Genomic DNA, 72089 nt, shown 5'->3' with positions numbered 1-72089 from the left:
GCTTCTCCTTTGGCATGTGTGCATGTGTCTTGAAGCCAAAAAATATAAGATGTCTCAATGAAAGCTTGTGACCCGACCATGCTTCCATAGGCATTTTATCCACAAGGGTTGATGTAGGAGACCTGTTAATCAGGTAGCAAGCAGTGGCAACAGCTTCAACCCAAAACTTTTGTTTTAGACCAGCACCACTCAATATACTCCTAGCCTTCTCCATTAGTGTCCTATTAATTCTTTCTGCAACTCCATTCTACTGTGGAGAATACAAAGTTGTCTTTTGTCTGTTAATTCCATAGTCTTTACAAAATCTATCAAAATCATTAGAGAAAAATTCACTGCCATTATCAGTCCTCAAACATTTAATTTTCTTTCTAGTCTGCAACTCAACCATTTATTTAAATTCTTTAAATCAACCAAAAACTTTAGATTTACTCTTTAGAATATATACCCATGTCCTTCTACTAAAATCATCAATAAATGAAACATAATATGTGGATTTTCCAATTGAAGGAACATCTATAGGACCAAACACATCAAAATGAATAAGATCTAAAACACCACAAGTTTTATGAGAACTTGATTCAAACTAAACATGATTTTATTTTCCATAAATGCAATGCTCACAGAAATCAAAGTCAAGATTACAATAATTCAAACTTTCAACAAGGTTTTTATTTTTCAAGGTCCGTAGACCCTTTTCTCCAATGTGGCCAAGCCTTTGGTTCCATAACATAGTGTCTTCTATAGGTAACTTTGCTTCAGAAGAAAGAGAACCCTTAAGTACCCAAAAGCCATTTCCATTTGCTGAAGGTGAAACCCTCAAATCTTTTGATGAAGTATCCACATATTTACTTTTTACAGAAGTGTTATTACACTCAATAGTGTACATGTCTAGCTTATACAAAGTGTCGAACCTAACACCTCTAGAAATTACCATAGCACCCTTAATCATCTTACATCCTTCTTTAGAAAATATTACTCACACACCTACATCTATCAGTTTGCTCACAGATAATAGTTTTCATTTTAATCTAGGGATATGCAACACAACATTAATCCTTTTTATTCTACCATCAGAAAACCCGATCCTAACTTTACCTCGACCAACAATGTCTAAATGTGAATCATCACCCAAGTACACCTTACCTCCATTAAATTCTTCATATTTAGAAAATCAATCTCTATTGGAAGTCATATGAAAATATGCACCTGAGTCAATTAACCAGGCATCATTACTTGCATGAGTCACCAAAGATGTAATAAATGCATCACCATCTTCCTTCTTAGATTCAGAATCATAATAAAACTTCTTCTTTTTCTTCTTATTTTCTTCTTTGCAGTCCTTACGGATGTGACTTGGTTTACCACAATTCTACAAAATGACTTTGGACTTTCTAGGAGATTTTGATCTCCCTCTTGATTTGGACTTATCGTGCTTCTCATTCTTCTTGCCTTTATCCTTAGGTCTTCCATGAAAAGTTAGGGCTTCTTTTGAACTGAGGGATACCTTCCTCTTCATCTCTTCACCAAGTAAGGCACCCACCACATATTCAGACTTCAAAATAATAGAAGTACTATCGATAGCCATAACAAGAGAATCCCACAAACCAAGCAAAGAACAAAGCAAGATCTGGCATTTCTCCTCTTCATTCATCTTAACACTGACAAATACTAATCGAGCCACCAAATTATTGAATGCTTCCAAGTGGTCTATAATTCGTCCACCCTCTTCCATCTTCAAGGAATACAATTTCTTCCACAATAAAATCTGACTTAATAAATATTTCACTTGATACATTTCACTAAGCTTAGTCCATAGCATCTTTGCAGATTTTTCTTCGTGGACATTGATCAAAATAGAGTCTTCCAGACACAGTCTGATTAGACCCTTGGATTTTCGGTTCATAACATCATATTGAGTTGCCACAATAGGATCTAAGGGTCTTTGGACATTCACATCAATAGTATCCCACAAATCTCAATCTATTAGAAGATCTTCCATCTTCAAATTCCACATCTCAAAATTCATTTCATTAAATTTCTCCACCTCTATTTTCCCTGATGAACTTGCCATCTAAAAATTCCTACAACAAGATCAAAAAGTGTCTTCTGCACAAGCTCCCACTCAAATTTGGATTAGTTCAAAAAACCCAACAACCCACAATTGAAATCAAAGGTGATCAAGCTCTGATACCACTTGTAAGAAAGTTAAGTAGTGAAAGAAATTCCTACACTAACCTTAAGAGGAGGGTAATGCAATTTTTTTTATAGATCATCACAATAGTTACAGAAACTTAACAGAAATACTCATAAATAACATTCATACCACAACATAGTGATTTATGTGGGGAAAACCCTTTTAGGAGAAAACCCCACACTCCAAAAGTCGTCCAATATATTATTTAGCAATCAAAATTAGATTATAATATAGTTACAAAGAAATCTATTCACAGGAGTACTACTAATCAGAGATTCAAAGGTAACCCAATAGCCATAAGACTCTTACACACAACCTCTATCTCATGCACCTCATAAATAGGAGATACAATACAAGAAACTGTCAAATGATATTACAAAACCATGGGCTGAAACCACCTAATAAAGTATAGCTGACCTTATCTCCAATCTAGATGTCCTATGATGTATTAAAACACACATTAACGTGTGCCCCTCCTTTTATAGCTCCTTTATGTTTCTGATACAAATTATATTTCTTATTTCAGGAGTACAAACTTTCAAATGTCATAACTTGTGAACTGTGTGTCCGATTGATGAACCATTTGAAGCGCTGAAAAGCTTGCAAAGTTCTTTATTACCTCGTAAACTGCTAAGCCATTTATGACCACTTTTTAGGTCATTTTAGGGCCTCTAAATTCCTCAAAATTAAGTTAAAACCTTTCATTGGACCCCTCAAAAATGGAAACTTTCATATATTCAAAACTAGTCGTGATCTTGTGACAAAAATTTATTTGAATGCTTATCTAGCCAACCAAAATCTTTGGGGAGAATTTCACACCATTTTGTGCTGAAATGAAAAATTTCTACAAATAGTAACCTCATGTAAATTCAAGGTTGAGGCACCATTTTTCCAACACGTTAGTGCAAGGTTATAAAGAGGCAAAAGCCATTGTTACATTCTTCTATTTATATCTCAATTATTCTATATTGTAAATGTGCTATTATGTTGTCTACTTGGGGATGATGCAACGCATTGAGATCTCTTTTTTGGTCTCTTCCATGTTGATAAAAAAACATTTGTTTTTTTATCTCTTGTACTCTTCTTCCATTATGTTCATAGTTCCACTACCTTTTGGGGATGGGGTCTATTCAATACAATTATTCTTGATATACAATATTTATCGCAAGTGCATTACTAACCCCATAGTTAGTGGATCCCTTATATGCTTTTTCCTATATGTTTTGTGACCATTATCCTTTAATTTGTCCTTTTTGGGGGTATTTCATTTTGGTAATGTTCTCATATCTAATAACTTTAACAATGGGGGAATACACTCTTCTAAATGTTACACTTTGTAAAGTGGAAAATTCGGTCTTATCAAATTCACCACATGGAAGGGGGAAATCACTAATCTGATTTTCACTTGGAGGAATTTACATTTAAAAGAGGGGATGAATCTACTAGATCCAATCCTAAATGATACAAGGAATGAATACTAAGTAGATTGATTGTGTTTGGAATGTGTTTGACCCTCTTTTGTAAGTTGAATAAGTAAAGTGTTGATATTGAAGACAAAATCAGTGGAAACAATGAGCTACAGATTCAAGATTTCGTCATGCACCTAGATCTGACAAGTATAAAATGATTTGGAGCTGCTCTATGAAATCTTCCAAAAGTAGCCAGGAATGTGTGTTTGGACCAGGGTGCCCACCCTCTGGGTCCTTTTAACTTTCTGCACATTGAAAAGGGTTTTTTGTCTCTATAAATAAAGCTTAACTCCAGAGGTACAACTGTGCACCTATTTCCTACACACAGAAAGAAGGAGAAAGGGGTTGGGAATAGGGGTTTGCCTAAGTCAAACCCCGATTTGGAATCAACCTTGAATGGAATACTATAAATGCTTGAAATAAATGATGGAAAGGTATACCTTCATATCTGCAATAGATGATGATGATGTTTTGCTTCTTAGATGTAATCACACATGTTGTATGAAATGACATGAACATGACAAAAACCCTAACACACACATTATTGCAAATGAATGATGTAATAATGCTTCATAATTGATGAATGAATAATATGCAACCTTGAGGAATGCTTGAATTTAGTCTCCTTGCCTTCTCCTATTTTTGCCTTATGATTGTATGTAAATGTCTTATTATGCCTGTATATCAAATTAGAGGGGAAGAACTCCTTATAAACTTACCTATTGTCAAACTTATCAAATTTTTGACATAGGCGACATGAGGAATTAACTTCCCACTCACATTTGGGATAGGGCCTAAGAGCCAAAATGGGTCCCAATTAGGGAGGACCACGACATGGCACGTTGTTCCTGATGAGGACTAGGGTGAGGTTTCCTAGTCCTACCCCAATTTGGGCCAAGAACAAGGGGATATGTAGGATGCAAAGTGAAAATATGAAGCTTGGTTGCATGGGGGAGGTATAAAGAGGTCCTGATAAAGCATGGAAAGGAGGTCACTATGGTAAGGGCCCCAAATATGGTCAAAATTGTAGGGGGTACAATTTGAGGATGCTACATTTAGCCCCCACTTTAGAAAGAGTATGAGCTTACACAAATATTCATAGTAAAGTAGAAGAAAGAGAGATGAAGAAGATGAGGAATGCAAAGAAAAATCATGAGGAGCTAATCCCCCATTCTTAGGATCTCAACTCACTTAAACACATGCAAGGACACACATGACAAGATAAAAAAAAAGGCAAGCGAAGGCAAAAGACTCAAAAAGACACACAACAAAAGCTAAGAAACAAAAACAAACAAGACCTCAAGTCAACTAGCCAAAGAGACCTCGATATCAAAATGCCAACAACTAATATTATTCTTGGAAAAAAATGCCATCTCATGAACATAGATGATCACATTAAAGAGAAAAGAAAGAATCATCCATGAACTATCAATAGAAAAACTATGAGTCCATGAGAGGAAGAAGAGAGAACATGAATACACTCTAGAGGTGTTTATCCAGGTGATCCATGAGAAGAATGATGAGAGAGGGCATTGACTACTTGCCCCTAGATGTTTTTATCTAGGTGATCCATGGTGGGAAAGGACATGGAAAACTCGCCCCTAGATGTTTTTATCTAGGTGATCCATGTGAGGAGGAGAGTAAGAATAGTCTAGCTATTTTTAGCTAGTTCCACCCATCCTTGTGCGTCTATGCAAGTGATGTCCAGTTTCAAGTGTATATCACCCCATGAAATAGTCTTTGCTCTATTTTGTTTTAGTGTTCTTCAATGTGTTTAAGACATGTAATGTAAATGCAAGTTCTAAGTGGCAAATGATAGATACATGCCTAGTTTCGAGTCCATCTTGTTTAAGAGTCTTTGTTCTAGTTTCGGTGATGTGTAACCCTATCTAAAACATATATCAAATATTGTGTTTGGTTTTGAGTGTGAAGCATCTCTCTCTAAGATTTTTTACTCTAGTTACAAGAATGAACACCCTATTTAAGACATGCAAGAATGATATGCAAGAGCCATAGTACAATATGGTACAAGGGAGCGGTATGAGTGCCCCCCTAAGATGTCAACATAACCCTATGTTGATGTCTTAAGGAAGCAAGAGACAAGGATACATTACCTTCAACACCAAGGAGATATCCTTTAAGCAACAATTTTGTAAATCCTTAGCTAGAGAGGGAATTCTCTTCAAGAAAGGATAAGATAGTTGAAAAAGAGATATCTTGCAACAAGTGTAAAGGGGATCCTTGGAGGATAAATGATATTTTCTCGAAAGACATCTACCTCCAAGAGGAGCTATCTATTTGTATTTTGGTATGGTTTTGTCATTGATGTCAACACCTATCAACACTTATCAACTCTAGTACTTTGGAGAAATGGTTATGTTCACCGGCAAGCAAGTGACTTTATGCACAGTCATCAGTATCTGGTACACCGACATGATATATTGTTCACCAGAACTTGGAATGGCATGGAAAACATCTGGTTATGTTGAAGACATTTTTTGGACACTTTGTCTTAGAGAATTGTTGATTGGTATATTCGTATTTGCATATTTGTTGTTATTGGCAAATAGGTCCAGGTTATGCACCGACAGGCTTATCTATTCCAGATCAGCACAACACGCTTTGGAGATGATTTTGTTGTTATTGTAAATTCATTAAGATGACATGTTGAATCAAATATTGCATCGGTTATTGATTTACTTGTAAATTGATTTTATTGTAAAATCTTTTAGAGTTGACCTACTAAAATTGGTCTTAGGTTATGGTATATATGTAAGATCGATAGGTGATTGGGAAAAAGAATTATAAGAAGGTATATGCGAGAATAAGTAGAGCTATACACATAGACATCATTTAAGGTGAAGCAAGGTTTTTGTGAAGGCATATCTAAACTGAACCAGTACTGAATCTAGCATAGGAAAAATGTTATTTTGAGCAGTAAATTATTATTGGATTTAACCATCCAATTGTAGTCAGTGTGACTCCTATTTTTGTTTGAGCACTGAGCTCTAGGCACTTGGCCTTTCTGCATGTGCAGACCCCATTTGTATACACATACTCTCTGTAGTAGTATCATCTGATTATGGGTAAGGTTTCGCACTATGGTTTTTCCCCTTACAAGGTTTCCAAGTACAAATATTGGTGTTATGTGTTGTGGATGTTATTGTCTTTCTATTTCATGCATTAATCTTTACTGGTACTGTAATTAACTAATAAAATGTCTACCGACATAAAGTTTGATTTACCGGTATTAAGTATTAAGGTTGGTTAAGTTGTTTTTGGTTTGAATTTATTTAACAATGATTCACCCCCCTCCTCTCAGTTATCTTCGGGACCTAACAATTGGTATTAGAGCCGAGTCCTCTTTTTGTAGAAGTTTAATAGCTTGAGGAGATCCAATGTCTACTAATTATTTCAGGAAGGATAATCCTAAACTTGATGGAACCAACTATGGAATATGGAAGATCAGAATGGAGACACATCTAAATTTTATTGGAAAGGACATCTGGAATGTTACAAAGAATGGCTACATTGCTCCTACTCAAAGTCAGCCTAATCCACCTACCTTAGGAAAAGATGAAGAAAATGATTGCAAAGCAAGAGAAGCACTTTTGAGCGCATTATCAGATTAGCAAATCATGGGATTATCAGATAGATCAACTGCTAAAGCTATTTGGGATCATTTGGAAAGATTGAATGAAGGAGATTCCACAGTCAAAATTGTAAAACTTGAAAGCTTTTGGGTCAAGTATGAAAATTTGAAAATGGAAGAAGATGAAAGGATTTTTGCTTTTATGGAAAGAGTAAATGAAATTGTTTTGGGTATTAAATGTTGTGGAGGAACCTTAAGTGAAGATGAAATTGTTTCAAAAGTTTTAAGAGGATTGCCACTGGCATATAAAATGAAAGTTATTGCTATAAATGAGTTGAGAACAATGCCTAATACATCACTAACTAGGGATACATTGATTGGAAAACTTTCAGCTTTTGAAATTGAGGAATTTGGTCTTGTTGCTACTATAAAGATAGATTTAGCTTTTAAGGCATCAACATCATCTGCACCATCATTTGACAAATCTGATTGGAAATCCTTTTATGCAAGAGAACTTGAGGAAAGCAGGAGAGAAAATGAAGAACTTGAAGCACTATTTACAAGGAAAATGCCCAAAGGTCTAGTTGGAAGTAAGTACGAAGGTAAAGCACCCTTTAAATTCTTTAACTAGAATAAGATTGGTCATATGGCTTCAAGATTCCCTAATAGAAATGATAGACTAAGAGAAGAAGCTAGAAGAACATAAAAGCCTAACCCTAAATATCAGAGATACATATTTAAGAAGAATAAAGATAAATCTTGATATCTTGCTGATGAAGGAGTCACTGATGATTTTGATGAAGATCCAATAGACAATGGATGGGTTTTTGTTGCTATAACAAAAGATCAACCAATACCTACTGTTCAACTGGTAGAGCAGGCCCTGACAGCTAAAGTTGAAGTTAAGGATGAATGGATCATTGATTCAAGATGTTCACATCATATGACTGGTGATAAAGGTAAATTATTGAACTTTCAAGAATAAAATGGAGGTCTGGTGAGATTTGGAGATGATAAAGCTTGTTTGATCAAAGGAAAAGGTACTATATCTCTTGATGGCAAGCATAATACTGACAATGTTTACTATGTAGAAGGTTTAAAGCATAATCTTTTGAGTGTTGGTCAATTAGTTGAGAAAGGATTTTAGTTACAATTCAAGAATGAAAAATGTTAAATTATGAACATAACTGGTTTGGAAATTGTAACTGGTAATTAAACTAGAGGAAACATCTTTCATTTAAATAACAGTGAAAAGACATGCTTGATTGCACACATTGATGAAAGTTGGCTATGGCATAAGAGACTCTGTCATGTAAATTTTGATTGCATGGTAAAAATAAGTACTACTAAGGCAGTTAGATATTTACCTAAGATTGTTAAACCTCACAATCCGGTATGTAAGGAATATCAATTTGGAAAACAAGTTAGAGCATATTTTAAAAGTATTCCAAAAAAATCCAATAATGCTCGACTTAATTCACACTGATTTATGTGGTCCAACTAGAACTAAAAGCTTACAAGGTGATAGATATTTCATGCTAATCATTGATGACTATTCTAGAATGTGTTGGGTCACTTTTCTCAGAGAAAAATCAGAAGCGCTTGGGAGGTTCAAACTAATCAAAGCAATGGTAGAAAATGAAACCGGTAAGAAAATCAAATGTATGAGATCAGATCAAGGAGGTGAATTCACATATAAGGAATTTAATACAGTGAAGTGAATGGAATTAGAAGACAGTTATCAGCACCCCAGACACCACAACAGAATGAAGTTGTAGAAAGGAAAAACAAAACTATCTTGGACACAGCTAGAAGTATGTTATCTGAAGCAGATCTACCACATGTATATTGGAGAGAGGTAGTAAGTACAACAGTCTATACATTCAACAAAGTTCACATCAAAGGTGAAACCGATAAGACCCCTCATGAACTATGGTTTGGTATTACTTCTACTCTTAAATATTTTAGAATATTTGGAAGTAAATGCTATATTAGAAGAGATGAGTATATTGGCAAATTTGATCCTAGAAGTGATGAAGGAATATTTCTTGGTTATTAATCTAACAGAAAAGCATATAGATGTTTTAACAAGAGATTGCAAAAAATTGTTGAGAGTACAAATGTGAAGATTGATGAACAGTTTAGAGGAACTTCAAGGTATATAGACTTTGAATTGACAACAGAGATATTGAAAAATGAACCTACATTGAATCCACTGGTACAAAATTAAGATCCAGTTACATCGATATCATCTAAAAAATCCACTGTAACTAAGGAACAACAACAAACGAAGACACCCCAGTATGTAAGATTGAACCACTCTGAAAATTAGATAATTGGGAACAAGCATCAAGGAGTTATGACAAGAGGAAGATTGACAAATGAAGAGGTATGTCTTATTTCTCAAATTGAACCATCATCAATTAATGAGGTATGTGAAGATAAACACTGGATTAAAGTTATGGAAGAGGAACTAGAACAAATTGAAAAGAATAACACATGGACATTAGTTCCCCGGCCTAAAGACAAAAATGTGATTGGAACAAAATGGGTATTCAGAAACAAACTTAATGAAGATGGGAAGGTAATCAGAAATAAAGCAAGACTAGTGTGTAAGGGATATTCTCAGAAAGAAGGAATTGATTATAATGAAACCTTTGCATCGGTAGCTATAATTGAGGCAGTCAGATTATTCTTGGCTTTTGCAATACACAAGAACTACAAAGTATATCAAATGGATAGTAAATGTGCATTTTTGAATGGAGATCTTAAAGAAGAAGTTTACATTGAGCAACTTGATAGATTTTCTTTAACAGATAACAATGATATGGTTTGCAGGTTAAGGAAAGCTTTGTATGGGTTGAAGCAAGCTCCAAGAGCTTGGTATGCTAGATTGGATAAATACCTTTTGAAGATTGTTTTTTCTAAAGGTAATGTTGACAACAACTTATATTATAAAGTGACTAATGATGACATCTTGGTTATAGAAGTTTTTGTTGATGATATAATCTTTGGAGGAGAAGATGGATTATGTAAAGACTTTTCTATTGAAATGCAGCATGAATTTGAAATGTCTATGATTGGAGAGATAAAATTCTTTTTAGGATTACAGATTTCACAGACTAATAAAGGTATATTCTTGAGTCAATCCAAGTACTTGAAGGAGTTACTAAAGAAATTTGCGATGGATAACTCTAAACCGGTAGGCACACCTATGACTACAAATGACAAATTATCACTAAGGGATGAATCTACACCTGTTAATCCGACTAGGTACAATTCTATGATAGGAGGCCTATTGTATTTGACACAAACAAGACCTAATATTATGAATGCAATGTGTATTGTTTCAAGATTTCAAAGTAATCCTATAGAAAATCATGAATCAGCAGTAAAAAGGATTTTTCAATACTTACAAGGCACTACAAATCTTGGTTTATGGTATCCTAGAGATGAAAACTTTAAATTATGTGCATACATAGATGCAAATTGGGCAGGAGATGTGGATGACAGAAAAAGCACCACCGGTGGAGCATTTTTTCTTGGAAATAGATTAATTTCTTGGTTGAGTAAGAAACAAAGTTGCACATCTTTATCAACAACATAATAAAAATATGTTGCAGCAACAACTAACTATACACTGGTATTATGGCTTAAGAAAATGTTGAAGGACATAAAGGTAAAATGCAAGGAACCTATAACTATCTATTATGATAACACTGCAGCAATTGATATATCTAAGAATCTGGTAGTACATTCTAAAACTAAACATGTTTCTATCAGATTGAACTTTCTAAAAGAGAATGTTGAAGCAAAAGAAGTAAAACTGGTTTATGTGAATACTAAAGAGCAGATTGCAGATATTTTCACTAAGCCTTTGCCTAAGGAGACTTTTGAATAGCTCAGAGACCAGCTTTGGGTCATACCCCCATCGGTAGAGACTTAGACAGTTAATGTTTTTCATCAACCAACAGAACTAACAATGAAATCTTTTATTCCAACTTTGATGAGGAGAGCTACTTCTCAGGGGGAGTAGTTGGCATACTAAATTGGTTGGTATTTTGTATTTGAACCTAACTTTTGTATTGGCTTTGGCATTTGATGTCAAATGGGGAGAGATTGATATGGAAAAACACAAGGAGAACACATGTTACTCTCAGGGGGAAAGACTATTACTTTGGGAGAGATTGATTTCTCTCTGTATCTGAATTTTGATTTCTGGTTATGATCTCTTTTGAGAGATTGTTGGTTTTGGTAATTGGCATTTCTATTTTGGCACTTTGATGGTTTTTCCATCTTGTGTTGCCATCAATGCCAAAGGGGGAGATTCTTGGTATTTTAGTATGGTTTTGTCATTGATGTCAACACCTATCAACACTTATCAACTCTGGTGCTTTGAAGAAATGGTTATGCTCACCGACAAGCAAGTGATTGTATGCACAGTCACCGGTATCTTGTACACTGGCAAGATATATTGTTCACCGGTACATGGAATGACATGGAAAACATCTAGTTATGTCGAAGACCTTGTTTGGACACTTTGTCTTGGAGAATTTTTCATTGGTATATTCGTATTTGCATATTTGTTGTTACCGGCAAATAGGTCCAGGTTATGCACCGATAGGCTTATCTATTCCAAATAAGCACGACATTCTTTGGAGATGATTTTGTTGTTATTGTAAATGCATTAAGATGACATGTTGAATCAGATATTGCATCGATTTTATGAAGGCATATCTGAACTGAACCGGTACTGAATCCAGCATATGAAGATGCTATTTTGAGCAGTACATTATTATTGGATTTAACCATCCAATTGTAGTCAGTGTGACTCCTATTTTTGTTTGAGAGGTGAGCTCTAGGTGCTTGGCCTTTCTGCATGTGCAAACCCCATTTGTATACACATACTATCTACAGTAGTATCATCTAATTGTGGGTAAGGTTTCCCACCGTGGTTTTTCTCCTTACAAGGTTTCCACGTACAAATATTGGTTTTATATGTTGTGGATGTTATTGTCTTTCTGTTTCATGTGTTAATCTTTACTAGTACTATAATTAACTGATAAACTATCTATCAGCATAAAGTCTAATTTACCAGTATTAAGCATTAAGGTTGGTTAAGTTATTTTTTATTTGAATTTATTCGACAATTGATTCACCCCCCCTCTCAGTTGTCTCCAGGACCTAACACTATCTTGAAAAAAAATAACATCTTCTACCAAAAGAAGGAAAGGAGAACAAGAATTAATACCTTCCTCCTATTGCTAGGTGAATGAGATTCTTGATGAAGGATGATGCACTTTTGACCCAATGTGGGAGTGGTAAGTTTATAATAAATGTACATTGATGAGTGAAGAAGAGGTCATAGCCAAGGACTTACACCTCTTGTATAAAGGATATTCCTTGAGAAAACAATAAATTCACACAATGAATGACATCAAGTCATGAACAAACACCACTCAACAAAGGTAAAGTAGATCCTTAGGGAGAGAGAGAGAGAGAGGAGGAGAAATAAATCATTTCCCCCCAAGTGTAAGGACAATGAGAAGAATTACACAAACTTATAAGGAGAGATTAGGCATAAGAAAATGCACAATAAACTCACATGAATAAATATTCAATGCAATAAAAGACATTATTATATGTAAAATGCATCTCAGAAGAAGTGGTAATCTTTAGAGAGAGAGAGAGAGAGAGAGAGAGAGAGATCACATTCCCCTAAGGAGGGATTAATCATAAGAGACATACCATTGCAAGAAAGGATATCAGCACATGAAAAATGCAGCCCCTAAAGGGAGTAGTGATAGGCTAGAGAGAGAGGGAAAAGAGCCATCCTTTCCCCCTAAGAAATAGGACAAGAAGGAGAATTAAATATCATCTAAAGAGAGGTTATTCAGAAGATACGTGTCATTTAAAAGAAGGAATAGATTCTAACTAAGGAAAAAATATGTTCTCAAATGAAGGATAACTCTATGCAAGGAAGAACATCACTTTATGAATAACACAACGCAAAAGAAGGGGTAATTTTCAAAGAGAAAGAGACAGGAAGAAGAAGGTTCACTAAATTTATATAAGGAGAGATTATTCATAATAGATGCACCATTTCAAATGAGAAATAGGTCCCTAATGCAAGGTGTGTGCCCTTGGTCTCCTTGTGTTGTGCAGTGCAACACTCAAGTTTGTGACATGGCTTAATGGTGTAGGAGCACCTATTTTTTAGTGTATTTTCTAGTTTTTGGTGTTTTATTCTTTAGTTTGGTTTATTTTTGTGAATAATCACCTACTCTTAGGTCCACTTGTGTGTTTAATATGCATTTGGAGGATGAATGTCTATTAGCTCATGCATTTACTCAATTTTGGCTTATGCGCCCTTATAAGCCTAAAATGGCATAAACTTGCATTTTGGTGTAAAAAATATCGAAAAGATTCATTTGGAATTGAGATATGTCATGTTAGTGGTTGTAAGTCATCCTAGGTGGTTTAGGATGAGTGACAAGGCTTAAAATGCAAAAATGCACTTTTTGGCAAAAGTTGTCAATGTTGCTCGACAACATTTTACAACTTTTTAAAAGTTTGAGAATATTGATGGCTAGGCAACCGATGGAGAGTTGGTTATAATTTAGATGGCATATAAATTCTCTAAGAATGAATGTAAATAGGTTGGTGAACTCCTTGAGAAAAATTGGAATACATTGTGAAGACCTTTTTCCAGATTTACCTTGTATTTTCTCAAATTTTGAGCAGCAGTCTGTACCTCATGGATTGATTTCATTGTTGTTCTTTGATAATTATTTTGTACATGTTCTTGTAGTTCTCAGGAGGCATTTGAGATAGTATTTATTGTAGGTTTGAATTGAGTTTTTGATTTTATATTGCTCTCGGCCTGAGCAAGGGTTTTAGAGCCCAAACATGGTTCTAGCTTGAAGTCCTTTGAGTTTGTTAAATAACCCTTGAGACTCGATCATGGAACCTTTGTATAGTGTATATAAATTTTTTTTTAGTTTGGAAGGCATTAAAAGGCCATCGGACAATATTTTCTAGGCGAGCTCAGTCATAGCCCGATTAGGAAATGATTGAAAATTTGCAAGTGCTTGCAGGGTTGATCAGGTTTGAATATGCCAAGTGTTTGGCATGAGTAAGTGGGGTGTTGTAGAGCCTATGTGGAATTTTGGAGGTGTAGCAGACTAGGGAAGACATTAAATCCTTGGAAGAAGACCCAAAAACCCTTCAAAAATACCATTTTAGGGATCTGTACTTGTATAGATAGACCTGGTTTCCTCACTTCATGAATCTAAAAGTTCATCCAAAAGAATACTTAGATCATAAATGAGTTTTATAGGTTCTTTGAGACAATTTTGATTAATTCCACAAAAACCGGTTAAGTAGGGCTAATTGGGGTTCTAGGGCTACTAGGCCTAGAAAATAGGAGAAAGAGGGAGCGATGGAGAAATGAATGAAACCCAATCAAAAAACCAGTTGATAATCTTGGAAAAACCTTAAGGACACCTGCTACAACCTCTACAAGCATATGTTAGAAGTTTGATAGATTGAGGTTGGATTTACCCTTGTGAAGCTCAACCATGCCTGAGCAATCAGTGAGCACATTTTGATTGGGAGCACTCCTACAGAGTTTGAATGTTTTGATTGGTTGAAATAACACTATAGAGTGAAGGGAGCCCACTAATACATCACTCAACTTCCTATTGGAAAAGGATTGACTCTCTTTGAGAACCCCTCCCCATCATAGTCGTATCAGAGCAACCAAGATTTGGGAAGAAGCTAGTACATGACAGAGACTAATTCAGTAGGAGAAAATAGTCTAAGGATGGTGACCAATGTAGAGTTAGCCAAGAAGGTAGAAGATCAAGAGGAAGAGAATGGATTACTCAGGGAAAGATTACAACAATTGGAGAGAAAACTAGATGTAATTGAAGACAAGATAGAGAAAGTGACAATCAAGGTCAATGAAGGGAAGGGTAAAGAAGTTGTAGAAGAGGATAGAACACCTTAACCGGATCCTATTCTACCTAAAGAACCTTTCCTTAGAGAAATCAAAGCCTTAGGAGGAAAATATTTGGAGGGAGTGCCACATTTTTGTGGAAAAATGGATCCAGAAGTAGTCATGGAATGGATTGAAGGATTGGAGAATCACTTTGAATGTGATGGGATCAGTGAGGCACAAAAGGTGAAGGTAGACAAATATATATTGAGAGGAGAAGCCTTGACTTGGTGGAAATTCATCCAAGAAGAGAGTCAAAAGGAGGGTAAGAACCCAATAGCCACTTGGAAAGGAATGTTAGCCAAGGTAAAAGAAGCATATATCCCTGAAGATTATGATATCCAACTACACAAAAGGAGACAAAACTTGAGACAAAGAGACTTTGATGTGAGTAGCTACACTAAGGAATTTTAGAAGTTGTGTCTGAGATCCAAGGTGGTGGAAGATGAAAGAATCAAGGTAGCTAGATACTTTAATGGCTTGAGATGGAATATTCAAGAAGAATTGAGTTTGTTATGTCCTAGTACCATTCATAAGTGCTATCAATTGGTACTCAAGGTGGAAGAAAAGAGAAAAAAGAAACAAGAGTAAAGCAATAGAGGCCAAGGTAGGGGAAGAGATGGCAGAGGTTAGAGAGATAGCTTTGGTGGAAGAAGTGTATGTTAGGATTCCCAAAGATACTGAGAGGGGAGGGTGAATCACTATCTTGCTGGTTAATGGATTTTCTTTACTTATTAAATGAATTGCATCTCAAAATAGTATACCGGTAAATAAGAATTAATGTAGTAAATAAGAACAAAAACCACAACATAGAAATCACACCATAACACAATATTTTTAACGAGGAAACCCGATATGGGAAAAACCTCGGTGGGATTTGTGACCCACAATATTCGCTTACTGGTCAATAAGTGAATATTACTGATACAATAGGGGCCTGCACATACAGGAAGGCCAACTGCCTAAAGCTCACTGCTTAAATACAAAAGATAAGTCCCACTGACTTCCAAAAATAGATTAAGTAAATCTAATATCATGTACTACTTCGGATCAACATCTGCTATGCCAGGTTCAGTACCAGTTTAAGCTCATGCAACAATCATAAACCATATTCCACAATCTGCCTTAATATTCGCACATATCACCCATCTCTCATATTCCTCATTACAAATATTCTCTAAGATATTAGAATTTGTAGCGTCCTAAAATTGTGACACTTGCAATTTCGACTGCATTTCGGTCTTCACGATGGCAACGCAACACGGAACCTGAATGGAGACCCCGAAACTTGTCCACGACACCAAAAACTACATTTTCAAGCACCCTGGCCTGAACCTCCTTTGCACCCTGCTATCCCGGGAGGTGGGACCAGAGCACCCAGCGCCCTGGTCCCTAGCCCTATTTTGGGCCCGGTCTCCTATGGGACTTTGGGTCTTTTTAGTTTGCAAATTGGAAATTATCTTTCCTGGTCGGCCTAAGGTCAGAAAAATCAGTTTATTAACCCTAATTGACAAGTATATAAACTACATTTTCCTCTCCCATTTGGGTAAGAAGGTCATATGTGTACAAGCATGGAAACTATACTCAAGCATTCAAGCATTCAAGCATTCCTTCAAGCAATTGATCATTTCAAGTCTCCATTCAAGGCTAAGTGTTGCATTCAAGACCAGGATTCAACCATTGAAGAGATCACTTACAACATACTACTACAACATACAACATACAACATCTATACCTTCGCACATAAGGATACAAACATCCTTACAACAAGGTATTAGTACTTGTTTTACATTACAGACATTTACATTTACAGCATTGCTCATTTCTTGGTTAATTCCAAAACCGGGGTTTGACCTAAAGGCAAACCCCTAATCCCTAACCCCCAATCGTCTTCGCTTTTATGTGTGTAGGTTGCAGGTACACGGCTGAAATTGAAGATCTGGAATCCTTGTGCAGAGACGAACAGATCCCCCTTCGTTTCGCGGATTTTTCAGAGGACCGTGGCGTTCGGGCGCTATCGTCCTGGCAACTTTCGCTCAAATTTGCAGGACAGCGCCGTATCGACATTTTACTGCTAATTCCAGGTCCGCAGCTTCATCCTATATCCCTAACTCAGTTTATAAGCGAATCTTTCTCACTTTCTATGCATTCCTAGCTTAATTCTTCTATGCACATTCTTTACAAAAGAGGGTAGCCTTGCTGTCATAACCCTTGAAACTCATTTAGCATCCAATCTTGCATTGCGTGGGATTGGATCTTGTGGGTTTCAACCCCTCTTTTGAATGTAAAGTCTCCCAAGTGAAAACCATCAACCCTAGTGACCTCCCTTCTCTCTCCTTGGAGTTGGAAGAGGGGAGAGCAACTAGGGTTCGACCGATTTTCCGCTTTACATTTTGGTGAACCCGACGTGAACATCCTTTCTAATTATTCATGGTTAGATCTGAAAATTGGATTCCTTGATTACATTTCCATGTTTGATCTTTTGCAAATTTTAGAGGTTGATTGCATGAAAACCCTAAATTTTCTTTTTAGTAATTGAACTTGCGAAATGTCTAAATGTTAATGCTTGTTTCAGATCTACCCTTCTATTACAAATTATCAATTCATATTTGTGCTTTAATTTTGAAAATTAAGTGGTTAAGTGTCAAAACCCTAATTTTTGAAACCCTCTTGATTCAACCTTTGTCTGACAATTTCACTGATCAAAACATCTCCAAATCAGTTGTAACTTTGGATTCCGCAATAAAATCACAATATCTTTCATCCCTGAAAATTTGGAAAAAAGTTGCGAGGACCGTGTGCACTCCGAGCGCAATCGTCCTCGACATTTTTTTTGAAATTTCGGGAGCTAGATCTTACTGTATTTTCCTGCTAAAATCCAGAATTTTGGCTGATTTTATCAATTATAACACTTTCAAAATTAAAGTCAAAGTTGGTCTAGGGATTGCTTGGATTAACGCTTCTAATCATTCAAAAATCATTGAAATTGAAATTTTGTGTCAAAATTGTGTTCTTACTGTCCTAAATCTGAAAAGTGTGTTTGCATTCATTCGAAATTTCAGTGCTTTATTCAAGTTCTTACAATTTGTGACTTTTGAAATTAAGTGCTTAATTACAACAACTTTAATTTCCGCTTTCAAAATTGAATTTTGCGTGAAATTGAGTCAACTTTTGAATTTCAAAACTTGCATTGCTTTTGGTATTCCCTCTAAAATCATAAAATTCAAAATTTCAGTTTCCCTCTCTTTTTGAAAATTCAAATTTTGCATTTTTCGACAATCTTGGTAGGGTTCAATTTTGAGATTGCAACTTTAATTTGGCCTATCTACAGATCGTAAAATCACTCAATCTTTTTAGATTAGCTCTAAAATCATCATAACTTTCATCCCTGCAAATTTTGAAAAAAGTTGTCGGGACCGTGTGCACTCCAAAGCGCCACGGTCCCTGACATTTTTTCTGAAATTTCGGGAGATTGTCATGATTGTATTTAACAGCTTAAATCCAGAAGATTGGCTGATTTTACTGAAAATTGTTACCTCTAAAATCAAAATTTTCTCTCCCTCTCTAGTGCATGAGTTTTACAACAATAAGCCCTACTTACACTATTCCCGTTAGACGAAGCCGTAGAATTAAGTCTTTCCGAGGTTTAATTACCGAGGAGATGGAACCTAATTTGAATAGCCTTTTTAATGAGGACATGGGTAATTCCTCTAATCCTCCTAATGATGAAGAAGCTCTCCATGAGGTTTCTGAAGAACAACTTTTGAAATTGGATAACCAATTTGATGATTTTCAACAATGGATGTCTCAAGAATACCCTGATAGTCAAGCTCTTCCTTTAATTGAGGGTCTAAAACGTATGCTTCAAAGTGATAAGAATGGAATTGATATTTTGCGTGGTATTGCACACATTGTGGATTCGAATGTGATGCCTATGAAGAGTTGTGTTGAAAATTTGGGTTATACACAACCTCCTACTCAAGTCAATCATTCTATTCCTTTGATGACTTCTATTGCTAGTATACCTACTTTTACATCAAACATAATGACTACTTCAATACAAGACATTCCTCCTATGATCACCAGTCATGGGGGCAATCCCTCTTCTTCAATTAACCCTCTTCCTTCATTCAATCCAACTTCTTCATTCATTCCTTCAATGAGTGTTCCTATTATATCACCACAAATGGACATGACGCAAGGGGGCAACTCGTTTAATCATTCCATTCCTCCTTGTAGTGTTCCTCCTGTCCAATCATCTCCTATGACTAACTATCATAGTGTCCCACTACCTTACTTTCTACCTTCTTTCAATAACATAACACCTCCATCTCAATCTAACACATCTAATATGAATTCTTCGACTAAAGCGACCATTAACAATCTTGCACAAACTGTCTCTTCCTTGCAGCAACAAATTGCCTCTATGAATCAATCTAAGTTTAGTGTGCCCACATTTGATGTTGCGAGCCCACTTTCTCTTGACATTGTTCGAGCTATCCCTCCTAAACATGTTGAAATCCCGCATTTGGAGCTTTATAATGGTAAAGGTGATCCTCTAACACATGTTAAGACTTTTCAAACAATATGTACCGATTTTGCTTATGACCAAAGGTTGCTTGCAAAATTGTTTACTAGAACATTAAGAGACAAATCCCTACAATGGTATTGCTCATTGCCTTCTTATTCTATTACTTCTTTCGAACAACTTGCAAATGCTTTCATTCAACAATTTCAAAACAATATAAGTCCTAAAGTTACTTTGATTGATTTAATGCATTGTAAACAAGGTGTTAAAGAGAAAGTGACTGATTTCATTGGTAGATATAAGCATTTGTATGCTCAAATTTATTTTCCAGTGCCTGACAATGATATTCAAAGAATCTTTATTTCTAATTTACAAAAAGATATTCAAGACAAACTTCTGTTTTCTGAGTTTACTTCTCTCCAACAGTTGTGTGCAACTCTTCACAATTATCAACTGACTGTGAGTCAAATGGAACAATCACATCCTATGGCTCCGAGTGATAAGGGTGATAGCAGTCAACAACCATTTGGGAAGTTTAAACCGAACAGAGATTCCATCAAATTCAATGAAAACATCATCAACAACAATGTGAATGCAGCATCAGGTGTGCCTCCTATTTCTAAATTGTTCAAGAAAGAAAGAAAGTATACTCCTTTGAATGAATCATTGCATAGTATTATGAATAAGTTATTGGAACAAAATGTGCTTACTCTTCCTCCTATAAGGCAAATTGATCCTGCAAAGATTACTTCACCTTATTTTGATAACAAATCTTTTTGTCAATTTCATCGTCAACCTGGGCATGATACTAAAAAATGTTTTTCTTTAAAGGGTAAAATTCAAGATTTGATTGATAATAATACTATTTCTGTTTCTGGAGTGAATGATAAAGGCAATACATCTGTAGCTCCTCCTAATCAAAATCTTTAGTTTTTAACTGATCCATTACCTTCTCATACCTCTAATGCGATTGAGACTAAGGATTCCTCTCTTTCATCTGATGGTCTTGTGTCTATGACTCCGAATGTGATTAACTTTGTAGAGCAGCAAGAAAACCCTAAAGAACCTTCCATCACATTTGATTCCAGTGAAACCATTAGGGCACCTGATGGTCCTTTATACATAGTTGCAAAAGTCAAGAATACACCTTGTCGTGGAGTGCTTATTGATCCTTCGTGCATGGTTAATGTTATTACTGAAGAATTTCTTTTTACTTTGCAATTGAATCAAGTGATTTATGACAAAATAGATGTGATTGTGAAACTATTTGATGCATTTTCTTCTCCTGCAATTGGTTCTATTACATTGCCTATTGAGGTCCATAACAAATCCCTTGATGTGAACTTTGCTATTATTCCATCTTCCGAACAATTACGTGTGAAGCTTGGCTATCCTTGGCTATCTTCCATGAAAGCTATTGCTTCTCCTATTCACAAGTGTTTGAAATTTCCCCATAATGGTGAAGTTGTTACTGTCAATCATAGTCTCTTTAAACCAGCTGAAAGAACTTCTAGCATTCCTATTGATTATCTTTGGCCTAAACAATTCCAATCTCTTCCTCCGCGAAGTGATCATCTTTTCAAATCTTATCAAAAGTGGAAAACAGATATGATCCTATCTCTAAGTGAACCTAGAACACCCAAATTTGACATTCCTATCATTCTTGAGAAGGAAGTTCTTCCTTTGAAAGATAAAACTAATGTCTTTCCTCAAGAAGATTCCCAACCCGTTCCCATGGATGTGATTATGTCTATGCCTAATAAACCTTCTAAAAGTAGATCTATACCTCCTCGTCATGATGGACTTGGTCTCCTTCCAAAACCAAATATTCCTCCCTTATATGGAGCAGTTCCTCCTCCTTCCTCTTATGGAGAGAAGAGACCTTCCTCTTCTCCTATTGTTCAGCCTAAGAGACCACAACCTAAACACCCAAGTGATAAGGATGAGAACATTCCTCCTCCTCAATCTTCTTCACTTCCTACTAAGACTAAACGAAATCGTTCTGCACGTGAACGCCGACGAAAGCGTCGTCTTAGAGCTCAAGCAGTTGCTTCTCAAACTTTGCAATCTCCAAAAACACCTTCAACAAGCATTATTCCATTTTCTCCAAAATCTCCTAAACATAAGATGCATGATGGTCTTGATCCTGTGCGAATTAAAGACCCTATTTTTATAAATCTTGATGATGCTATAGATGAAAATGTTATTTTGAATTTTCTAAAGCACTTATCCTAGCTCCTAGACAAGAACACCGTGGCTTGGGATATGAACATAGCCCTTGTTTGGATCTTGTGATAGCTCCATTTGCTGTGTTGGATGTTCCTCCTCTAGCGTGTTCCCTACCTTCCCGAAACATTGATCAGCAAGATCGGGGGGTAGATGACGTGCTAGACTAGTTACATTAGCATAGCAGATTCTCTCCTCCTCTCTTGTGTTACTTCTTCTATACTTATTCTCATTCTTCTATTTGTTGTCCTTGGTGTTGTCTACTTGAGGACGATGCAAAGCATTGAGATCTCTTGATCTCTCTCATGTTGACTCAAAAGACACATGTGTTCCCTTCTTCTAGGTGACCTTCCTTGATTGGGCAATGAAGAACAATTATGCATACATACATATGATATATATACATGAATTATCATATAGCATACTGACCCCGAGGAAAGCGAAGTTACCTTGTGCTTTGTGTTTTGTGTCTATTATCCTTGGGTTTATCTCACACTTGGGGGCTAAATCCTTGCGATAACGTGCTCCTTTCCTTTCTCATTTCTTGTGTGTATCACTACGTTGAAACAATCACCCCCGTTGAGGCGTGTGTGATCACTTTAACGTAGGGGGGCATACACCCTGTCTATCCCTTCAGGATACATGAAAATTTCTTGGAGAACTCAGCTTTGCCTTGAAAATTTTTGGTATTTCTCTTGCATGACTCATAGTGAGGGAACCTTACTACTGACAGTCATGGTTCTCCCTCATGATCTTCCCTTTTACTTTGTCAATCGAAGTCATAAGATCCTTAGTCCACTGGGGGCTTGGTGTGTCTTGCCTCCTTGACGTGGTGAAAGTCTTTCAATATTGTTTCCTTGTACTTTACCGGAAGTATGAGCATACATACTCCCGCTAAAGTGGGGGCTAAATGTAGCGTCCTAAAATTGCGACACTTGCAATTTCGATTGCATTTCAGTCTTCACGATGGCGACGCAACACGGAACCTGAATGGAGACCCCGAAACTTGTCCACGACACCAAAAACTGCATTTTCAAGCACCCTGGCCTGAACCTCCTTTGCACCCTGCTGTCCCGGGAGGTGGGACCAGAGTACCCAGCGCCCTGGTCCCTGGCCCTATTTTGGGCCCGGTCTCCTATGGGACTTTGGGTCTTTTTAGTTTGCAAATTGGAAATTATCTTTCCTGGTCGGCCTAAGGTCGGAAAAATCAGTCTATTAACCCTAATTGACAAGTATATAAACTACATTTTCCTCTCCCATTTGGGTAAGAAGGTCATATGTGTACAAGCGTGGAAACTATACTCAAGCATTCAAGCATTCAAGCATTCCTTCAAGCAATTGATCATTTCAAGTCTCCATTCAAGGCTAAGTGTTGCATTCAAGACAAGGATTCAACCATTGAAGAGGAGATCACTTACAACATACTACTACAACATACAACATACAACATCTATACCTTCGCACATAAGGATACAAACATCCTTACAACAAGGTATTAGTACTTGTTTTACATTACAGACATTTACATTTACAGCATTGCTCATTTCTTGGTTAATTCCAAAACCGGGGTTTGACCTAAAGGCAAACCCCTAATCCCTAACCCCCAATCATCTTCGCTTTTATGTGTGTAGGTTGCAGGTACGCGGCTGAAATTGAAGATCTGGAATCCTTGTGCAGAGACGAACAGATCCCCCTTCGTTTCGCGGATTTTTCGGAGGACCGTGGCGCTCGGGCGCCATCGTCCCAGCAACTTTCGCTCAAATTTGCAGGACAGCGCCGTATCGACATTTTACTGCTAATTCCAGGTCCACAGCTTCATCCTATATCCCTAACTCAGTTTATAAGCGAATCTTTCTCACTTTCTATGCATTCCTAGCTTAATTCTTCTATGCACATTCTTTACAAAAGAGGGTAGCCTTGCTGTCATAACCCTTGAAACTCATTTAGCATCCAATCTTGCATTGTGTGGGATTGGATCTTGTGGGTTTCAACCCCTCTTTTGAATGTAAAGTCTCCCAAGTGAAAACCATCAACCCTAGTGACCTCCCTTCTCTCTCCTTGGAGTTGGAAGAGGGGAGAGCAACTAGGGTTCGATCGATTTTCCGCTTTACAGAATTATATATGAGCCTTATTACAATTTGCCTTGTCGACTTTCAAAAATATTTTACAATTAAATACAAAATACAATAAAACAAATCTTATCAGCCAGGGTGTCAGTGAACATCTTTTTGCTACCGGTTAACTGTATGCCGATGTAGAGTCTGCCGGTGTCAGTGCCTACTAATGCCATAGGATTGTAAGGTTACCATCAATGACAATACCTTCAATCACCTACAATTTCTCATTGGAGTGTGCATTTGCCAACAATGTAGACCAAATATCCCAAGGGGAATCCAAGTTGTTAGAGAAAAGTGGGGATTCCAATAGCAAGGGAATCTATAGAGGAAGGGGATCTAGCAACTCTAGTAGAGGAAGGTCTAGTGGATCGAGAAGAGGGTCCCATTTTGCCACAATGAAGTGCTAAAATTGCCATCAACTTGGACACCTCACCTATAGATGTCCTGAGAATTCTTCTTCATCCCAAGGAGGTGAGAGGAGAGTACATTATGCTCAAGAGGATGTAGAAAAAATGAAGGCACCTGGAGTGAGTTTGGATTTAGAGGTTGGAGAGAATCTTATGATAAGAAGAGTCTTGATTAAAGAACCGGTTAAGGAGGAACCTAGCCAAAGGAGATCCTTGTTTAGGATAACATGCAAGATCATGGGAAGGTATGTAGAGTGGTGGTGGATTCGGGTTCCACAGATAACATAGTGTCAGAGGAAGCAGTGAGTAAGATCAACCTACAAAGAATACCACATAGCAATCCTTATAGGGTTACATGGCTCAACAAGGGGCATCATGTTCTTGTGAATGAACAAACTTGGGTGGAGTTCACTATAGGAGGATATAAGGACAAAATCTTGTGTCACATCTTGCCCATGGATGCTTGCCACCTACTCCTAGGTAGGCCATGATAGTTTGACAGAAAAGAAATACACCATGGAGAAAAGAATGCTTATACTTTTCAAAAGGATGGAATCACCTACAAAATTCAGTCCATAGGAGACCAAGAAGAGGGAATATCAAATGGTTCTAATGTGCTGCTAGTTTGTGAGAAAGAGTTCATCAACACACTCAAGTAAGGAGAAGGAGTGGGGTTTGAAATTGTTGTAAAACCAAAAGAAGACAATAAAGAGAAGAAGGTATGTATTCCCAAAGAAGTGCAGCAGGTCCTAAATCAGTTTAAGGACATTATTAGTGATGGAACACAAAAAACCTTACCTCCTTAGCATGCCATAAGTCACCAAATTGACTTCATACCCAAAGCTTTATTACCCAATAAGGAAGCTTATAAAATGACACCGGATTAGAAAAAGGAGGTAGCCAAGAAAATACAAGAACTCTTAGAAAATGGACTAATAAGAAAGAGCATCAGCCCATGTGTAGTACCCACCATTTTGGCCCAAAATAAGGGAGGTACTTGGAGACTTTGCACTGATTCTAGAGTCATAAACTGGATTAACATTAGGTATAGATTTCCCATTCCAAGAATTGAAGATTTGATGGATTGTTTTGGAGGTGTTGAATACTTCACCAAGATAGACCTCAAGAGTGGTTAGCACCAAATCAAAATCAAGGAGGGTGATGAAAGGAATACAACCTTCAAGACCACAAAAGGACTCTATGTGTTACCCCTTATTTATCCACTTATAATTTATCAATTAGGGGGACGTTATTTTATTAAGTACTGCAAAGCTTAAGTCTTCATCAATTTGAGTTTCGTACTCGTCCGTTGAACCCTTTATAAAGTTCAAAATTCTGGTTCAAAGGAAATGTGGTCTATTAAGTTCTAAGTCTTCATTAGCATAGTCATTGAACTTGAAATTTGAACCTTTCTGGTTCACGGTTCAAGGTTCAAGCGGTCTTTTGTCTTATGTATTGCGGCTATCCCTTTAACGTCAGTCCTTGTGGTTGTCTTGAACTTGAACCATTGAACCACTCTTGGAATGGTTCAAGGTTCAAGGTTCATTTTTGCATCATTAAAATTTTCTTTTGTTTCCTTCTTTGCCATGAGTGTTGATCTTTTGTCTTTGAACTTTGAACCAATGAACTTCTTTTGAAATAATTCAAGGTTCAAAGTGTTATTTCAAATCAGCCTGATGGTGTTTAGGAGATAAAGGCGGCACGATGGGAATAGAATATTCCTCATTTTCCATGTTTTCAAACTGTAATTATGGAAAGCAATCATGAGAAAGCATGTCGACCATGTGGAATTGATTCTTAATTAATGAGCATGTCAGAACTATATCAAATCATGGGAAGTTTTACATGGATAAATGAGCTGGGGCGAAGCATGCTTTGGTACTTGTCAATGTCTTATGTCCTTAAATATGATGCTTCTCAGGTAAGAAAATCATTGTTGCTGCTGGCGAAGAGTAAGGATGCGGTAGGTAATTTAGCTTAGTTTTTTCGAGGGTTACACAGTTTGATGGTGAAGACAGGTGAGTTTAATCACTAACCTCCCCTACTCTATTTAGCTGTGAAATTGTTAGTGTAATTCCTTGCCTCAGGGTTGAATGTTGTCTGATTGATGCAATTTTAAGCAAACATGAGACCAATACTTTTGAACTTGGGTCGAACCTCATGCTTAATTAGTACCCTTCCAGAATTAGATGATACAACTTTAGTTCAGGATGAGTTAGAGAGTTTTCTAGAAAGGGGTAAGAATCCAAAGGCCAATTCCATGATGGAAAAGATAGTTCACAGCGGTCTGGTTGAAGCCGCTGCTTTCCCAATTGCTACTCCTTGCCCCAAATTAGTGTATGCATGCATGAGAAAATATGATGCTAGTGACAGGTGTATTAGGGCCAATGATGGAGGCATTTTAGTGTGGATTGATAGAGAAATAGTAATGGCTACGATTGGGATCCCTCACAAAGAGACATACGAAGATTGGTCCATAGGAACCTCATATGCATTTTTCTCTAAGAAGAAAAGTGTTTATCAAAGTGTCATTGCTAGAAATTGGCTCCTTAAAATGCAAAAGGGAGGTTCTAGGTTACCTAAACCTTTGACAAGGGAGCATTTTATTATAGAAGTGAGGGATATTGTAATTCTTTTGAACAGACTCAAGGGGAATTCACATGCTTTTTATTGGGAAGATTGGATGTATTTTAACATTCAGGTGTTATTATTTGGTGAGAAATACCTTGATTGGGCGCAAGTAATTGCAGAGAGATTGCATGAGGGTTTGAGTAATTTTGTTGGAATAGCCAATTTTCATATGTCTTCCTACCTATTTTATATTTTAGCTTGCATCAGAGAATGACCAGGATTATATCAAGAACCATGGGCTGATGGAATGAAAGTCTATGAGTTCTATCCACACTTGCAGAGATAGAGGTATACAAAAAACTTCTTGAGATGGAGTGATGTCTTTGCAGGAAGGTTAACTTTTGAACTACAGGGAAACATGAATAAGAGAATGTCCTCCGAAGCATTAAAATTGATTAGTACTTATGGGAGTTGTTTTATTCAATTTCCTAGGTTCACTTATATTAGAATTGGAGGCTTTGAAGATGAACCTTTCAAACTGCCCAAATATACTCTTGATAGTTATGTGCTCCTAGAAGTCCGCCGACAATTAGCTCATGTTGATAAGGAATTAGGGATGAAAAGTGAGTTTGGAGCAATTTTCCCAATTGAACTTGGGTATTACAGCTACCAAACTACTTCAGATGCATTGAATTTAGAATTGGAACTCAAGAAAATGAAGCTGCAGCCTTATGTTGCTCGACCGGGGTTTGACAGTAAAGGATATGCAATAAAACACCTGAATGTTGATGTGAACTTTTCACATATACCCTAGTTAGAAGACTACTAGGAAGATTGTTGTGATGAATTTGAAGTTTGAAGAAGATTATGGTCAAGGTTCACTTTGCGGTAAATCATTACTATGAAATTATCAATGAACATAGCAGGAGTACATGAAGAGGAAGGTGAAGACGTATTGGACCCGAAGTTCAATAAAATAATTCATAAGCAACCTATTCCTAAAATTGACTGGGATAGGAGAGAAGAAGAAAATATCCAATCCAGAACCTTTATGTTATAAGGAGAACAAAAAAGTGGTTAAGAAACTGTAAATCTGGAATGAAACTGACCACTACCTCAGTTGAGAAATTAGTTGAGCAACCCCATATTGCTGCACAAACACTCATTTCTTCCTCTGACATAATTGTTGATATTGTAGGTGCTACTCATATGCAGAGTGAGAAGGTTCAAACTAAGAGGTACAAGGAATCACTATTTGGCTCTTCATCAGTTCGAGTCACCTGTTCCAGAAATAAGAAGAAAAGTAAAGAACCTACAAGGGAAGAAGCCATCATAATTCTTGATAGTGAAGAAGCACAAGTAATTATGGCTGAACCAGTAGCAGATATCCTTGCAACTCAAGATGTAGATAAATAGAAAGAACAACCTGAGGATAATCTCAGTCAGGTGGCCACTTTGGCTATCATGGATTCATCAGACTATCAGATGCCACCAGCGAAAGAATCCCCAAATGTTTCCAGATGGTTGGGAGCCTCAATCAGCAAGAAATGAAATGTGCTTCCTATCAATGTTCCAATAGAAGATATGGTGAGTAGATGCCTTGGAAAGATGTCTAAGTCTAAGAGACTAAAAGCAGAGGCCATGCTAGAGGTGGATGAGAATATAGGGCATTGGGTAGCTGAAATGGCTAAGCCAATTTCAGACAAAGATCCAAAAAATTCTAATGAGAAGGACTTTTCCATTGAAAAGATCGATTTAGGAACTGCTTCAAGGGCTACGGATGTGAAACATTTAGAGTCTTCCACAAAAAGGATGTTATCAAGATCATGGAAGGATGAGAAGGACAAGCAAGAGCTGAAATAAGTTGTTAAACAGATGGCAGAATACATCAATACCATAAACCATCCCAGCCTGCAACCCCTATCACAAATTTCTCTGTGTTTTGATCCTAAATCGCCAATGAACCAAAATGTGTTGGATAAGGTTCAGAAGAATCGTATGATGGCGAAAACCTTTGATGAATGGCTTGAATCCATAATTCAACAAGGAGCAGGATATATTGCTAATCTGATCAAGGTATAGGAGGATGCTGTAACTGTAACCCAGCAGCTTGAAACAGAGGTGATAGCATGGGAAAAAGAAAGGAACAAATGGGCAGCAGTGCTGATCCAGATGAAAGATGTGCAGAAATATGGTGTCATGAAATTTCTCATTGAAAAGGCGGTTAAAGATTTGGATGACAAGATATTTTATGTGGCAAAAGAAAATATTGAATGGAGAAATTCAATCACTAAGCAAGGCCATGAAGAATCCATTAAGTTGTTGAAGGAATTGAAAGAACTCATTGCTGTAATGCAGAAAGACTTGAAGTGCATTGATGCACAACTTCTCAAGGAAGACGGACAAACCATCGAGTAGATAGTGGATATGGTGGAGACTTTCAAAGGAAAGATGAACCTGGTTAAAGAAACAAAATCTTTAACCAAAGATGACTTCTCTAGAATTGCCAGAATCGAATCTATGTTGGTTGTCTATTCTGATCACTTGGAAACACATAGAACTAAAGTTATGGAAGTGAGTATGGATAAAGAAGTCTAGAAGGAATGCATCTTGCACATTAGGCTCCCACATTGTCAAGTTGTTCACAAATTTTCAGTGGCTCATATGGAATGGTGAAATATATGTGGCACAACTCACCAATAGGATGAATCAAAAACCGTTTCCTGTTCTGCAATTATAGCTTTGTTTACGACTCTTGGTTGTTTTTAGTTAATTTCAGTTACAAACGGTTGTTTCTTGAAGCTTTGTGTTTAGCTATTAGGTTAGCCTGGTGGCTATAAGTATTAGGAATAGATGTTTTGGCACGGATCCATAAAATTTTGTAAAAATTAAGATTACAGATTGTTTTACATGTTAATTTCAGTGAAATACCCCATCTTTGAATGGAGTGGAATGTCTAATACAGCTTTTGAAACTTGTGCATTTGAATATATAAAAATTTCTATTGGGATATTTATATGTTCATGTATTGGATTCCCTTCTCTGATTTTGATCAAATATTAAGTCTATGAATCAATCTGATGAATGAAATTAGTTGAAAGCATTTGAATATTTTGATTCCCCTTGTCCTATGAGGCATGAGCGAGTATCAATTAGAGTTAAAATATTTTGATCACTTCATATAGGATAATCATTATTTGAAATTTAATGTTTTGTTATATATTTCAATAATCTTTGTGAGGCGTTCATTTTGTGTTGACAAGTGAATGTTAAAGCCTTTCTTTGCTTTCTGGTTAAAAGTGAATTATATGATAAAATTTGGTCAAAATTCATTGAATATCATATGGGGAGTTGTACCCTTATGTAGAGGGTAAATTAACATTATTTACCCAACTATTGGTTTCATTGGTTTCCTACTGGGCGAGCATGAGTATTTGTTAATAAATTTTGGGAAATCCAATCTGTTAACTAACACTATGAATGGCTTGTTATGCCATTTGGACTCACAAATTCTCCTAGCACATTTATGAGACTCATGAATGAAGTACTCAAGAACTATATTGGAAATTTTTTTGTTGTTTACGTAGATGACATCTTGATTTTTATCATTTTTTAAGATGAACATCTTAAGCATATAGAGATTGTATTGAGGAAACTATGTGATGAGAAACTAACCATCAATTTGGAGAAATGTGAGTTTATGAAACAAGAATTGATATATCTTGGGTTTGTCATCTCAAGAGGTGATTTGAAGATGGATACCTCTAATGTGGAATCCATAATCAACTAGCCTACACCTAAGACAACAAGTGAAGTAAGAATTTATCATGGCTTGGCACAATTCTATAGAAAGTTCATCAGAGGATTTAGTGAGATATGTGCACCTATGCTTGATACAATCAAGGGAGGTATGAAAACCAAGATTCAATGGACAAAGGAAGCACAAATAGGATTTGATCTCTTGAAGAAAAATGTGGCTACTCAATCGGTACTCATTATTCCAAGCTTTGACAAGCTCTTCACCAATGAATGTGATGCAAGCAACATAGCGGTTGAAGCGGTTTTAAGCCAAGACAATAGATCGGTTGCATTTTTTAGTGAAAAGATAAATGATGAAAAGAAAATGTATTCCTCTTATGATTTGGATTTGTATGCACTTGTTCAATCTCTTAAGAAATTGAGGCATTATTTGTTGCCTAAAGAATTTGTGGTTTATATTGATAATCAAGCTCTTATCTTTCTCAATTCTCAAGAAAAGTTGAATCATAGGCATATTAAATGGGTAGAGAATTTGCAGTCATATACCTTTACCATTAAACACAAGAAAGGACAATGTAATAAAGTAGTTGATGCATTGAGTAGAAGGTTGCTAACGATGCAAGAAGTGCAGCTAAAAAGTATTGGAAAGTGCACCTTACAAGGTTGCTCACCATTTTCACAGTGAATATGCAGATTAAACCTTACAAGGTGGACTTTTGTTTAAAGGAGGATAGCTATGTGTACCTAAAGAGTCTATGAGAGAAACTTTGGTGCAAGAGAAGCATAATGGATGCCTAAGTGGAGATTTTGGTTTGAACAAGACTTTGGAACTTGTCCAAAGATTCTACTATTGGCCTAAGATGCAAAGAGATATCCAAAAATATGTGGAACAATGTGTGGTTTTCCAAAGACCTAAAGGTACCTCTTCTAATGGTGGTCTTTATCAGCCTTTACCTATCCCCAACTGGCCATGGGAGTGTGTAAGTATGGATTTTTTTGTTGGTTTGCCTGAAATCAAATCAGGTTTTGATAGTATCTATGTTGTGGTAGATAGGTTTAGCAAGATGGCCCATTTTATTTCATGTAAGGTCATGCATGATGCTAGTCACATTACTAACTTATTTTTCAAGGAGGTTATTAGAATTCATGGTTTACCTATCAACATTGTATCAGATAGAGATGCAAAGTTTATTGGTCATTTTTGGAAGACTTTGTGGCAGAGATTGGGTACTAACTTGTCTTTCAGTTCAACCTACCATCCTCGAACAGATGGGAAAAAAGAGGTGGTCAATAAAACACTTGGAAACCTTCTTAGATGCCTGACAAAGGAGCATGGACAAGCTTGGAATTATATCATCCATCAAGCTGATTTTTCCTACAATGACAATGTGAATAGGTCCACCGGTAAAAGTCCTTTTGAGATTATGTATGGCCTTCATCCTAGAAGTGTTTTGGAGCTCAGAGATGTTGGAAAGATGGGACAATGGAGTGGACATGATTTGGGAATGGCTCAATCCATGCAAGAGGTTCATGAGTGGGTTAGGACAACCCTACTAGACACCACTCAAAGAATCAAAGAAAAAGTAGATGAGAAAAGAAAGGATATACAATTTGCAGTTGCGAAGATGGTCATGGTTCACCTAAACAAAGAAAGGTTTTAGAAAGGTGTCCATAGTAAGCTTCAGATGAGGAGGATTGGTCCTTGCAAAATCTCGGCCAAGTATGACAATAATGCTTACAAACTATACCTACCCAAAGATATGACTTTATCTCCCATCTTCATTGTTGCAGATTTGGTGTAGTATAAGGGCACACTTCCAAAGGAAGGTAGTAGAGTCCCAGAGGTCTCTCAAGAACTCTCAAACCTTCCCTTACCACCTGTACCCATGCCACAAGCTGAGAAGGTGTTAGACTCTAGAATTATCAAGAAAACAAGGCATAATGTCTATATGGAGCACTTAATCAAATGGCAAAACCTTCCAGCATCTGAGGCTACTTGGGTACCTAAGGTAGACTTTTCTAAGCTTAGAGTTCCCCTTTCTTTGCTTCCTAAAGGAGTCACTTGACTTATTTCTCATTGGGGGAGTATGGTGCAGGAGCACCTAGTTTTGAGTGCATTTTCTAGATTTTGGTGTGTTAATCTTTAGTTTGGTTTAGGTTTGTGAATAGTGGACTACTCATAGGTCCACTTGTGTGGTTAATATGCATTTGGAGGATGAATTTCTATTAGCTCATGTATTTACTCAATTTTGGCTCATGAGCCCTTGTAAGCCTAAAATGGAATAAACTTGCATTTTGGTGTAAAACATCTTTAAAAGCCTCATTTGGCATTAAGACATGCCATGTTAGTGGTTGTAAGTCATCTTAGGTGGTTTAGGATGAGTGACAAGGCATAAAAGGCAAAAATGCATTTTTTCGCAAAAGTTGTCAATTTTTTTTACTACGGGAAAAGAAGGTTTTGAAGGGATCTCAAAACCCTTTACAAAAGATCCTTAAAAGATAATATCATTAAGCAACAAGAAAAGACAAACTACTAAAAAACTAGCACAATTATGGGCAAAAATCAGCAAAATAGCCTAGCAAAACCAGCCACATCCTACCATAATAAAAAAGAGATAGAAAACAAATTACTTAATGTTTTTTAGGGCATTAGCCAAATTTCCGCTAATCCCTTGCAAATCTTTAATATTATCCCTAAGCTTAGGGATATCCTTGGAAGAGGCCACCGTTACTTTTTTCATGCTTTCCCTTGTTCTTTTCGCCGCACCACCAGGAGGACTTTCCATTGTTCCTACCTCGATAGCATCCTCATCAATATCTAGATCCACGATAGGTTTGGGGGTCCTGGAACCATCAAGGAACTTGGTAATTTCCTCTAAATTCTTAGTCACAGAGGAGAGAACATCCCGAATCATTAGCATAAAGTTTTTCATAGCTATTTTTCCTTCCTCCAGATTACCAATCTGAGCTTCCAGCTTCTCCACTTTTTCCTCCATTCCTTTATTCCACTGTTCTTGGTTTATTTAAGCTTTCTTCCCTTTCTCTTCCTATTTCCTATCAGTTTTTTCCAGATTCTTTATTCCTTCATAAAGCCACCTGTCAAAACCCATACGAGCCTCGGCAATATTTACAACTTTTGAGCAACTTTTTGAAAGTTTGAGCATATTGATGGCTAGGCAATCGATGGAGAGTTGGTTATAACTTAGATGGCATATAAATCCCCCGAGAATGAATGTAAATAGGTTGGTGAACGCCTTGAGAAAAATTGGAATACATTGTGAAGACCTTTTTCCAAATTTACCTTGTATTTTCTCAAATTTTGAGTAGCAGTCCATACCTCATGGATTAATTTCATTCTTGTTCTTTGATAATTTTTTTGTACATGTTATTGTAGTTCTCAGGAGGCATTTGAGATAGTATTTGTTGCAAGTTTGAATTGAATTTTTGATTTTATATTGCTCTCAGCCTAAGCAAGGGTTTTAGAACCCAAACATGGTTCCAGCTTGAAGTCCTTTGATTTTGTTCAATAACCCTTGGGACTCGATCCATGGAACCTTTGTATAGTTTATATAAGATTTGTTTTGGTTTGGAAGGCATTAAAAGGCCATTGAACAATATTTTCTAGGTGAGCTCAGTCATAGCCCGGTTAGGAAATGATTAAAAATTTGCAAGTGCTTGCAGGGCTGATCAGGTTTGAAGATGCCAAGTGTTTTACATGAGTAAGTTTGGTGTGGAAGAGCCTATGTGGAATTTTAGAGGTGTGGGAGACTAGAGAAGACATTAAACACTTGGAAGAAGACCCCAAAACCCTTCAAAAATGTCATTTTTGGGTTTCGTACCTATACGGACAGACCTAGTTTCCTCACCTAATGAATCTAAAATTTAATCCAAAAGGGTACTCAGATCATAAATATTTTTTCCTGGTTCTTTCAAACAATTTTGAGTAATTCCATAAAAACCAGTTAGGTAGGGCTAATTGGGTTTCTAGGGCTACCAGGCCTAGAAAATAGGAGAAAGAGGGAGCGATGGAGAAATGAATGAAACCCAATCACAAAACCAATTGATTGGCTTGGAAAAACCTTAAGGAAACCTACTACAACCTGTGCAAGCATATGTTAGAAGTTTGATAGATTGAGGTTGGATTTACCCTTGTGAATCTCAACCATGCCTGAGCAGTCAGTGAGCACATTTTGATTGGAAGCACTCCTAGAGAGTTTGAATGTTTTAATTGGTTGAAAGAACAATGTAGAGTGAAGGGAGCCCACTAATACATTACTCAAATTCCTATTGGAAAAGGATTGACTCTCTTTGAGTACCCCTCCCCATCACTTAACCACCTCATGTGAATTCTATAAGTCTAGTGGTTGTATCGGGCATTAACAAGTCGATCTTTTGGTGCATCAACAACCACACTTGTAAAAAGTGGTATCAGAGCTTGGTCATAGGTTCAAACCCCTCGCTTGCACTAGGGGGATTGTTGCAAGGTGTGTGCCTTGTTGATCATCAAAATTGATTAACCCAAGTTCACTACAATCCTTCTATGAAACGACCAATTTTAGTCTATGAAACACATCAGGGCTTCGACAACATACCATAGGACCCTAAATAATCTTCCTACACTTCGAGATCTGCTATACCTAGGGGGGACACCTTTTTGATGCATTGAATCAAACTCATTTAATCACCATGATAGCATCAAACAATAGACATATAGATCATTTCACAAGCTCAACAAGTTAGGAAACACTACAGATTGGCTAGATCTGTACGAACAATAGGATAAAATAGAGCTTAGAAAGAATAAAACACAAACCCCTAAACATAAAGGGAAAATATTTTCTTTAAATGAATTAATCTGAAACTATCCCCAAATCTGCAAGACCAGTGCCTTGTTCATTGGGCAACAAAGTCACTCAAAGAACTGCAGATGTATATCCTAGTTACAAATTGGTTTTCCTTAAACAATATTCCTGCATTAATACCTTATACTAATGCATTACTTGATTCATTCACAAACTTATCAGATATAGAACACATTCAATTGTTTATGACTAATTATAGAATTTAAACTCTTCACTGAAGAATGCCTACAAACAATCATACAATCTCCTTGAGATGACAAATTATGGCCTCCTTGAGGATTCAATTCATAACAATGAAATACATGCCTAGAGACAATATTATGGGGAATTTACTCATGCCCGACACAAGTAAGATCTGCAACTAGTAAACAATCAGCCATCCTGCAATGTAATCTCTGCGCCTTGAAACAAACCAGAGAGCTTTACAAGTTCAGGTCAAGAAATTCAGAAATGGAAGCCATGAAAACTGGAGCCTTCCTCCAAACTTCTGGAACCCTTACAATTGAGAAGAATTGGGAATAAGAAGGAGAGGGAAAAATATCAGAATTCATCAAAATTTGCCAAGTGTCATTTCTTCTAATCGAGTTTCATTTTCCTTCCTATGTCCCATGGAAACTGCTCTCACAATATCCTAAATTTGTTAAAATTAACTACATGATTTGATTCCTTATCCCGAGAGCTTTCCAGTGATATATGATACTTGGTATTTTGGACAAAAATGGACCTTTGGGTGAATTAAATCCTTCATATGTGCACATCATTTAAATTCTTCATTTTTTTCTATAGCCTGCACTATACAATTTAACTTTGATTTTTCACCCCCTTTTGGCCTGATGCCTTGCCATGTGGCAGCCTCTGATTTTCTGATAGGGTCCACTGGGTGCCACCTTAGATGACACCTCATCGATCCACCACGTGTCTACCTCGTCATTGCCACTGGGTTGCTTGCTCGTCGCCATGTCATCGCCACCTGTCTGCCACATCACCAGGACCTGTGAGCTAGACCTCCACCTGGATGACCATGTCATCTTTCACTATTTCACAATGGGTAATGAACGTGCATCTTCGGGGCTTTGAAATCATGTGCATCGTCGATCTCCTTGGAACATGCTGGATCTTTAACTCGCCCCTTCCTAAGCTTTTTGCCATTTTGCAGGGTTTAACTGGCAAGCATCTTTGGCTTGTGAATCGACACCGACCATCAATCTTCATGGAACATGCAGGCTCTTTAACACTTCACCATTTCACAAAGCTGAACCGGTGAGCATCTCCGCTTCGTGAAACAACGCGCTTCGTCGGATCCTCTGCAACCTGCTCATTGGTTAAGCTATCTGTTCTCTACAAAACTCGCTTGCCTCGGGATCTGTGCCTATGTGGGTCCACCTAATCACCACTTGTCGGCCTCCTTGGTCACCTTAGGAAGTGCACCCACACATGTGGGGTCCACCTAGGTGCCCATCAGCACCTTGCGTCAAAAGCCTCAAGCTTTTGACACTATACTTGTGTGGGGTTTTACTTTTAAACATTAAAACTCTCATTTCCCCGCGAATGTGGGATAAAGTGATTTGCCCGAGATTGTGCATTTGCTTGAAATTTCTCAGAGTCCTTCATGGTTGTCAATGGTGTTTGTTAAATAAATTCATCTACCTCCATTCCACACTTCACACAGGGAGGAAGAAATAGTAATTTACATTTTATTTTAACTTTCCATACTCTCCACGCAGGGGCATATTACTTTGTAACTACGGATTGCATTTGGTTTTAAAAGTTTCTAAGGCTTTCTTCAACTTCAATGCCTTCCTAGAGGTTTCACATGGGGGAGGAGGACTGCAATTTCTATTTACATTGGTTTGAGACTTCAACACTGCCCCTTCACCATCCACGCATAGGGTAATTCAATTGGAATTACCACGGTGAAGGAGGGGAAACATCTATTAATTCAATTAACTTGGGATTTTTTGCATGCTTCTCTTACCACCATGCCACGTGAAGGGAGGATGCTAGTAAGGGAGCTCCACCATTTTAGCTCACCCACCACTCATGCTTTATGTCTGCCAATGCACTTGTTGCAGTCTAAAACCCCCCCACGTGACCTGCCAATTTCCATTTGCTGAAGTTTTCAATGGTTCTCATAAACCATCACGTAGGGAGGAGGAGAAAATGGTTGGCACTTCATATGCCAAAAGCATTAGCGTGAGTTTTTTCTGTTGATGTCTTACTTACCAGCCATGCAAGCTACACACCTTTGTTATGTTATTTGCTTGGGAGTTTCAAAAGACCCTCTTTTAGATGCTGCACCAGTTGCCAAAATACATTTGGCTGAAACCTCAAGACCCCACACAGAGCTTTATGCCTACCACGTTGCATTTGCTAGAAGGTTTTCTGTTGCCTCTTCAATCACCACTCAACCATGCAGGTAATTGGCCTCATGCCTAGGAGATTTCACATGGAAAGAGAGAGAATTTTCTATGGGTAAAAGCTTAAAAAGCTTCTGCATTTCCTAAACTCCACTCCACGTAGGGGGTTTGTTGGAAAATGTAATTTGAATAAGAGTTTCTGCATAATCTTATAACAGCCATCATGTGAAGGGGAAGGCATGTGAGAATGGCCCTTTTTCTCTTCCCTTTGCTTTGAAATTGCTCAGGTTCCTCACCTCTTTCTGCCTTAGGTGCTTCTTTCTGCTTTCTTTGACTTGCTGTTTGCTCAACCTCATCAGGTTTTGCAATCTTGGTGACATTTTCTTTGAGCTTCCTTTGCTAATTGAACATAATGCATGTCAGATTTCATCTTTTTCTTGTTGTTAAATCTCTTTGCAAGACTGGCGACTCAAATCCACCTGATGTTAGGGGCACAAACATACTCATTTAATGATTTCTCTAAAGTGTTTGCAATCATTCCCTCCTATAGTGCATAAGATGAAACTGTCATCCTATCAATACCAAAATCTCAAATATTTCTTGCAACAAAATTACTCCAGAGTAAACTTTAATCATCTCACTATTACTATCATGAGAGGTAGAAGCATTTGAAGAATGATTATGGTGATGTGAAGACCAAGGCATGGAAAGTTGCATTGTCGTGAAGTAAGAATAGATCACCATAAAATTTAATGCACAGGCATGAGCCAGGTCAGGCCCCAAAGTAGGTCCGACTAAAAAAAAATTGTTTTCATGCAACTGACCTTCAAAATGCCTCAGGAACCTTAAACATACCTTTGGAATTGATCAACACCATTTTCGGATCATCAAACTGAGTTTTACAACTTTCAGGCGCCTGCACCACATTTTCGCATTTAATCGCGAAGACGTAATTTTTAAACCGATCAAAACACCTTTCTGGACCTCGCCATCTGACAGGTGTGTACTCTGATATACAAGCATGAACTCTACCAAGCAATTTTTCAAGATGAATCCCAAGTGAAGAGATATTAATGGTCAAAAATGACCAACTGGCTTTGTCGGCACTACGGACCTGATGAAGTCAATGCGCAGGCAACTCATGATGCCTTTCTCAAAAATATCAAACGATCTCCGTAGACCCTCAAATTTGAGACATAGGTAGCTTGAAGTACGTATCAAATCTTAGAATACTTAGTTTGACCAAAATTCTAACTTGGTACAAATGGTGTGCTCATGAAAATAGCTACATTAATTGATGCAGCAATAAAAGCACAATCACTGAAACAGATGGCTCAACGAACATTTTTGAAAACCGATCAAACAAATTGGCAGAAGCTTGAAACTGGAAACATAGCTTGTCATTTATACCAACAATATCCTAGAACAAATATTCTAGCATGACATTCACCGGGGCAACTTTTACACTTTTGCAAAATAGGGCTTTGACTAACTGTCGAAATAGGGACTTGTCAAACCATACAAACTGCAAACAGATTAAGCTTTGAAAACTGAGCAAATGGATTCATAAGGACTTGAAAATTTGCATGTTGACTAATATTTATGCATATAATTTACTCCATTTTGAATTTTACCATGATGATTAACAAGTAAAAAGATATAAGCACTCAAAGTAGGCTACTCAATAAAATTTGCATTTGTGCCTAAAATGCACTTTCAACTCACCCCTTGAAATGGGTACCTGATAAACTGATCCAAACTGAAATCTGAAAGTTGCACATCACTACATTAACAAAATGAAAGGTGTAGGACACATTTTTGAAGCCTTACCCTTTGAAAATCAACTAGCTCCATTTTACCCTCTCTCTACTAGGCCATTCAAACTCACTCATTTTATGATCATTTGGAAATGCAGAGCAAAATTTTGAAATGGGCCTCTCAAATTCACTCAAATTTAATGAGTCTGAATAGTGGCTCTGACTGGGGATGGTTGATTGCAAGATCAACACAAAAATCTAGAATATATGGTTAAGTAGACCACCCAAAAACGGATCACTCTCTCTTCTCTTCTAAAAAAAAGGGGGCTTCCTTATTCAACCCAAATAGTAGGGCACTTTATTGAAAACCACACAAATGAAGCAAAGCAACTACACAAAATTATACAACTTCTAAATGGCCCTAGGCCATCAAAACTGAAATCAATTCTTACCTTTGTCAAACACATGACTTTCATTTCCATAAACTGGAGGTAAGCTAAAAGTTTCATTGTTATCTTCCTAATCAATCAGAATTCCACTCCTAATCAGTTGATCACATAAAAAATAATCATCAACATGTTCATAATCATAGAATCTTTGAAAACCAGATAAATGTTGAAAGGGATGGTCACTATATGACATAAGAATGCCATATTCTTCACCATTACTTCCCAGCTGAAATGAAAAGTAACCCAACTTATTCTGAACACTGGAAGCATCAAGCATATCTAAATTTCTAGTTTGCTCAAATGATAAACACTCTTCCACAATGATGGCTCGCAAACTAGAGAGGAATATTTCCTCATAAACAAACTGCATCTCATCTTGTTGATCACAATTTCTATCAGCCTCTTGCACAAGTAAAAACATATGATCATCACTTATCAATGGTTCATTTCCCACTTGCAAATCTGAGAAAACTACTTCAAATATGTCATTCTCTTTAACAACAAAATCCACACAATGCGTATCAAAATCTGAGTTCATATCAACATATGAATCTACATCTTTGCACCTATCAACCGTATATGCATTTTCATCTTGTCCATCACTCAAATCAAAAATAGGGAAAGAATCAACAACATATGTATCATACTTCACACCCTCAAAAACATCATCAATATCATAACATCTACTAGTTGGGTGTGAGAGATTGGGCACATTTTTGGATGCATACCTTTGAAGATCAGCAGCTAAGAGTTCTGAAATTTGTTCACTACTTAGTGAACCTTCTTCTTCATTTTCATTTTCCTTGGCTTCATCCTCTGAGTTGTAAACATTGCCCCAATCTGATAAAGGTATTAAATCAGTAGTGCTCATGTCTCTATGCACATTTATTTCATCATTACAACAACTAGCATCCGCATCATAGCCTTTATCATGCTGCTCATAAAGTGCTGCTATATGTTGCAACATAGTTTCATAACTTTGATTGCAAATATTTTGTGGATTGAACTTAACAACAAGGTGATCCATATCATTAAGATTTGAAACCTCAATGGGCTCATGATTACTTGAACAATTACTTATGTTCTTACAAGTTTCTTCTTTCTCTGAATACACATCTAAACTATCATGCTGAAAATAATTAACAATCACCTTCAGCATCATGGGAGGCATATCCACTCACAGATTCATCTTCTTCACTATACTCAATCTTGTGTATATTTTTAGATTTAATTACTTCAATCTCATCTATCCATTCTTTAATACATGCAACACTCTCTTCTCTCAAGGTAGTAGACCAATTAACCGAGTCAGGCTCATCAAGCTCTAAAAATAACTCAATTAAAATAGACTCATGGGGTCTAGCATTAGCTGAAAGCTCATTCAATGCAGCTACAAATATTTCATAGAAAACATATGATGACTCTTCTTTTCTTTTCCCTACTTTCCTTTCTAAAAACCAAACAATTTTATCTTGGATCTCTTGAAGACATACTACAATCTCTTTATCAATCTCTTTCAGATTTGACAAAGGATTTGGAGATCTAGGAACTACATCTAGATCCATCAGGTTTAGAATATCTACTGAAACTTTATCATGACCATGCATCTTATAGTTTCAATAAATTCTTTTCAAAACATATGCATTCATAATTTTTCACAACCATACACACTTCTCCCATCACTTAACTTTTTTTTTTTTTTAAACATGAAGTATGCATACTGCAAATTTCTTTTCCTTTCAATGGTGGTTGTTTCACCTTATAAGGAACAAATAATTTCATAAAAAACTTTGAGGAATACCAGGTAAAATAACTTTTGCTGTCACTTCACTTCTGACCAAAAATTTGAAGAACTCTTCCAAATCTCAGGTTCGTTCTTACAGAGTCGCCACCTCCCTAAAGAGGAATAAAATTTAAACCACTGATCTACACTCTGAAACACTTTCAGATTTCTGGGTCTCACCACACACAACAGAGTCACATAATATTTTCAAATTTCTTAGCAACAAATTTTCCAGGACACACTTTCAAATCTAAAAATGACTTTCAGACTTGTACACTTATATGACTCTTCCCCAAATGAATTTTGGCTAGACTCATGGGTTTCACTTGACAAACAAATTTCACATCATTCTCCCCAGCAGAGTCACCATTTTTGTTATTCATCAAAATTGGTTAACCTAAGTTCACCTGCAATCCTTCTATGAAATGGCCAATTTCAGTCTATCAAACACATCAGGGCTTGGACAACATAACATATGATCCTAAATGATCCTCTTGCACTTCAGGTTCTGCTAGACCTAGGGGGGTACACCCTTGTGATGCACTAAGTCAAACTCATTTACTCACCATGACAACATCAAACAATAGACAAATAGATCATTTCACAAGCTCAACAAGTTAGGAAACACTGCAGATTGGCTAGATCTGTACAAACAATAGGATGAAATAGAGCTTGGAAAGAATAGAACACAAACCCCTAAACATAAAGGGAAAAGATTTTCTTTAAATGAATTAATCTGAAACTATCCCCAAATCTGCAAGACCAGTGCCTTGTTCATTGGGCAACATAGTCACTCAAAGAACTGTAGATGTCTATCCTAGTTACAAATTGGTTTTCCTTAAATAATATTCCTGCATTAATACCTTATACTAATGCATTACTTGATTCATTCACAAACCTACCAGATCTGGGACACATTCCATTGTTTATGACTGATTATAGAATTTAAACTCTTCATTGAAGAATGCCTATAAACAATCATACAATCTCCTTGAGATGAAAAATTATAGCCTCCTTGAGGATTCAATTAATAACAATGAAATACATGCCTAGAGACAATATTATGGGGAATTTACTCATGCCTGACATAAGTAAGATCTGCAACTAGAAAACAATCAGCCATCCTGCAATGTAATCTCTGTAGCCTAAAACAAACCAGAGAGCTTTACAAGTTTGGGTCAAGAAATTCAGAAATGAAAGCCATGAAAACTGGAACCTTCCTCCAAAATTATGGAACCCTTACAATTGAGAAGAATTGGGAATAAGAAGAAGAGGAAAAAATATCAGAATTCATCAAAATTTGCCAAGTGTCCTTTCTTCTAATTGAATTTCATTTTCCTTCCTCTTTCCTATGGAAAGTGCTCTCAAAATATCCCATATTTGTTAAAATTAACTACATGATTCAATTGCTTATCCCGAGAGATTTCCGGTGATATATGATACTTGGTATTTTGGACAAAAATGGACCTCTGGGCGAATTAAATCCTTCATATGTGCACATCATTTAAATTTTTCAATTTTTTCTATAGTCTACACTATACAATTTAACTTTGATTTTTCACCCCCTTTTGGCCTGATGCCTTGCCATATGGTAGCCTTTGATTCGATGATAGGGTCCACTGGGCGTCAACTCGGATGACACCTCATCGATCCACCACATGTCCGCCTCGTCATTGCCATTGGGGTGCTTGCTCATGGCCACGTCATCACCACCTATTTGCCAAATCACCGGGACCCGCGAGTTGGACCTCCACCTGGACGGCCACGTCATCTTTCATTGTTTTGCAATGGGTAATGTATGTGCATCTTCGGGCTCTGAAATCATGCATGTCATCGACCTCCTTAGAACATGCTCGATCTTTAACTCGCCCTTTCCTGAGCTTTTCACCATTTTGCAAGGTTTAACCAATGAGTATCTTTGGCTTGTGAATCAACGCGTGAGTTTTTTCTGTTGATGCCTTACTTACCAGCCACGCAAGCTACGCACCTTTGCCATGTTATTTTCTTGGGTGTCTCAAAAGACCCTCTTTTAGATGCTGCACCAATTGCCAAAATACATTTGGTTAAAACCTCAAGACCCCACGCAGAGCTTTATGCCTACCACGTTGCATTTGCTAGAAGGTTTTTTGTTGCCTCTTCAATCACCACTCCACCACGCAAGACATTGGCCTCATGCCTACAAGATTTCATGTGGAAAGAGAGAGAATTTTCTATGGATAAAAGATTAAAAAGATTTTGCATTTCCTAAACTCCACTCCACACAGGGAGTTTGTTGGAAAATGCGATTTGAATAGGAGTTTCTACATAATCTTATAACAACCATCACATGGAGGGGAAGGCACGTGAGAATGGCCCTTTTTCTCTTCCCTTTACTTTGAAATTGCTTAGGTTCCTCACCTCTTGCTACCTTAGGTGCTTCTTTCTTCTTTCCTTCACTTGGTGTTTGCTTAGCCTCATCAAGTTTTGCAGTCGTGGTGACATTTTCTTTAAGCTTCCTTTGCTAATTGAGCAAAATGCTTGTCAAATTTCATCTTTTTCTTGTTGTTAAATCTCTATGCAAGATTGGCGACTCAACTCCACCTAATGTTAGGGGCACAAACATACTCATTTAATGATTTCTCTAAAGTGTTTGCAATCATCCCCTCCCGTAGTGCATTAGATGAAACTATCATCTTATCAATACCAAAATCTCAAATATTTCCTGCAACAAAATTACTCTAGAGTAAACTTTAATCATATCACTATTATTGTCATGAGAGGTTGAAGCATTTGAAGAAGGATGATGGTGATGTGAAGACCAAGGCATGGAAAGTTGCATTGCCGTGAAGTAAGAACAGTTCACCATAAAATTTAATGCACAAGCATGAGCCAGGTCGAGCCCCAAAGTGGATCCGACTAAAAAAAATTCGTTTTCATGCAACTAACCTTTGAAATGCCTAAGGAACCTTAAAAATACCTTTGGAATCAATCAACACCATTTTCGGATCATCAAACTAAGTTTTGCAACTTTCAAGCGCCTGCGCCACATTTTCGCATTTAGTCGCGAAGACGTAATTTTAAAACTGGTCAAAACACCTTTCTGGACCTTGCCATCTGATAGGCGTGTACTCTGATATATAAGCATGAACTCTACCAAGTGGTTTTTCAAGATGAATCCTGAGCGAAGAGATATTAATGGTCAAAAATGACCAACTGGCTTTGTCGGCACTGCGGACCCGATGAAGTCAATGCGCAAGCAACTCATGATGCCTTTCTCAAAAATATCAAACGATCTTCGTAGACCCTGAAATCTGAGACATAGGTACCTTGAAGTACATATCAAATCTTAGAATACTCAGTTTGACCAAAATTCAAACTAGGTACAAATGGTATGCTCATGAAAATAGCTACATTAACTGATGTGGCAATGAAAGTACGGATCACTGAAACTAATGGCTCAAGGAACCCTTTTGAAAACCGATCAAACGGATTGGCAGAAGCTTGAAACTAGAAACATAGCTTGTCAATTATACCAAAAATAGCCTGGAACAAACATTTTGGCATGAAATTCAATGGGGCAACTTTTACACTTATACAAAACAGGGCTCCGACTAGCTGTCGAAACAAGGACTTTTCAAACCATACAAACTGCAAACAGATTGAGCTTTGAAAACTGAGCAAATGGATTCATAAGGACTTAAAAATTTGCATGATGACTCACATTTATTTATAGAATTGAATCCATTTTTAATTTTACCATGACGATTGATAGGGAAAAAGGTATAAGCACTCAAAGTAGGCTACTCAATAAAATCTGCATTTGTGCCTAAAATGCACTTTCAACTCACCCCTTGAAACAGGTACCTGATAAACTGATCCGAAATGAAATCTGAAAGTTGCACATCACTGCATTAACCAAATGAAAGGTGTAGGACACATTTCTGAAGCCTTACCCTTTGAAAATCAATTGGTACCCTCTCTCTACTAGGCCATTCAAACTCACTCATTTTATGATCATTTGGAATTACAGAGAAATTTTTTGAAATGGGCCTCTCAAATTCGCTCAAATTTAATGAGTACCAACATGCCCTTGGCCTCCTTTGTTATTGTGAGGATTCGGTCATTACTGAGAGGGGGCTGAATCAATAATAATAATTGTAGACACCCAAAAATGGTCAATGCTTGCGAGGTCATACTTTAACATTTGCGCATTGCCTCATTTTAGGTTTTTGCATCGCATTAACATTTCTCCTATGTTACGCACTTGGTCTTTATCATTTGTGAACATTGAGTCATTCTTCTACATTCTTCAATCATCTCGTCCTCGAATTTGGTCTTGTCGACAACATTATCCGGTCATGATTTTGATCAATCTTATCCTATCGCATCAATGTGCGTATTCATTTGTCATCATTTTGGACATCGTCAATCCTAATTAGGGTTTTGTCCTCCTATCAATCTTGCGATCGATTTGTCATCAATCATGGCTCTCCAATAAATCTTATCATCAATCTTATCATTTTGGACATCGTCAATCCTAATTAGGGTTTTGTCCTCTTTTCAATCTTGTCATCTGGCGATCGGTTTATCAATCTTGTCGTTTTACGATCAATTTTCTATCAATCGTTGTCATGTTCAATTTTGTCATTTAACGATCGATTTGTCATCGATCGTGGTCAATTGACGCATTTACCAATCAAATCATTTTCTCGCATTGGTCATTTATCAATTCAGAATCATGACATTAATTATCTTCAATCAAGACCTAATTGTCATTTTTGCATTTCTAATTCGTCCTCTAGTGTTTTATGATTTATTCATTTAACCTAATTTGTCATTTCTTCCTCTAGGATTATTAAATTATTTATTAATCCTAGGTCTTCTTATTACAATTAAATCTTTATTTAATTGGCTAATTATTCCTCTTTGTGAATTGATTAATAAATGAAAAATTATTAATTAATTCACTAATTCCTAAATTCTAATTTCTATCAATTTCTAATTCCTAATTTGTCATCAATTTCAATTTCCTAATTTTTCAAATTTCTAATTCCTTTTCCCTCCTAATTCATCTCCTAATTCTATGGGAGTGACATTTCAATTTGTCATGAAATTGTCATAATTGATAATCAATCAATTTTGACATAGAATGTGTCATAATTTGTCATCAATTATCAATCAATTAAATTGTGCATGGAAAGTGCATAATTTGTCATAATTTGTCATATTGATTTGCAATTTCCATTTGAATTGCATCATGCCAATTTTGTCATTTCTCCAATTTCTCTATAAATTGGATGATCTTCATCAATCAAAATCCCTTCGAATCCTTAATTATTAACCTTGAATCCCTTCAAATCCTTCATGAATCCCGAATTTCTATCAAACTACCGAACTTTCGTTTCTAGTACTCTTGAGCTTTTTGCTTTCAATTGTGTGTGCACTTGTAGGTGAGATCCACAAACCCATTGAAGAGGAAAGAACAACAATGGAGCCGCATGGAAGAAGCATCCGAATTGTTATATGGTTTGCATGACATTTTCTTTTAAATGCTTTGTTTTTGTGCCTCTATTGAATGTGCTTTAGGATTAGGTTCATTTCAATGAGTGTTCTTTTGATTGAGCTATCATGTCTTGTGTTTTGATTGATTCACTTGTCTTTGATGATTCCTAATTTCTACGCTACATTAACTGGTGAACCCGACGTGAATACTAACCTTCTAACCCTTTAACTGTGTTTTGGAGTGCTTCTAAGTTGATTTGCAGGTCAAAAACCCAAAAACAGGGCCGTGCAGTGCATTCTGGACACTTCTGCGCTTGTGTGAAGCATTCTGCGCCTGTGTTGAAACATCTTGCACCTGTGTTGAGACATTCGGCACTTGTGTTAGCATCTTGCGCCTGTGTAAAGTCTAGATCAGAGGTGAAAAATGCAGTTTTTACTTGAAATTTTTGCAGTTTTTGCTTTCTGTTTTCTGTTGATCAGGATTAAATTGGGAAAATATTGAAATCTAATTTTTCCAAAATTTTATATGTTTTAGTAAATTGCAATTTTGAGGGTCTTCAGTGCATTTCTGGACAAATATGGTGTGGGAAACAAGACGAGACATCATTGATGTTTCCGAAATTTGGTTCTAGATTATTTGAATACCTTTCCAACGCATCAAATGGTTTGTAATTCGGAGCTAGGATGAGAAAGTTATGCCTTCTCAAAGTGGACTGAAATTTTATATTTAGTTTTTTTGATAATTTTGATAGTTTTCATAAATCAGATCATCTGTGCTTTGGATTTTGGTACTAATTATTTGTGCAGGATCTTGGCATACGCATGGCAAAGACTACAAATCAAACTACTAACATGTGTTATGCAGAATCGATGGTCAAAGACAACAAATCAAACCTCTAACTTGGGTTTTGCAGGTTGCCTTGGAGAAACAACCAAATTGTGTGTTTGAGATTTTTAATTAGGCACTTAGTGATTTATAAATAGGTGGAAATGAACCTTTGTTTGCTTTGATTGTTAAGTATGACATTGGAGTAGGAGAGTATGCTCTCATCCTTCAAAGGGTGATCAGAAATCCAGATCTTAGATACCATGCTTATGTTGTTGATTGTTTGTCTCCATTAGAGGGCCTGCCTTCCCGACCACTTTGCTTTAGCAAGAAAGTGATAATCGTGAGAAGGGGACGACCCAAAGTGAGTACGGCTAGAATTCCTTGGCATTCTAACTCACTATAAAAAAATACCCGATGAGCGAAAGCTTTGAAGGAAGTGTTACATGGGAATTGCAGTTACTTGGGAAGTGATGACCCTTGAACTCTTTCTCATATCAACATCTAAGTAGGGCTTCTTGGTCTAAATCGTGCTTGCACGACTACATTTGTTTGGTATCTTGATGGGCTTAATGTCTCAATCATGCTTGCATGACATCAAGGAGTAATGCTTAACAGAAATCCTTACTACACACCTTGTTTTTAGAGGCCAAAAACCCTTCTAGTTGCTTGAGAAGGACAAATTCGGATACTTGGAAGAGATACTAAGTTCGCCATGGGGAGATTCCATGGGGACTGATGCTTGGCTGCCCTGAGAAGTGAGTGCCGTGGAGGGGAGCCCGTGGGGTCAAGCATCTATGTATTCTCCTTGAATCTCATAATGAGTCTACCTCTCAAGTACCTAATGTCTTTGCCTACCATAAGGAATGTGGAAATGAGCATGATTGTCTTGAGTCTAAGTTGTAACATCTTGTATTCTTTGATTGTCAAAAGTTGAATGTTATCCCATTTCAAAAGCAAAACACATTAATCAAAACAAGATTAAACACAAGAGACATTCATCCAACAAAAATTCAACAAGATTCAAAGATCATCTTCATAAAACATGGTTGTCAAACATTTGTCAAAATCTTGTCTCAACATTCATGTCACTTACATTTAGGTTCATCCTAGGTTTGCATTTTGTAAGATCATTGCCAAGGTTAGGTTTCACCTAAGTCATACTCCTTTGCATATCAATAAGGGTCATCCATTTGCATGTGTCCTCTTACATTAAAGTCATACCATTGTCATACATTTGCATTTGCATATCCCAAGTCTCTTCATTAAACCTAAGTCATTATCATATCATGTTAAGATCATTTGCATATTAATTGTCCTTTTGCATATAGTGTCAAACCTAGGTCTTGTCATCCTTGAGTAATCCAAATCTTTGATAAACCCTAAGTCATTGTTAGGAAGTCTAGACCTTATCAAACCTTTTGTCCTTTTGTCATCAATATCATTTCGTCAAACCTAGCTTAGTATCCAAGCATATAGGGGAGACATTGTCATCTTGTCCTTTGTCACTTGGTCCTTTTGTCCTTTGAGGTCTAGACATCATTTCAATATCCTAAGGGTCTCTCTTAGATTTGCATTCCAAAAGTTTGTCAAAATCTTCAAAAACACCAAAAACATAGATTGCATTCTCATTCATCTAGTTTGCATTTAGTTGCATATCATATACTATCCTTGAAAAATTCCAAAAAATATTGCATTTGCATAGTGACATGTCTATTGAAACAAGGTTCCAAGCACCAATGATGCAACAAAGTTTGACATATCAACCGACAATGCAATCACGATTCTATCCAGCCCAACAACAAGGCAATATCAATCAAACTTATCATGATGAAACAAGTCTCCAAATACAAAAACTAGAGGAGAAACTAGCTCAAGAACAAGAGATTTTCGAACAAAGAGTGAAAAACATTGAGAAGAATAGATTACAAATGTCCAAAGTCTTTCAAAAATTTCCAGGTCGAAATCCAAAGATTGAGCCAATTGATGTAAGATCTCTTCTTGAACGCTCAGATATACCAGCTCTCCTCTCCCAAATAGAGATGATGAAACAATTACAAGAAAGGAGACAACATCAATTTCAACATTATGTGCCTCCACAACAAGAACAAGGTGTTTACTATCAATCAGATTTTCAACCATCACAACCAATGGTCCAACATATGCAACCAACACAACCAATGGTCCAATTTCAACAATATGTCCAACCAACTATACAATGTCAACAAATAGTCCAACCAATGGTGGAATATCAACAAGTTCAAGTTCAATCAACATATCAATGTCAACAACCACGACCAAACATTCAAAAACAAAGGTTGCAACACACACCAAGCCAAGTTTCAAACATGTCAAACCAATTTGATCAACATTTAGTTCGAAATCAAAACATGACATCAAATCAAAAACAAGTTCAAATTCCAAGTCCAACTATGTCAAAACCTCGAAAGAAAGGTGGCCTTATTGCAATGCTCTTAAGGAAACGACTAAGTGAGTCTTTTGAGGAAGATAAAGATAATACACTTATGTCTAGCAATGCCTCATCCCCCCATAAACAAATTGACTCTCCAGTGGCATCTATCCCTACACCTCCAGAAGTTCCGCAAGGACCTTCCATATTGTCTTCATCAAACAATACACCCAAGGATGCAATTACCCAAGAGCTATCCATAATTGATTGCCAAGATAATCCAATTCATGATGCACATCCTTGCCATGTTTCAGAGATACAAGACCCAATGCCACCATACACTTTATTGCCATTACCTGTTTTAGAGGACCCCATTCAAAGTCCCTCTTCCTCATGTTCAAGCCTTGATTCCTTGCCAGAACCCATCACAAATGTTCAAAGTGCATTTCCTTCATGCCAAAGCATTGATTCCTTGTCAGAATCCCCCAGGCATATCCAAAGTCCAACCCCATGTCAAGAGGATAATTTAGAGCACGAAGAAATGAGTCCTAAAGCAAATCAAGATCAAGATCCTGAAAACTTATCATCCCATCCAATTGTGGACCAGGACCCCATCTTCCCAGAAACTCATGATGATTCTCCTATTCTTGTCCATCATATCCAAAGTCCTATTGACACTCCATTCCTCGAGCAAGATCAAGATATCCCAGTTCATCCAATCCCAAATGATCCCCTTCCATTTCATGAACACAATGTCCTTCAAATCCCATTGATATTCCACTTCCTCAGAAAGATCAAGATATCCCTTCCATTATTTCCGATGATCCCATTGAAAGTCAAGAGCAAAGCACCTTTAAAGAGGATTCCAATGATCTTCCTCCTTGTCAAGATCAAATTATTCCTTCAGATCCTCCACAAGATCCACTTGTTCCTCCATCTCCACGTCCTAATCCAGCATATCCACTCCAAGAGTGCATTTCTTTTGGTGATCCCATTGTTTCTCCCATTCCATCTCTTGAAGAGCCTATCATTGAACCATGTCCACTACATGATCCTAATCCCCCTCATGATCCTGATACCCCTCATGATTCTAACGTGTCAGTGCAAGATGTTCATGAACCCTCGACATGCATAATGGGTTCTTCCACTTTGGTGCAATCCAATCCACTTCAAGATCTCATTATTTCTCTCATATCACATCCACCTCATAATGGACTCTCGTCTTCTTCCCAAAGAAAAGAGTATCCTATTAGTCAAAATATTGATAAAGGCAAAGGGGTAGATATCCATAAGAAAGAATCCCTTCATGTTAAAGAAGATCTTAATGGTCATGGCTACAAAGCTCACACTCAAGGCGTTGGTATCCCTTCAAAGTCAAAATCCAAATGTCCACCTTCCCCATCATCGCTTCCATCCATTCTAGGTCCCTATATCCCTCCATCTCCTATGCAACATCAACAAAGGCACACATCTTGGAGAACCTTCCATCCATCCCACATGCCTCCATATCATTCCCGTCCACACCAACATTCATTCCCTCCTCCAAGCAATTTGGATGCCAAGCATAAAAGTCGTAAGTCTAGAAATCCACATGTATTCAAGGATCAACATGTCCAATATAATCGACATGTCAAAACAAAGAACAATATGATCCAAAAAGAAAAAGAAATATCCAAAAGGCCACAAAGGCCCACTGAGCAAAATAAAGCAAAGTCAAAATATATATGGGTTCCTAAATCCCTTGTGCAAGCAATGCACTCCAAGGAACCACAAAAGCATGAAAAATCAAAAACCATGTGGATCCCTAAGAAGCTCCTTGAAGCACAAAAAGAAACATCCAACTTGGCATCCAAAATTGCTATTCCTCCATCCAAATTGTCCAAGTCTATTCCTCCATCACCTTCTTCATCTATTTTGGGCCCTTATGTCCCAAAATCCCAAGCCTTTCTTCCGTCAAAATCTCAATATCCAAAATACATCTTTCCTCCATCCATCCATCACCCCTCAAGGTGTGTGCCAATGTTGATCTTGCCTTCATTTTCATCCACTCAAGCCCAGTTCTTCCAATACCCTATCCATTATCCAATGCATATTTTCCATCCTTCCATCCCTTTGATCCAATCCTTTGCGTAAATCCTGGCCTTAGTGTCATCTCATTTTCCATGTCTTTATCCTACCAACGTCTTTGAGCATACTTTTAAAAGGTCATGGTCCATTTATTTCAAGGCTACTATCCAAATAAAAAGACACTTGAGTCCTTCTTCCATCCCCTATCATGTGTCCATCTTCTATTGAAAAAGTCAAAAAAATCAAAAAAAAAAAAGTGAAAAAAAAGAAAAAGTGAAAAAAAATAAAGAAAAATAATTCGTCCACTAGTGAAAACCTGGCAAACAGGCGCCTTGGGCAAGTACCATGATGAAAACCTGGCAAACAGGCGTCATGCGTAATTTATGAACTTCTTGCACACCACACTTGGGGGCAGATTTCCTCCTTCATATCCTTTTGTCCTTCATTGTTCCATTATCCTATCGAACCCATGTCATTACCCTTCATATCCTATTGTCACTCATGTCCAGTTTTCCTTTCCACCTTTGATCTTGACAAGGCTGACGATCTTCATGAGCATCATGCATCTTGTTCGCAGCTTTTAGTCCATCATAGCTTTTGGTCATTTATCCATTTGCTTATTATAACCTTTCATCCATATTCCCTACCTTATTGCAACTTTTTGCCACTATCCCTTAGCCAATCCCGACCTTCAGTCCATGTCCCTTATCCATTTTTGGTCTTGCTTATCCTATCCATCTCTTATCACTATCCATACATTCTTTTTCATTCCTTGATCTTGATCTGACATAAGGACACAAAATTTAAACATGGTTTCAAAAACCTCTTGACATGTCCCTCATGCCATGTCACTGCTTTACATTGTCATATCCAGTCTCTTGTCCCATCACGCAATAGCTCTTGGAAATTGCATCTGCGTTGTCTCCATAATAAAAGGCCTTTGTCTTCCCTCTATCCACCATCATTTCAGCAAGCCTATTTATTCACCTGTCATATTCCTTGCCTTGCTAGACACTGGGGGCAAAATTTGAAAAAAGTCATAAAAATTGAAAAAAGTCCTGAAAAAAGTCTTAAAAATCGAATAATTGTCCTGAAAAAAAAAAAAGTCATAAAAATCCAAAAAAGTCCTGAAAAAAATCTCATAAAAATTGAAAAAAGCCTGAAAAAAAAAGATCCAAAAAAATCAAATAATCTCTTGAAATAATCCAAAAAAAAAAAAATCAAATAATGTCCTGAAATAATCCAAAAAAATTGAAAAATGTCCTGAAAAAAAGTCAAAAAAATCAAATAAAGTCCTGAAAAAAAAGAATGAACACAAATTTTTGTGTAAAACTCCAAAAACCAAAAACAAACATTTTGCAATAACATTATTCCTTTTATGCATCGATAGCTCACTGAGTATACATCCAATGATTCACAATCCAACACTACGCTTTTAACTGAAATCACGCTTAAACAGATGAACTCTTTCAATCAACTCAGACATTCAAATTGATCAAAACTATCATATCAATCGCATATCAGTATCAAAATCATTTGTCCTTTGTCACTTTTATCATGGGTCTTATACAGGGTGTGGTATACTCGAAACCAGACTGTGTCCTGTCTTAGACGGGGTATCACATTTCCTGAAACCAGACAGCATGATCGTCCTATCAGCACTTTCAACTTTTGACAATGAAGATCAAGATGTTTGTCTGATTTGCTTGAATTTGTGAGTCTTATCTTTTTATTGATTTATCTTTGGCTTCGATCATGTTCCTATGTTGCTCGATGATGTCACTGAGTGATTTAGAGTGACCGGGATGGTTCATGATCCCTTTTCTTTTTTTTGATTGTGATTGTCATTTGTCTGTGATGTGTCTGTCTTTTGCAAAAAGGGTTGCATTTCAGCTCTAGCTTTCAATGCCATGATGCTACGCATCCATTTTGCTACATTAAAAATAAAGGTTCTCACCTACAAAGTGCATTACTGAAAGCAAGTTTTTCTTCGTCTCTACCTATCCTCTGTCTAATTTCTTCTTACTAACATTTCTTCCGTCAATCTTGTCAGTCTGTTTGCTCCTATCATTTCCTATCATTTTTTATCGATCAATTGGCCTCTTTTCCGCATGTTTCCGGCCAATTCCTCGAGGGGGCATGCATATGTCATTATTATTGTCTGGGGCATTTTTTATTATTGTTCTTTGAAACAACGCTCAGAATCGCATTGTATCAAAGAGGGGCAAAATGTAGACACCCAAAAATGGTCAACTCTTGCGAGGTCATACTTTAACATTTGCGCATTGCCTCATTTTAGGTTTTTGCATCGCATTAACATTTCTCCTATGTTACGCACTTGGTCTTTATCATTTGTGAACATTGAGTCATTCTTCTACATTCTTCAATCATCTCGTCCTCGAATTTGGTCTTGTCGACAACATTATCCGGTCATGATTTTGATCAATCTTATCCTATCGCATCAATGTGCGTATTCATTTGTCATCATTTTGGACATCGTCAATCCTAATTAGGGTTTTGTCCTCCTGTCAATCTTGCGATCGATTTGTCATCAATCATGGCTCTCCAATAAATCTTATCATCAATCTTATCATTTTGGACATCGTCAATCCTAATTAGGGTTTTGTCCTCTTTTCAATCTTGTCATTTGGCGATCGGTTTATCAATCTTGTCGTTTTACGATCGATTTGCTATCAATCGTTGTCATGTTCAATTTTGTCATTTAACGATCGATTTGTCATCGATCGTGGTCAATTGACGCATTTACCAATCAAATCATTTTGTCGCATTGGTCATTTATCAATTCAGAATCATGACATTAATTATCTTCAATCAAGACCTAATTGTCATTTTTGCATTTCTAATTCGTCCTCTAGTGTTTTATGATTTATTCATTTAACCTAATTTGTCATTTCTTCCTCTAGGATTATTAAATTATTTATTAATCCTAGGTCTTCTTATTACAATTAAATCTTTATTTAATTGGCTAATTATTCCTCTTTGTGAATTGATTAATAAATGAAAAATTATTAATTAATTTACTAATTCCTAGATTCTAATTTCTATCAATTTCTAATTCCTAATTTGTCATCAATTTCAATTTCCTAATTTTTCAAATTTCTAATTCCTTTTCCCTCCTAATTCATCTCCTAATTCTATGGGAGTGACATTTCAATTTGTCATGAAATTGTCATAATTGATAATCAATCAATTTTGACATAGAATGTGTCATAATTTGTCATCAATTATCAATCAATTAAATTGTGCATGGAAAGTGCATAATTTGTCATAATTTGTCATATTGATTTGCAATTTCCATTTGAATTGCATCATGCCAATTTTGTCATTTCTCCAATTTCTCTATAAATTGGATGATCTTCATCAATCAAAATCCCTTCGAATCCTTAATTCTTAACCTTGAATCCCTTCAAATCCTTCATGAATCCTGAATTTCTATCAAACTACCGAACTTTCGTTTCTAGTACTCTTGAGATTTTTGCTTTCAATTGTGTGAGCACTTGTAGGTGAGATCCACAAACCCATTGAAGAGGAAAGAACAACAATGGAGCCGCATGGAAGAAGCATCCGAATTGTTATATGGTTTGCATGACATTTTCTTTTAAATGCTTTGTTTTTGTGCCTCTATTGAATGTGCTTTAGGATTAGGTTCATTTCAATGAGTGTTCTTTTGATTGAGCTATCATGTCTTGTGTTTTGATTGATTCACTTGTCTTTGATGATTCCTAATTTCTACGCTACAATAATAATCTAAAATATTTCACCAATTTGAAAATACTTCTTAAAAATAGTTCATAACTAGTACCAGTTGTTTATGGTAAAAATGGAAACAATATTGAAAGACTACGATAGATTCAACCACGAAACCCTAGCCTAACAACAACAAAGATCCACCATAACATATGAAGATTACCTAAGACAATGTAAATCAACAAAATCACAAAGATGATACCATCACATGTCTAAAAGGGTTTGAATCTCCATTCTTCCTATCTCCATTGATCTTGCCTGATATATTTAGTCATAGATTTTATGTGTGCACAAGAGCTCAACAAAGAATGAAAATGTGGTTGCAAGTAGGCTTGATTGCATATGAAAGTTTTGAAACAGTAGTCGAGGGTTGATAATGAAGGCAACATCCTCTTATATAGAAGACACTATAAGAAATGGAGGGATAAGATTAAGAGGTATAAAAGATAGATGGTTGGCTAGGATTAAAGGGTAGATAGAAGAAATAAGAAAATAATGAGAGGGTAGGTAGTGTAAGAATTAAGAGATGAATGACATGTGTCATGGGTAGAAAAGGCTAATGAATTAATTAAATAAATAAAGATTTATTTAATTAATAGAAGAAGTGGGATCAATTAAATAAATAAAACTTTATTTAATTTAGGAAAAAGGATAATTTAAATAAATAAATGTATTTATTTAAATGAGGAAAAGGTTAGAAGAGGATAAATGAATTAATTAAATAAATAAAGATTTATTCAATTAATATAAGAATTAGACTCAAATAATTAAATAAATAAAAATATTTATTTAATTAGATAGAACAATTTTAGGTGTCTACACCAGTAACTATAACTCAATCAATCACTTAAAGAGGATTTATCAAACTACTCATTCATGTGTTCATCAACATGTAAGCAATGTAATGATGTCAAAACCACACATAAACAAATCAACCACCATATGAACACAAATATTTTTCACATGGAAACCCAAATGGGAAAAACCATGGTGGGGATTGACACCCACAAAATTTGCACTCTTACAGAATGCACCTTGTTAAAGGCCTATCCCGGTTAGGAGCTTTACAATAATGCCCGGTTAAGAGCAGACCCTGTTAGGAGTCACCCAGTGAAGGGATTTTAACCTCAGCCCTATTAGGATCTCTACCCTATTAGGAGTAACCTTGCTAAAATATTTAAACCCAAATTAATGAGCCACCCGATTAAGGGATTTATAACATCAGGCCTATTAGGACCTACCCAGTTAAGGGATTTTAAAATTACTACACTATTAGGAAACAACAAGTAAATGATATGATCAATGCACTCTCTTCTTGCTTGTACAAATCTATTTCAGCTCCAATTTGCTCCACTCATGCACACATCTCAATCTGGTTTGACACACTCTACTTCTCTGATCACTGACACAAAATCTCTTCTCAAACTCGGCCTAAATACACTTTTTAACTAGGTCAATTACATAACCCTAACCAAATACAAAATATATTGAATTTACATCATAGATCATATCGGATCATTACAAATAATTATAGATCATCATACAGATCATTACAATAGATTTCAAGACAATTAACGGTAAGGCTATACTTAGATAGCTTAGATGATATACCAAATATTAAAAAACATGGTTGACATCAATGAAAACACAAATAACTCATCATAAAGTGTCATATCACAACTATATCATCACCAATAATCTATCCATAGATCATCATCCTTTACTGGTAAATCAACATCTTGTTGGCAATTTGGCACTAAGTTGTCATTGATGTCAACCGGCATGATGAATAATCACATAAAGGTGAGAATAAAGAAAGAAGGCCTACCGGTAGTCTCACACCACTGGAAGTGAAGATGTTTTACCCGTATGTGTTTTCTGGACCAACTATGTGTTGGTGGGCCATGCCTTGATCGTTGTGATGCCATAAGAAGCATAGGTGGCAAACGGGTTGTGGTTGGTGAAGCCTCATAGATAGAGTTGATGAAACAAATAATAACCAGTAATGGAGGAGCCACAAATCATAGGATTGTATCTGACTAATTGTGGCTTAAGGAAGAAGGAATGACAGAGGAAGATCAGAGAGTAGTTGGTGCCTGAATCTATGCAAGGGAAATCCGATTCAGGAAGTCCTCAAACAAAAAACTTCTTAAGTGCTTTATGTGTCGACTGATTTCGTGATAGAAGATCTAATTTGAGATTGACATTTCCAGAAAATGTGCATTGGATAATGGAATATGTGTGCAGCTACATCCTTTGAGGAAAGGTGATCGATCTGAGATAGGTAGGATTGGATCTCATGAAGATTATGTCAAAAAGAGGAAACCCTAACCGCTCAAGTTTTTGAATTACGTTCTGACGGGAAATCACCTTAATAAGAAATGAGAGATCAAAACAAAAGGTGTTGATGTTGAGAAAGAGGAGAGGGGTAGAGAGAAGTAAGCAAAGAAAAGAATTGTGAGCCTTAGAAAGAATTCTATGAAAGTTTGCAGTGTGTGTGTGAGCAAGCATATCGGTGAGAGGATTCTACCGGCAATTCTATAGTCTTGTAGTTGAGCCTAACCGATAAGGCATGGTAGAGCAGGTAGCATCCTAGTGTGATCTTGTGTGTGAGAGGGAGAGAAAGATAACAAAGATTGAAAAATAGAGACAACAATTCCACAATCGATAGTGTGAGTTTCAGTGGAGGAGAAAAGGTTGTCAATCGACAAAGTGTCATTTGATCAAAGAGTTGTAGAATTCATTTGCAACAAGAAGCCTTAATTGTATGCAAATAGTATTTCATATACATTGCCAAGTTGAAGCTTGGTGTAGGGGTTGGTTCTCCTTGAGTTGGTGCCCTATAAGTGCAAGGGTTGGTGCTCCTTGGGTTGGTGCCCTAAAAGTGTAAGGGTTGGTTCTCCTTGGGTTGGTGCCCTAAATCTTTGTAAGTCAGTATTTTACCTGTGAGGCTAGATTAGAGCAATAGACTCCAACAACTTTTCTGACCGAGGTTTTTCCCATAGTGGGTTTTCCTCATTAATTTGGAGTTGTAAATCACTTGTGTGTGAATGATCTCTTTGGTTCTCTTTCTTGTATTACCGATATGACTGCTTAAAAGTTAAGTGAGTAATTGATATTTTGAGATTTGTTTAGAAAACTGATAAAGCTAGGAACCACTGATTCACCCCCCTCTCAGTGGTATTCAGTGTTCAACAATTGGTATCAGAGAAAAGTTCTCAGTTATAGTTAAACCTTGGGTTGATTCTCGAGTTTGAACACAATGACAAGAAGGGAGTCCACTTCCTCAAAATCCCCCATGTTTGATGGATCCAACTATGCCTTCTAGAGAAGAAGAATGAAGACCTATATTTCATCTCTTTGGTTTGATGTGTGGATGTCTATCAAGAATGGGTATGTTGTTACTAATACTCCTCCCACTAATCCGGATGCAAAAAAAGGAGTATGAGAATAATGCAAAGCCAAAACATGCTGCCTTGAGTGGATTGTTTGATAATGAATTTGTCAAAGTCATGCACTGTGTTTCAACAAAGGAGACATGGGACAAATTATAGAGGTTGTTTTATGGAGATGCAAAAGTCAAAGAAGCCAAGCTACAAACACTAAGAGGCCAACTTGAAAGCATCAAAATGAAAGATGATGAAAATATTGCAGACTATCTTCATAGATTCAATGAGACTATGAATACCATTAAAGGACTTGGAGAAGAGATTGCAAATGAGATTCTTGTCAAGAAGATACTTAGATCTCTTACTCCCAAATATGATACTAAGGTGTCAGCCATAGAAGAAGCCAAGGATTTAAAGACCCTTTTGATGGATGATCTATTTGTCTCTCTGACAGCCTATGAGATGAGAATAACCAGTGATACTTCCTCAAGGAAAGAAGCAACATTAAACATCACCAAAAAGGGAAAAGAAGCTATTACTCATTAAGAATCTAGTGAAGATTCTGATGTAGAAGTAGAAAAATTTGTTAGGAAGCTCAAAAGAGGATCCGGCCGATGTCGTGCTTGTGAAGTGTATACCTGTTCCTGCAACACAAAACAATCAATAGATCATTACAAGCATGGTTAGTGAATTTAAAGCAAAGAAAGATAAAACCATAACTAAGTGATCTATTGCCTCCTAGTAAATGTGAGTATGAATTTTGCTCTCAGATCTGGTCATGCAAATTCAAGTGGCTTGACTACACTTAAATGGAGGATTTAAATGATAAATGATGCATTTAAGCTAGAAATGATGAGATTAAGCTAGATGATAAGCAAATTGAGCTAGAAGATAAACTAGATTTAAGCTAAAATTGAACATGATGATAATACTAAAATGATATTTCTAAGAGCTATATGATTATAGTAACAATTCTTGAATGCAAATGTGATGGGATTCGGGATCCTTTGAACTCCAAAATGGGGTCTATTTATAGGATTTCCAAGGCCAAGGATGAGGTGGCAGGAATCAATGGTCAAGATTAAGTCCGAAGATATCAATGGTTAAATTGGAGGAGGTTGGAAAAGAGGTTGGATGAAAGGGAACATTTGGAGGTTGGTAGGAGAAGGGTTTGGATGAAAGGGGAAAATGTCATCTCCATGGTGACAAGTGTCAAGAAGCTTCTAGAAGAGGTTGGATGAAAGGGAACACTTAGTGACAAGTGTTACAAAGCTTTGCTCATGAGAGGGCAAAGTGTTCAAGGAATGGGGACATGGTGGCTAGGATGTGCAAGCTAGGATGGTTAATTAAACTCGAGGCTAGATGGAATGAGTTAGGTTTAGAAGGGGTTAGGTTAGGTGGTTAGAAGTTAGGAGAATTTGAATTTAAAAATTCAAATAATAGGAAAATTACTAATTAATCTCAACAACTCATAAATTGATTTGTTTGAATTAATTAGGAGATTTAGAAGAAATGAATTTGATGGGGAAGAATTAATTAATTTGAATTAATTAATCAAAGGGGATTATGAAATGAAATTATTAAATAAATCCTTAGATTTATTAATAAGTAGATGAAAGGGGGATTTTTATCAAATCGCTTAGTGAATTCAATTAAATTGGGAAGGGGGATTAATTGAATAATTGCTTATTTAATTAATTATCTTCAGACCATTTTTAGGTGTATACAGCCGGTATAAAGGAAAGCTACCGCTTAAGTGCTTCAACTATGGGAAGGTGGGACACTTTGCTGCTAACTGTTCTCACAAAGAAACTGCTGGAGATGAGTCAAGAGAGTTCAGAAGATCTGTCGACAAAGGTAGTGAAAGGAATGACTATCGGCAGGGAAGGAGAGGCTATCGGAACCAGAATAACTTATATACCTTTGAGGATGACATGACAGATGATGAAAATGCATTAGAAGAAGATGACCATGAGAACAATAGAAAAGTCAATCTCTTCATGGCACTTGACAGACTAGCTGATGAAGATGAGGAAGAAGAGGATATTGAGGTTGAAGTGGATTTGGAGAGCAAGCTTATCAGTGCTCTTGAAGAGCTCATTAAAACAAGAAGAGAACTCAAGAGGGTTAAGCTTGTTGCAATAGATGAACAAGATCTTTTGAAACAATCTCTAGAAGAGTCCAATCAAGTCATATTTGACTTGAAGCAGCAGCTGGAAGAAACTAAGAGGATTTGTGAAGCCACAACCCTTGACCTAACAAAGAAAGAAAAGGAGCATCAAGAGCTGGAAGCAAAAATAATAAAGCTCAGAAAGGAGCTTGAAGAAAGAAAGGAAGACATAAAAATAAGGAGCAAGTATGAAGGCAACATTGTGGCCTTAGATAATATGTTGAGAAAACAAAAGAAATACAAAGACACTGGTGGCTTAGGTTTTGAAGAAGGTAAAATTTCAACCCACAAAGATAAATTTGACAAAGAAATAATGTTCACCTCTTTAATTCAAGGTGAAGGAAAGAAGACATTCACTGTAGGCAAGGATACTGACAAAAAGACATATGCAGATGTTGTTGCAAATCGTCACTCAAATCGGCATGAAGAAATGAACCAGATGCCACACTTCTTGCACCAAAATGTATACCCAAGGAGAAATGCCAGAATTGACCATGAAGGATTCACCAGATTTAATAACATGAAGGGAGGACACTCCATGAGGCTGTTCCATTCAGGACCAAGACAACTTAACTGATATGTTTCAAACTTTCATGGTTACTATTACCGGTGTAATAAATTTGGATACAAAATAGCTAACTGTAGAGTAAACAATAAGCCTTCTATGAATTATGAAAGTAGAAACCCATTTAATACACTTCGGGATATGAATTTTGTGTGCTATCAGTTCAATGAATATGCTCATAAGAGTTTTGATTGTAGGAAGAATATGTTGGCATATGCACACTCCAATGAGACATTGAAGGTGATTGAAGGTTTTGTCATTGATGGCAACCTTACAATCCTATGATACCGACAAGACATTCCACCGGCACCAGCAAGAATAGACTCTACACCAGCACTCAGACCACCGACATTGGCAGAGAAAGCTAGCATACCAGCACAGAGGCCGACAGGATTTTTGTTATAATATATTTTGTTTTTTATTGTAAAAATATTGTAAGCCGACTTGGCATAATGTAAAATGACTCATATATATAAGAGATCATTGTAGGACTTTAGTATGAGAGATGAAAGAATGTAATTAGGCGAAAAAAGGCAAACCTATTATAAGAATTATTGGTTAAGGGTTTATGTAAGAAGCAAAGCAGAAACCAGTACTGGATCTGGCATTATAGATGCTATTTTGAAGTAGTACAAGACACTCGATTTATATAATCCATTTTGTAAGTTAGTGAGACTTCCCTTTTTCTAATTGAGCAGTGAGCTCTAGGCACTTGGCCTTCCTGCATGTGTAGGCCCCTCTTGTAGGAGTAATATTCTCTTATTGGCCAGTAAGTGAATATTGTGGGTTACAAATCCCACTGAGGTTTTTCCCACACTAGGTTTCCTCCTTAAATCCTTGTGTCATGGTGTGTTTTTCATGTGGTTGTTTTTATCTCGGTTTATTGCATTACTTCTTGCTTACTGGTACACAGTTTTAATTTGCTCTACATGTTTTAAGTTAAGAAATTTTAATTACTGGTTAGATACTGATTCACCCCCCCCCTCTCAGTATCTATGGGAATCCTAACAATTGGTATTAGAGCTAGGTCTTCTATTTTCAGAAGCCTAACAACTTGAGGAAGATCTTGACACCGGTAGAGATGGAAAATCTGATGAAGCAACTAGAAGCAGCTCTCTTAGACTATGATACAGAAAAATTGAAAAACATCAAACTTGAAGATGATCTAAAGGCAGCTCAAGACATCATTCAGGCACTTCAAGAAAATTTTACCATTGCAAGAAACAAGAGAAGAGAGCTATGTGAAAAGATGCAAAATGAGAATGATGAAAAAGAATCACTTAATGATCAGATAAGCAAGCTGAAACAAGAGAACATGACAATGAAGAATGAGATGCAAGATATGACCATGAGATTTTGTAAGGAAATTGAAGATAGGAAGAATAATGAAGAAGAGTTAACCAAAAGACTAAGTGATGCAGCAAAAGAGAACACAAGACTTAGCTATGAAAATGACTTACTGAAGACAGATCTGATGCATACATAGAATGACTCCAATGAACTGATGAGACAGAAAGAGATCTTAGAAAGAGATCTGGATATTGCAAATCAGCATAAAGAAAAATTCAAGAAAAGCTCAGAAGAACTTGGTGAATTACTAAAGAAACATAAACCTAAAGGTGACACTTGTGGAATTGGCTTTGAAGTTGGAGAAAGATCCGGTACTGCAAACACATAGGATCACAGCAAACTAGTAAGACAACCTACTGCTTATAAATTTAATGGAAAATGCTTTAACTATAATAAGTATGGTCATAGATCAAATCAATTTAGATCTAAAAATTATTAGAACATCAACACACCCACTAGTAAATGTTCAAAATGCAACAAAGTTGGTCATAACTCTGAAAATTGCAGAATGAATGTGAGATGTTATGTTTGTGGAAGATTTGGACACTTATCTAATCAATGTAGAACACAAACTGGCATAGGTTATGGGAAAGCTATTTAGAAAAATAATGTGACTTGCTATGCATGTAACAAGATTGGGCATATTGCAAAGTTCTATAGAAGTAAAGGATCACTGGTAGACAACAAAAGTTCTAGTTTGAAAGGAAAAGAAAAAGTTGAAGAGGTTAAGCAAGAATTCTCAAAACAATGGATTAGAAAGTCAAACCTAAATAATGTTGGGAATACTCCTCCATTGGTAGAACCAATCAACACTCCACCAGTAGGATAGAGTAGTGCTCCACCAGCAGGAAGCTCTTCATCAAATTGAAGAAAAGTTTCTTTGAGGGTTTGGCAATCAAATGAGACATAAGCTATTATTCCCTTGGTTAATGTGAGAAGTAGAAATTATTTCTATACCGGCAAATAATGTTGAGTGGTTACTTCACCGACATGAATTAAATATGGTAGCTGGCAAATTGACATTATAAATCAATGGTTTTGGCTCCATTTCACTTCACCTTGAATTCAAACACTCGAAGAGCACGAAATCTCCAGAGCTAAGGCATTTCGACCAAGAGGCAAGCACTTCAGTAATCAATCCATCCTAAGGTAGAAAAAGGTATTTATTATCATGGCATCCTTCTCTGCACCTAAATTCATGGCAAATCCTACTATAGTTGAGGTTATCAAATGCCCTAGGCCCGTATTCCAGTTAGTTCCCGAGGTAGCTAAAAAGGATGACAATGTTGCTGCATTCTCCCAAATTCCCAAAGGAGTTGTTTTTGCAGAAGACCCCAGAATATACATCCATTGCCACATAGATGAACTAGTAGATGAGTAAATTAAAAAACATGTACAAAACCATTATATGTGATGATTCCAAAAAAGTGAAGCCTGAACATAAAATTGTTGAAACCCTAGGATTCACTGATATCCTTAGCATTCCAAACTTTCCTAAAGAAGTCATTAGGATAGTGTTGATCAAGGTACATGGTGAATTATTTTGGTTAGACTCAATTGACAAAATTACCGAGGAAGTAGTAAAAGTTGTAACAGGGTTACCTTCAACTGGCAGCAGACCAGACAAAACCAAGAAGTTCTCAAATGACCTAGTAATAAACCTAACTGGTGCAACATCCGACAGAAGGTCTCTGAGGGTTAATGATGTGACCGATATAAATCTAAGATTTGTTAGCATGATTCTAGGTTACAAAGCAACTCATGCAAACCGACTTAACTCAGTTTCCAGTTTATGCATTAAGAGTGCTTATGACATGGTTAAGGACAATGTAAAAATTGATGTATGTGAATGGCTGAAAGATGAGTTAATTGATAATTTAGGAAAAATCAAGAAGGATAAGAAAGGGACTTTTAGATTTGGTAACTTACTTTTATGCTTAATGCTACACATAACCAAACAATTTCCTAGTATAGGCGACAAGAGCCTTGGATTCGATATACCGGTAGGAAAACAACTATCAAACCTATTCAACAACATGGGTGAGAATAAAGAAAAGAATATCCATGAGTATTTTCAAGCACTTAAGGCCAGAATGAACAAAAGAATCAGACTATCACAGAAAATTGTTAACAAATACAAGGATGACATATGTTTTGTAATTAAAAAGGATGAGATCTAGATGGAAGCAGTGATCCCAAGAACAATTTGGGTTACTGAGATGGGTTATGAGACCGATGATCACATCATTGATACTTATGCAAAATCCCTTCTGGAAGCACCCAGGGAACCCAAGGAAGAAGTATTTGGTAGTGCCGAGACCATAGAAAGCCAAATTCAATCTAAGAAGAGAGTGAAGAAGGTTGAAGAAACTATGAAAAGAGGCTCAAGATAGGATAAGGCTATCAAGGAAGATGTACTGAAACAAACTGGCATCACTAAGGATGAGTTAGCAACTTTACAGCCTGTAACTCATCTATCACCAGTAGCAACTTTTTCTGAGAATGACATGCCAGCAACATTCAAAAGAGTAGTAAGGCAAATGGATCCTTCACCGGCATCAACACCCTCACCTAGAAGAACTAGACAAAAACAATAGGCAGTGAAGTCTCCAGTTAAGAAAACAACACCAAAGAAAAAGCTAACTCCTAAGAGGAAAAAGACTCAACAAAACATTGCCCCACTTGATGAATTGCTGAATGAAATCACAGAAGAAGGAAAACTCAAAAATATAGAAAAATTATATGATACACTATCAGCAGATGAGAAAGAACAAGTTGAAAGCAGTGTCATTTTACACCTAGACATCTACAAGAAATTTTTAATGCAAGTGGTAGATGAACTACCAATTGAACTGTTCAAAAGATTGGAAGGAAGAAGACAAGTTGTTGTAGAGTTTGATAAGAAAATTAAAATTGAAAAATTAGTTGTTGTTTACCTAGTAAAATCACCAAAGGAGATTGATGATTTAATTGCAGAAGCCAACCGGTCAGTATTCTCTACTGCACACCGGCATATTGCACTCATGGTAGGAAGAGTAAATGAGGTAACAACAGCTACTGAAAATGCATGGGATATATTCGTTGTGGAAAAAGAAAACCAGGAAGAATACAGGAACCCCAAGCCTATCAAAGTCTATCAAAAGGAGAAAGGTAAGGGGAAAGGGAAGGTTGGTGGAACACCTAGTATCAAAATAAAAGATAACTTATCCCCACCACCATTGATTACTCCACTGGTAACAAAAACTGAAGATTGACCGGCAGATGAGAGTATGGGTATAAAGGATACAAATCCTAATCCTAAGGTTTTATACACAGTTAATGTTGATACTCAAACAATCAACATTGTGGTAGATAAAGACACAACCAGTAAAACTAACATGGCTAGTGAGCCACCGGTAACTGATCAAACTAACAACACACAAGAAAAATAGGTAGATGAAATCACAGTGCAACAGACAGAGACAGGTCAACAAACAGAGAGTCAAGCAGATCAATAGGCTCCAGAACAGGAACAAGTTCAAGTGGAAACAGTGCCACCGGCAACATGAGAGAAACAAAAACCTTTGCTTAAAGAAATGGAAACACAGACTGACCTACTTGAGGTCACTACAAGCATGGTTACTTCCTCCATCAGTGTAATTCAGAATGTTGGTTCCTCCTCAGCAGGTTACAAATCAAAAAATGTAACTGAAGTTCTTTTGGATTCTTTAAAGAAAATAACACATTGTAGTTCACAAGCCTATAAATCTATAGATGACACAATCCCAATTTCGAAGATGGTAGCTCCTAACTGCAATGTAGATAATAAGGATTCTTTGAGCCAACTCAACACTTTGTCTAAGTACATTACTGACAACACAATGACAGTTGAAAAAATAAAGGAAGAGGCATTGAAAGAGAAATTGGAAATTGAAAAACAAAACTTCTTTGATGATCAAATAAAGAAGTGTACTAGACAATTCGACACACTTCTACCGGAACTATGCAACTCATTGAAGGAATTCAAAACTCTATAGAGAGACATTTGTAAGACAAACTTCCTAACGGTTGACATAGATAAGAAAATGAACAAGGTACAGGATGAAATCAATAAACTTGCTGATAGTTTTGTTAACTCACCTGATGCATTATCAGTTTTTGAACAAAAGATAACAAGTTTTGAGGGAGAATTACTTAAATTAGAAAGAGAAAAGGAAAGAATAATAAACAAGGCTAAAAATATGAGACTAAGAATAAGTCCAAGACTGGACTATCTAGCATCCTTGAGAAGGAAATATCTGAGGTAATAATATAGGGATAGAAAACATCGGCAAAGCATATGTAGCATCTCACCGGTACAGTACAAAGAACTGAGGCAGCAATTAAAGAGAGTAAGAAGTTCATGGAAAGTATAAATTTGGTTGTGGCAGATATTTTTCAAATTGTAACTACCCAGTTACAAGGTTGAGATAGGAAACTACAACTCTATTGACACCTTGACAACGTTTGTCATTGATGCCAAAGGGGGAGTAGTAGTATGAGAAAATAATTAGCAAAGGACTCACCTACTCAGGGGGAGCTCAACTCATATATTTTTGGAAACATATTTTTGGATTACAAGTTTTGGATACAGTTTTGGAATTTTCTCATGAGTGTTGCCATCAATGCCAAAGGGGGAGATTGTTGGCATATGCACACTCCAATGAGACATTGAAGGTGATTGAAGGTTTTGTCATTGATCACAACCTTACAATCCTATGACACCGGCAAGATATTCCACCAGCACCAGCAAGAACAGACTCTACACCGGCACTCAGACCACTAGCACCGGTAGAGAAAGGAAGCATACTAGCATAGAGGCCGACAGGATTTTTGTTATAGTATATTTTGTTTATTATTGTAAAAACATTGTAAGCCGACTTGGCATAATGTAAAATGACTCATATATATAAGAGATCATTATAGGACTTTAGTATGAGAGATGGAAGAATGTAATTAGGTGAAATAAGATAGACCTATTATACGAATTATAGATTAAGGGTTTATGTAAGAAGCATAGCAGAAACTGGTATCGGATCTGGCATTATAGATGCTATTTTGAAGCAGTACAAGACACTAGATTTGTATAATCCATTTTGTAAGTTAGTGAGACTTCCCTTTTTCTAATTGAGCAGTGAGCTCTAGGCACTTGGCCTTCCTGCATGTGTAGGCCCCTCTTGTAGCAGTAATATTCTCTTATTGGCCAGTAAGTGAATATTGTAGGTCACAAACCCCACCGAGGTTTTTCCCCACACCGGGTTTCCTCGTTAAATCCTTGTGTCATGGTGTGTTTTTTATGTGGTTGTTTTTATCTTTGTTTATTGCATTACTTCTTGCTTACTAATACACAGTTTTAATTTACTCTACATGCTTTAAGTTAAGAAATTCTAATTACTGGTTAGATACTGATTCACCCCCCCCCCCCCCTCTCAGTATCTGTGGGAATCCTAACAGAATAAACTTGCACCCTACAATAATTTTAAGGATGTTCACTTTAATGAAAATGTAAAATGCTATAACTGTCAAGAGTTTGGACACATAGAAAGGTTATGCAAAAACAAGAAGATCAAGCAAATGAAGGCAAATCCAGATCAAGAGCTGGTAACTGAACCTAAGCTCAATATAACATAAGACGAGAAGAAGGAAATCAAACCAGTTTGGGTTGAAAAAGAAAAGGAACTAGCATAATCAAGTCTCTTAGTATAGACGACCTTGCATGCTAAAAGAAAAAATATATGGGTGGTAGATAGTGGTTGTTCAAACCATATGACTGGTGACAAAAATAAATTCATCAAACTTGAAAACTGGAATGGTGGATCAGTAAGGTTTGGAGACAATTCCTCCATCAAAATAAAGGGAAAAGGAACTCTAAGCATTGATGGAAAACTGAAGGCACATGATGTATATTAAGTGGAAGGCCTCAAGCATAATCTACCGAGTGTGAGTCAGATGTGTGAAAAAGGTTACAAATTTACCTTTGACTCAACTGGTTGCCAGATAAAGAAAGACAATACCGGTAAAGTTGTGGTAGAAGGGAAGAGAACCGATGGAAATGTTTATAATATGAAGGAATTCTATGAGTCCCATGTATGTTAGGACAAGTAGATGAAATTTGGCTGTGGCACAGAAGATTAGGCCACATAAATTAATAATTTAGTTGCAGTAAGAAGAAAAGTGTGTGTGAGGAATATTCCACCCATCATCAAACCAATAAACACATTTTGTGATGAATGTGTAAAAGGTAAGCAAACAAAAGTGAGTTTTAGGACAAAGGAGCACAACACATCAAGACCACTTGAAATTATGCATATAGATCTATGTGTTCCAACTCCAACAAGAGCTCTTGCTAGTGAAAGATACTTTATGCTCTTTGTTGATGACTACTCGAGAATGACATGGGTCACCTATCTGTAGGAAAAATCAAAAGCATTTGAAAGATTCAAGATCTTTCAGAAAATGGCGGAAAAGGAAAGTGGGTATAGATTAAAATGCCTAAGATCAGACAAGGGTGGAGAGTTTACATCAAATGAATTTGAAGATTATTGTGAAAAACATGGAATTAGAGGGCAATACTCTACTCCTAAAACACCACAGAAAAATGGTGTGGTTGAACGGAAGAACAAGATAGTCAAGGAGATGGCCAGAACCATGTTAAATGAGGCCAGTCTATTGGATACATATTGGAAAGAAGTTGTTCATACGGCTGCATACACCTTGAACTGAGTTCAATTAAGAACAAAGAACAAAATGATACCTTATGAGTTTTGGTATGATTGGAAGCCATCAGTAAAATACTTCAAAGTATTTGGAAGGAAGTGCTTCATCAAGAAAGATATGGATGGTTTAGGAAGTTTTGACTCTAGGAGTGATGAAGGAATCTTCCTTGGTTACTCATCTAACAACAAAGCCTACAAATGCTACAATAAAAGACTAAGAAGGGTCGTTAAGAGTGTGCATGTAAAAGTTGATGAAGATATGCACAAAGGATGTCAACCACAAATTAACCGGTATGATGACTTTGGTCATGAATATTGTGAAGTCTAGACAAATATTGAGCTAGAGGTAGCATCCAAGATGGTCCCCAACCGGTATATACAAATGAATCACCCAAAAGAGCAAATTTTGGGAAATGTGAGTCATGGTGTGCATAATAGAAGAAGACTTGCTTGGAATGATGAACAAGTCAACCTATGCCTCATGATGGAAGTTGAACACAAAACGTTCATTGAGGCCAGTAGGAGACAAGAATGGATGAATGCTATAGAAGAAGACCTACACCAGATTGAGAAGAACAAGACTTGGGAATTAGTTCCTAGACCGGAAGACAAGAATGTCATTGGTAAAAAATGGGTCTACCTGAACAAGATGAATAAAGAAGGTAAGATTATAAGGCACAAGGCTAGACTAGTATGCAAAGGTTACTCTCAAGTAGAGGGGATTGACTTTGAAGAAACATTTGCATTGGTGGCTAGATTAGAAGCAATTAGAATGTTTCAAGCTTACTATGCCTACAAGGGCTATAAAGTATACCAAATGGATGTAAAATCTGCTTTTCTAAATGGAAATTTGGAAGAAGAAGTATACATGTGTTACCCCTATATTTTTGCTCGTGCCTAAAGCCTCATAATCAGCTAAAAATCAGTTATTGTTAATGTTTTAATGTTGAAGTTTTTATGGCCAAACTCCATGTCGGCTAGGAGATTTTAATTGTTTTATTTTTGGGTTACCTATATACGCAAACAATTAAATCTCAAGTCTTACGTGTCCTATGCAAAAATTATTTTTGGGTTATGCTCTACTAGGCACATTTATTCTATAGTTAAAATTTCATAAAAAAATGGAGCCCTCAGTAAAAAGTTATGCAAGTTTTTCTATGGCAGCCCAAAGGAACAATTATCATTGAACTTGAACATTGAGCCTTCTTAGGTTCAAAAGGTTCAATGCGCAACCAAATATGAAAATAAAGTGATAAAAG

This window comes from Cryptomeria japonica, chromosome 11 (genome assembly GCF_030272615.1).
Source record: "Cryptomeria japonica chromosome 11, Sugi_1.0, whole genome shotgun sequence".
In the NCBI taxonomy this organism is placed as follows: Eukaryota; Viridiplantae; Streptophyta; class Pinopsida; order Cupressales; family Cupressaceae; genus Cryptomeria; species Cryptomeria japonica.
The sequence above is the reverse complement of the archived record's forward strand: the minus strand, read 5'-3'. Positions refer to the sequence as shown.